The sequence below is a fragment of the Lissotriton vulgaris genome, chromosome 2_1 (assembly GCF_964263255.1).
Source record: "Lissotriton vulgaris chromosome 2_1, aLisVul1.2, whole genome shotgun sequence".
Lineage (NCBI taxonomy): Eukaryota > Metazoa > Chordata > Amphibia > Caudata > Salamandridae > Lissotriton > Lissotriton vulgaris.
In genome coordinates, this window is record NC_141687.1 from 1381278714 (window position 1) to 1381350802 (window position 72089).

Genomic DNA, 72089 nt, shown 5'->3' on the forward strand with positions numbered 1-72089 from the left:
TTGGTTCTTCTCCTTGGCAAAGGTTTGTCTTGTTGTTCCAGAAGTGAACTAATGTCTTGGGGTCTGGGTTCCCATATTTATACTGTACAATATTTTTTCTTTTGAAGGCAGAGGAGACTGTACCTAGTCCAAACCAGTTCTGGTCAGTACTGGAGCACTTTGTTGACACAACTCCTTCTTTCCTTTCACAGTGTAGGCCAGGGACATCAGACACACCACAGGAGGTGGAGCCAGCATTGTGGAGGGAAGGCACAGCCCTAGTCAGGTCCCAGGTGCAACTCCTCCCACCCATCTACATGCAGATCTCTCTATTCAGCCCTGTGCTCGCTCCCTCTGTTTCCTGGAATCCCCTAGCCCCTGTCACTCAAACTCCAGACAAGGAATACACAACCTAGCAGAGGCTGGCTTGGATAGTTAGGCAAGAAAATGCCTACTTTCTAAAAGTGGTATTTTCAAACACAGAATGTTAAAAACAAATTACTAAAAGATATATTTTATCATTCTGAGTTCAAACATGCTAAATTCGAATTTCTTACATGTTCCTTAAGTCAGTTAGGATCATAAGATGTTATAATCAAACTGCCCATTCTGGCCTATGGGGAACAGGTAGCCTTGCAATAGTGAAAAACGAAAATGGCTGTAATTCACTATTAGGACATGCCACACACACCAGTGCATGTCCTACCTTATGTTTACAATGTACCATGCCCTTGGGCCTACCTTAGGGGTGTCTGATATGAAGAAAAGGGAAGGTTTAGAGCCTGGCAAGTGGGTGCGCTTACCAAGTCGACATGGCAGTACTAGACTGCACACAGGCTCTGCAATGGCAGGCCTGAGACACACTTTACAAGCTGCTTCTGTGGGTGGCACAACCAGTGCTGCAAGTCCACCAGCAGCATTTGATTTACATGCCCTGGGAACACATGGTGCACTGTACGAGGGTCTCACAAGTAAATCAAATAACCCAATCATGGAGTCACTAATCAATACATCAATTTAACTTATGGGAGCACTTGCACTGTGGCACTGAATAGCAGTGGCACAGTGCCCAAAGCGTCTAACCAGCAAAACAGATCAAAAACAGATGAGGCAATGAAAAGGAGACTCACACCAATGATACCAGGTCTAACAGATAGAACATGCATATATAGTACTTATCAGCGGGGATGAGTCTCCTATTAGTGCAGAGCCAAGAACTATTCAAATTAGTGGATCTCATTTAATAGTAATGTGCCAGGCAGCTTAGCGAGAGTCCCATTATATATTCAAAACTCATCAAAGTAAGTGCCAGATGGCTCGGAGCATGTAGTCACAGAGGCGTCTATCCGTCCATTATGTGGGGACCAAGCGGTAACCCGGCAAAGTCATCAATGGAATGCATTACTATCTATCCACACAATGCCCTGCAATCAGCAAAAGATCAGGCGCCTAACCCACACCATGTAGAACTGCTGGGCACCTGCTACAGCTAAGTTGCAGCACTGTCTGACTACAAAGAATAAGGTGACATGGATGTGGCCATTTCACACTATTACTAACAACGATAGGGGTTAAGCCCAAAGGACCGGTGCCAGGTAGGGCTATTTAAAATTCAAAATACAACCCGAACACCTGGCTCTGTACTAGCCTACACTTCCACTATTTATGGAGTAACGGGCAGACTATTCTTTTATCTGTCCAAATAGAATTTTTATTAATTAGCCTTGAAACTGATAAAAAAGATTTTTTTCAAAAGACTGAAAAAGAAACACATATTTCTCAAATTGACACAGAAACCAGCACATATAAATAACAACAAACACAAAATCACTAAATCAATACAAATATGAAACAAATATAGAAAACATTAAAAGCTTACATCATCTGTGAAATACACAAAATTATTTGTGAAAAGTGTCCAATTTATTGGACTAAACTTGTTATTTCACCAAGAATATCACAAACGCGTCAGAAATAATGAATTAATCTTTAATACATCCAACACTAAAAACAATTAGATTTAACTAAATGCCTCTCAAAATGCCTCTCAAAATGCAACACTTTCACATCTATCCACTGCCAGATGAGGCCGATGAAAGCTGCACATGATTTTTATTTCTTTATTTGTCACTTGGAGCCAGAACTTCTCTATACCTGTTTGAAGTTCATCTAGTTTCCCACAAGAATAAAACATGTGACTACTGTCTGCTGGTTTGTTTTGGCACCTTGGGCATTCATCTGTTTGGCTCATACCCCAGCCGAACAGCTTCGCTGGCGTATAATAAAGATCATACAAAGTTTTATATTGTTGCGCTTTTAAATTTGATGACAGCAAAACCCTGTTCCCTATCTCTAATAGCCACATGTCCACATTTTCCGTACCTAACAGTACATCTTGTGGCCATCCTTTACATGACATGACTGTTGTGGATCACTCTGAAGGGGCCTGTAGGGTGTCGGTATCTCACAGACAACAGTTTGATGAGGTCTGATGTATACTGAGTGATATGGGGGACTGTACACATATATCACATTACCCTGACAGGATACTTACAGGATACGTACACAACTTATGGTGTAGGGACAATACGTTTCTTAGCCCATCTGCCATGAACTGAATAGCAAATTCATCATTGGCAACATGAAATGTATACATGCTTAGATATGCACATTCAACCGGCGTAGGATAAAGAACTCATTACACATCACTATGGTGATGTGAAGTCCACAAAGTACTGTGCCCCATGACATGATTGTTCTATGTAGAGGCCACACTATCTAACATACATACCTCTGATGTCAGTCTAGGACTCAAAAGCACATTGTGGCCTATGGAATTGGATAGGATAATTGTTGTAGAATACAGCCTCATAACTGAAGGACTGGGTTATTTAAGACCCAGCGGTGCCAGGGCACAACACCTGAAACCTTTGTGGGTTACCTGTTCCGGCGTACAAATGACAGAGACACGGGACACTTCCTTCGGCGTCAAAGATTCGAAGTTTATTTACTGCAGGGAACACAGAAGTCACGTGAAGTACACAGTTGGTATGTTCGCGGGATCTGATTCAATTTGCTACTGTGGATCGCTCCTTTTATACACATTTCTCTCATAGGTTAACATGGTACACAAAGGTTTACAACTTGGTTCCCATAATTATCCCCGAGAGGGGTCGCTTTGATGTATTCAAGGTCCGGAACATAAGTACAGAAGCATTTGGTGATTCCCAACTGTAAAAACCCATCTTCCCACCATTAGTACATTCCAATCGGCAGCAAACAGATCGAATAGGGAACAGAGACAGGTGCAGAGGAAGGCAGAAACAGTGGGGAAATCGGAAAGGGTGTAAATGGGGTGGCATCGGGAAACACGAGCTACAGGCATCAAAGGGACGTGCCTAATGAGATGCACGGCTGAAACAATAGTTCGGCACGGCAAGATGAGCCTCGAGCGGGGCCATCTGCCTTACAGTATCATCCCCCTCATCATAAAGACACTTTCAAAGGAAACGTGTCTTCCGCAAGAGTCTTGGGAATCCCAGGGTCGCGAAGCGGACAGCGTCCGTTCGCTGGCTACTTGAGGGCAAGAGACAAAATGGATGCCGTATCTAAGATGGAACCTGTGGGTACAGATAGAAACCCACGAAACAAACGAACGGTTCAGGTTAGCACAGCAAAACTGCGCACACCCACTAAACTCGTCATTTGCGGTTCATAGATACCAGACTCGACCATATTCGTGTGAGTCGAAAACACCACTTACGATCGTCACGGAACCTCATAGCTGCCAATTTTTCAGACTGCATATGTGGGACATTTCTATGTTTTCTTTGTATGTATGAGTGACATCTACTTCCAAATGACTGACACTTTTGTGACACTTTCTCATGAGTAAATCAAATCAAACATCAGTTGGGTGCTCCTCTATTTTCTAATATTGTATTCAGACAAATACTACAAAAATCAATATACTTGTAAAGCAAGCCAGGCCTATGGTTTGTTAGCATTATCAGGTGAATGACTCATATGAGTATATGATTTTGGTGTGAATTGTTAGATTTTTAAATATTTCACTTTTGAAAATGTAAGACTAATTTTAACATTACTAAGGTCTGTGGAAGATCACTCAATCAATCAGGGTTTTGTAGAGTGCACTACTCACCTGTGAGGGTCTCAAAGCACAGGGATGGTTGTGAGAAGCTCCATTTGGGGTAATTCGAAGAACCAGGTCTTGAGGTCCTTCCTGAATTGGTACAGTGTCGGGCTCCGTCGGAGGGGAAGGGGGAATTCGTTCCAGGTCTTGGCTGTGAGGTAGGAGAAGGATCTTCCACCTGCTCTGATCCTGTAGGAGCGTGGGATGGTGGCTAGGGAAAGGTCAGGTGAGCGGAGGTTTGGCTTGGGAGCATGAAAGGAGATTCGGTCATTGAGACATTGGGTCTGGTGTTGTGGAGGGCCTTGTGGGTGTGTGTGAGCAGCCAGTTATTCTTCTTTCGACAGGGAGCCCGTGGAGGTGTTGGGTGATGTGTTTGTGGGATATCGAGGATCAGTCTGGCTGCGGAGTTCTGGATGGTCTGGAGTTTGCAGAAAATTGTTTTTGTTGATTCTGGCATAGAGGGAATTGCCCTAGTCCAGTCTGCTGGTGTTGAGTGTGTGAGAGACAGTTTTTCTGGAGCCGGGGGGATCCACTTGAATGCCCTGCATTTTATGTGGAGGGTGTTGAAGCATGCGGTGGAGACGGCATTGGTCTGGCGGTTCATGGTGTGTGATGAGTCCAGAATTATGTTGAGGTTGCATGCATGGTCCGTGGGGGTGGGTGGGTTTCCGAGGGAGGGGGCTACCAGGTGTTGTCCACTGCAGAAGGGGTAGAGCGGAGGATGAGGACTTCTGTTTTCTTGGAGTTAAGTTTGAGGCAGCTGTTCCTCATCCAGGTGGAGACGCCTTTCATCCCTTCTTGGAAATTGTGCCTGGTGATATTGGGTTCCTTGGTGAGGGAGAGGATGAGCTGGGTCTCATCAGCGAAGGAGACAATGTTAATCCCATGGTTTCTGACGATGGCTGTGAGAGGGACCATGTAGATGTTGATGAGTGTGGGGCTGAGGTAGGATCCTTGAGGTACTCCGCATTTGATCTGTTGGTTCTGAGAGAAAGGGCAAGAATCTTATTCTCTGTGTCCTTCTTGAGAGGAAGGATCTCACCCTGTCTAAGGCATTTCCTTGTATGCCAACTTAGTGGAGCCCGGTGACTAGTGTGTGGTGGAGACGCTGTTGATAGCTGCTGATAGGTCCAGGAGGATAGTGGTCATGTGCTTCCTTATGTGCCCCTCCACTAATCTCCCACACATTCACCAGTTCTGTATACATTTTTCACATAACATGATAATTGAAATTAGGACTTCTTTGATGGTCATTTTGTGCCATTTTCAGAGAGACCACGGATTGGATGAGCAAGTGGACTGAGCAGCATTTAGAAAAGAAAATATTTTTAATCAATCCGAAAGCTTTAGAGATACAGCTATCTGAAAATAATTTTTGGGTACTGCTAAGGTTTTAACTAAGGGTGGGCGGACAGCTCCGCTCTGACAGCGGAGTGTGTGGAGTTTTGTCTACTCTGCACTCCGTGAAATAGGCAAAACTCCACACACTCTGCTGCAGAGCGGAGTTGACCAGCCCCCGCCTCCCACCTGCCCTATTAACAATTGTTCTACAAGCTTAAAAAAACAATATCAAGTAAATAAAAATGCATTACCTGAGCTGTGGCGTCCCCGGGCTTCCCTCTTCCTTCATCGCGACTTCTTGATGACAACTACACATTCGCGGGTTCCCGCACATACACATTTCTCACAACAAATGCACATGCGCGAGCACCAACACATGTGCAGTTGTCATTAAGAAGTCTCGATGGAGGAAGAGGGCAGCCAGGCGACGCCACAGTTCAGGTAAGGCGTTTTATTAGTTTATATTTTTTTTTAAGCTTGTATAACAATTGTTAATAGGGTGGGTGGGAGGGGGTTGGTGTGTAGCAGAGCCACGCAGAGTGTGTGGAGTTTGTTTTAAACTCTGTGGCGCTCTGTGTAGCACCACTATGTCCACTACACCCAGGGCTAGTTTTAACCATTGTTTGATACAGTCTCAGAGGGAAATATGATGCTTGACTGAAAGAAATTGTCATCTTGTTTTCATTCATCCATGTGGCCCTCACAATGTGAATCATCTGCCTTCTGGTACCCAGTCTCATCACCCTCCCATTAAAAAACTTAGAGAAACTAAATTACTAACTAGTGTGAAATCCACTCAATTGTCGGTCTATCAATCAATCAATCAATCACGGGGATTATAAGCTCACTATCCATCTGTGAGGACCTCAAGGTGCTGGGGGTAGCAGCTCTGTTCAGTCAAAGAGCCAGGTCTTGAGCGACTTCTTGAAGATGATCAGGGAGGGGGCGCATTTGATGTAAATCTGGAGCATGTTCCAGGTTTTGGCAGTGATGTAGGAGAAGACTCTTCCTCCTGTTCTGGCTCTGCAGAAGGGAGGACTTTTGGCAAGGGCTAGGTCGGCGGATTGGAGGCTTCTTTTGGGTTGGTGGAATGAGATTCTTTCATTGAGGTATTGGGGTCCGGTGTTGTGGACACATTTGTAGGCATGAATGAGTATTTTGAAGGTAACTCTCTTCTTGTTGGTGAGCCAGTTGAGGTTTCACAGATGTTGGGTGATGTGTTTGTGTCTAGGGATACCGAGTACAAGTCTGGCTGCCGTGTTCTGTATGGTCTGGAGTTTGCGAAGTAGAGATTTGTTGATCCCGGTGTAGAGGGCGTTGCTATAGTCAAGTCTGCTGGTTATGAGTGTGTGGGTGACGGTCTTTCTTGAATCTGGGGGGGATTCATTTGAAGGTCTTTCATAGGATGCATAGGGTGTTGAAGCAGCTGGAGGTGACAGTGTTGACCTGATGGGTCATGGACAGGGAGCAGTTGAGAATGTTGCCTAGGTTCCGGGCATGGTCGGTGGGGATGGGAGGACTGCTGAGGGCAGTGGGCCACCAGGTAGTATCCCATGCAGAGGGGGAGTGTCTGAGAATGAGGATCTCTGTCTTTTCCAAGTTTCGCTTCAGGCAGCTGCTGCTCGTACTGGATGCTACGTCCTTCATTCCTTTCTGGAAGTTGAGTCTGGCGGTGGTGGGGTCCTTGGTGAGGGAGAGGATGAGATGGGTTTGGTCTGCCTAGGATACTATGCTGAGACTGTGCTGATTGACGATGGCGTCAATGGGGGCCATGTAGATATTGATGAGCGTGGGGCTGAGTGATGATCCTTGGGGTATTCCTCAGTTGATTTCCTTGAGTTCAGAGAAGAAGGGAGGTAGTCTGATTCTTTGGCTTCTTCCGTTGAGGAATGGGTGGATCCAGTCAATCGCTGATCCTTGTATGCCGGCATCGTGAGTGTGCGGTGGGAGACGGTGTTTAATGCTGCCAAGAGGTCGAGCAGGATCAGGGCTGCATCTGTGGCAGCGAGTAGGGTGGTCTTGGAGCTGCGGTTGCTGCAGAATCTGGATTGGAAGGGGTCAAAGAGGATGTGTTCTTTGGTGAATTTGGTTATTTGTGCATTGGTGGTCTTCTCTGTGACTTTAGCCGCGAATGGGAAGAGGGAGATGGGCCGGTAGTTCTTGAGGTCTGTGGGGTCAGCTGAGGGCTTTTTCAGCCAGGGTCTGACTTCTGCTCATTTCCAGTCATCGGGAAAGGTGCCGGTCCTAAAGGTGGCGTTGATGGTGCATCGTATTTCTGAAGCAATGGCGGTGGCGGCTCTGTGGAAGATGTGTGGTGGGCAGGGGTTCATGGCAGCACCTGAGTGGATGCCTTTCATGGTCGAGATGATGTCTGTGCTGGTGACTGGGGTCCAGAAGGTGATGGTGAGCTGGCTGGCGTTGCTGGAAGGGTAGTGGTTTCGGAGTAGAGTATCTGATCGTTGAAGTCATTGTATAGGCTCTTGCTTTTCAGATTAGCATAGTTTGTTGCAGAGGTCCTGGAAGGGGGTGATCTCCTTGGTTTCCCTGGGGGGCTTGATGAATTCCTGGATGATGCTGAAGAGTTCCTTGGAGTTGCTGGAGTTGGTGCGGATCTTGTTTTGCATGAAGGTCCTTTTGGTAGATCTGATGCGTTGATGGTATTTCGTCATGGCGATCTTGTAGGTGGTGCAGACTTCCAGGGTTTTGCTGTTTCTCCAGTTCTTCTCGAGGCGTCTGCAGGAGCGTCTGGACTCTTGAAGGTCGGTGGTGAACTAGGTGGCTTTCATGAGGTGTTTTTTGTCAGGGCTGCGTAGCGATGCAAACTTGTCTGCGCGGTTGGAGATCCATCTGTGGAGTTCCTTGGCTGAAAGGTTGGCATCAGTTGAGGTGGTGGGGGCGTCGTTGTTGAGGGTGGAGAGGAGCTGCTCTTCAGTGACTTTGCTCCAGTTTCTTCATAGAGGGTATGGGCAGCGTGGGGTTGTTGACGTGGAAGTGTACGCAGTAGTGATCCGTCCACGGGGGTTGCGTGGTGTGAGTGAAGTGGATGTTGTTGCCTCCCGCGAAGATTGGGTCGAGGGTATGTCCTGCTTTGTGGGTGGGTGTGCTGATGAGCTGTTGCAGTCCGATGTTCGTGTGGTTGTCCAGGAGGGTGGTGGAGGTAGGGTCGTTTGTGTTGTCAAGGTAGAAGGTCCCAATGAGTATGTAGGCAATGGCGGCAATGGGTGGGATGAGGTCGGAGATGGTGAAAGGAGCGCAGGGTCCAGGGGGCCTGTAGACGACTGTGCAATGAAGGGTGGTTTTGGGGGTGGTCAGGACCTGGAAGTGGAGGTGTTCAGTGGTGGGGGAGAATTTGCTTGTGTTAGAGGTGGAGCGTCAGAGGAAGCTCTTGTGTGTGATGGTGAGTCCTCCTCCTGGGTCATTGGGGCGGTCCATCCTCTGGATCTTGTATCCGTCATGGATAGGGTGGCGATGTCGGGGGCGAAAGAGGCATTTATCCAGCTGCCAATAAATAGGGGAGGGGGGAGAGACATGGAGCTGGGAGATGGGAACCGGCAGGGAGGAAAGCAGGCAGGAGCAAAAACAGACTAAACATGGCACAGACTAAAAAACAGACTAAACAGGGCACAATAACACTGGCACAATCACAGCAAAAGCAGAGCATAACAGAGAAGCAGAGAGGTCTATATAATACCGGGTGATATTGGCCATTCTGCCTCTCACACATTTTCCTAGTAGACTGCAGGCAAGGGGGCATGGCTTCAGCAATGAGTGGACAGTTGTGATCCAAACAAAAAAAACATTGCCCCATTGCAGTCATGGTCTGCTGCAGTGTTGCGCTCCCCTGAATTCTTTTGCCAGGCAGGGATGCAGTCTGTCTTGGAGCTACTCACCTGCTCCTCTGGTGAGCCATAGATTTGGTAATACAGGGTAAGAACCTTTTTAGCCAGGGTCTTCGGCCCCTCTGGAGTGAAGGCAGGAGGCCCTGCTCCCTGTTCAGCTTGCCACGATTGCTTTTAGAGGTGGTAAACAGCATCTAACTTTGAGTAGGTGGAGTATGCAGCAGTGTATGAACACAAGTGAGTTGATTTACTAACCGTAACATACACATGTGCCACATAGGCAGTCTTCTATGTAGATGGACAAGGCCAATGGACAGCAACTGTCACAATATCCAACATTAGCCTATGGCTGTGACTGCTGTGAATGAAACTGCCTAGCGTGGTTGAATTCTGCCAGTGGTGGGTGATTATGCATGTCTCATTAGGGAGGCATAGCCCCATAGTCCACTCCCATAGCTCACAATAGCAACACTTTTCGCCTGGCATAAATTCAACATTGGGGGCAAAGTTGAAGATTGCTGTGTTGGCCCATGTAACCTCCCCCTTAGTCCTCTGAATGAGAAGCCCCCTAGAAACACGGAGATAATCGGCATATCTGATGTTGCGCTTGGTATCCCTATGCAGCTCCTCGAGAAATCCAACCAGATTATCCTCCTCCCCAATGGCCTTCATGGATTGCCACAATTTTCCCGATTGACACAGTCAAAAGTGGAGGATAAGTCCATGAAGGCCAGGGAGAGCGTGCCCTGATGGGCAATTGTATATTTCCCCTGGGTCAGATATACATTATGGCATTGGGATAAGGTGGATACCCAGAGCGGTACCCATACTGAATGTCTGTAATTATCCCATTCTCCTCCACCCAGGAGGCTAATCTTCTCAAGATTACCCCACCAATGACCTTAACCACAGAATCAAGGAGGGAGATTGGTCTATAGCACTAAGTGCTATTTCGGTCTCCTTTCTTGAAAACCGGTACAATTGTAGACGTACCCCAGGACTCCGGACACCCAACCCTAGCCGCTGCGTTAATCACGACCACCAGGACTGGAGCCCAAAACTGAGGATTAGATTTAAAGAGGTCCGGAGGGCTACCATCCGGTCCTGGGGCTTTATTACCAGATAACCCTAAGATGCCCAATTCCACCTCCTTCTGCTCAAATATTATCGGAACATACATGTTACCCCTATCTTGGGGTTTTTCAGATTCCGTCACACCCTTAAAAATAGATGTAAAATGTGCCACACATTAATTCTCAGATATATTGGTGCCCATTTCTCCATCCATTGACTTCTCAAATAGGGGGCAGTTAATGATGCTCCAAAATCTAGAGCTACTTGCTAAGGTACTAGGCTCCAGGATTTCACGGCAAGTTTCCTCCTTCAATTTTCTATTCCTAGAATCCAATGCCTGCTTATATGAACGACGTTGGGCACTAATCAGAGATTGATCTCTCAGTGTGATTTTTATGGCTTCCTTTAGAAGTCTTGCAGCCTTAGAGCAGAAAGCATCGAACCATCTAGGTTCAGAGGGCAAAGATCTATGGTAAGGGGCACTTAGCAAATTCCCTACCTTGGAGATGATGCCATCAAAGGCACTAAGAACTCCCCCAGGACGGGTATCAGGAGACACACAAGATGTAATCTCAGCTGCGAATTTAACTTTCACCTCACTATGGAATGAATCTGGAGCTATCTGTGACCACTTTATTCTGCGCCTTCCGTTTGTAAGTTTCATCCTGCCCGCCACTGAAATCCTGTCTTGACTCAACAACAGCCCTCCCCCCAGAAGTGCATAGACGGGATTATGGTCACTAAATGCACTTTCAATGATTGCAAACCTTTGTAAATAGCTCTGTAAACCAGCAGAGATCAAAGTATGATCAATGAAAGAGTCCTTATACCGGCCTTTAAACGAGGGTACAAGCTGTTTACTAAGCGGGTGCGAAAATGTCATTATTGGGAGCAGGTTAAAAAGGTTGAGCATGCTACTAAGGGCATCCCCCTGTGCTGAGTGCTCAAAATGAAAGCCCTGCATCCTTGCACACCCCAGTTCCCCCATACAGACAGTTGCCGGGTCACCACAAGGGTGGATTTAAAATCCCCCATTATCATAAGGCTATTTGTAACAGAGCCACACATCTTCCTTAAAAGGGTGAATAACTGAGCAATTTTGCACTCCCCCTGTAAAGCCATAGTATTATAGAAATCAATAATTCCCAGACTATTCTTTCCTCTTTTCAGAATAATTGCTTGAGTGTCTTTATTAAAAAAAGGGAATTGCTGGACCTTACAAGTCACTGCCAATGCTATAAATATGGCCTAACCACCACTAGCTCTGCCATGTACTGACAGTATTGCAGGGACAAAAAAGCTTTATAACCCTCCAACGATAGGTTGCAGTCAACCTGCCAGGTCTTCTCCAGACAAATCACAGAGAACTGCCTGATAAACTGCAGCCATATCGGGTCCTGGATTTTGCCAGGTAAACCTGCAATATTCCATGACAGAACATTATATGTTTCCAGGTTATGCTGCTTTACCTGGGTTCCCACTAATACGGATGCCTTCATCCAGTGGCTAAACCTCCCTGACGCCACCATACAACCAGGCACAATGTCTTGTGTAGTTGTGCAAGGTTCCTCCTGCCTTTGGGTTGATACTCCTGCTGACTCAGGCCTCGGATGTAGTCAATCACACTTTTCCAGCCTAGAAAGGGCTGAAAACCTATTTGAGAGCTCCAGCCGGGGAACCAACTGTTGCCCATCTTGGCGCCCTACGCCTCCAGATTGAAATGAAGAGCCCATCCCCAACACTGCAGGAGATCTTTGAGCCCGACCATTAATACGTTGATTTGAATTCAACCGACTTCTAGGGTCAACCTTATTGAAGAAACCAAATGGGAGGGCCTTTATGCCAAAATCTCTGTGGGGAGAATCAAGGTAAACCTCCCGAAGGATTCTATCCACAAGGTAGCTGCTATTAAAATTCACAATATTAAAATCGCCCCCTTCATGTTTCCACGAGCTCTCTATCCACCCCACTCGGAGCACCATGATGATATTACGCTCCACCATTGGTCACAGTGAGGTATTACTAGATAACCTATAAGTTACCTTATTTCTAAGTTGAATGAAATTTTCCTGAGATCTAAGGAGGAGTGGCGGAACATTTGCCAAAATCACTACCAGGTGCTGGATTGTGGTGGAAGATCAACAACTGCTAAATTCTAATTGGCGGAAATGGGGGCAGAAATGGAGGGTCCCTGGTGATCGGCTAAGCCTCTTCCTGTACTCTGCAGAGCCTGTCCCTGCCCAGTAGTAGGTCGACCCCTGATGGTATCTCTTCCGAGACTTACACCATCAACCACCGTACCTAAATCTTTTGCAGCCACATTTACGCTATTGTTTTGAGTACTAATGGAGGGTGGCAGACTGCTACTTCTACAGGTGGAGGGACAGGGCGTGGCATCATAGAGACTACATTCGAATTAGGCGGCACAGAATTAGAAATATGTGTGGACTGTAAAAGCTTGTTGTGTTCTACCAGAATATTCTCCATATGATTACATTTTTTTACAATGGGGCTCAGCCTATCATCCAACATGCAGCTCATGGTAGATTTAAATGCCTCCAATATGTCATGATTAACTATGTTATCCATTAAATGAGCACCTGCCTTGTTTTTAAGGACCGAATTAGAGGGTACGTCTAATTTTTTTTTTGCCTGCCTGACTATTGGCTTAGAATTCCTTTTGGCACTCCCACTTGACCTGATAGCCTCCTTAATATTTCCTAAAGGGCCCACATTACAGGGTGCTTCCCGAGGCACATGGTTCAGAATGCCATCAAACCCCTCCGACCCCAACAGGGGTTCTGGTGCCCGCTCTCCTTATTTGCAAAAATTACAGTTGGAGAGAGTACTCTACGGGGTGCCAGATGGGGAGAACCCTGCTTGAGTGATGTAGCTTCAGTTAACTGGGAGTTGTCACTCAGCCCAGGAGATGATAAGGAACTCAGGGAGTCAGTACCAGTTTCCCTTGTTACAATATTCCCCCCACCCTGTCTGCAGAGGTGCACCTCTTGAGGGTGATCCGGACAAACGCCTATTAACTAATTCAATTTCCCTATCAATAACTGAAGCAGCTCTTATCAAGAAGCCGTCCATAGTTGTGACATTGGACCTAGTGGCAACCCGCGTCTCCTCTTGACATACTTGAGGCTTCCTTCTCCCCATAATAAACACTCTGAGTTTTCCTCCCTGTACCTGCTAAAGATGAAAACCCAAACACTAGTGTAGTACCAAGCTCTCTGAGATAAAACAATAACTCCACTGAATAGCCTGCAATACACCTCTGCAAGCAACCCACTCAATAAGTTAGCCAATCAACAGTCCAGACCAGAAAATGTCTCACCGCAGGTTGTTGCAAATGGGAACCAAGAGAAAGGGCCCAGATTTATCCAGCCTTTGATGGGCATGGATGGGCCTCCCCTTGGCCCGTGGATCCTTTTCAGCACCCCCTGACGCTTAAAAGCAGCGTCGGCGGTGTGCGCGCTGCGAGTGGTGCCGGGATTTAAAGTCCCAGGGGCCGCGATATCGTGCTGGTGGTGTCGGTCCCCCACAAAGCAGGGCAGAGGCACAACAAAGCACAGATCAGTGCCGACTTAATAGCAAATGCCACCGCTTCCAACAACAAGCTCTTGAGTTCTTTATTCAACTTCTTGCTTTTTTTTGCTGTTTCTTTCCTAAGCCTTTCAGACTGCACTGTGGCTGGTCCCCCCTTTCTTTGGCTTTTTGACTTCCTTAAGAGAATCTTGCTTTTATTCTTATTTATTGCAGGTTTTAGCTGCGGTGGGCGGCAGTCGGACTCCGCTCTGTTTCAATGGGCGAACATGGGGAGTCGAGAGCGGAGGGAGCAGGAGAACGAGAGGAGCTGCCACCGCCGCACTAACTAACTAACTAACTTGCGCTCCTTGACCTAACTCAACCCCTCTGTTCTTCCAACACTGACCCCAATTGCCGGTTCTGGTCCGTCTCTGCCAGGTAACTAACTGCTGACTGCTGACCGTGCTGGTCTCCTCCTCCTTCACAGGTGGGCCCTACTGATTCAGAGTCACTCTGTCTCTTCAGCCAGGCTCAAGTTGCCTCTGCTAACTATCGTTGGTCGTTGGTAATAATGCAGTGGTGCTGTGAATGCTATTTAAGGGAACTAAAGCTGCTCCACCCATCCTGCCTGCGCGTCCTGATGGTAAATGCAGAGGGTCATGTTTGGGGAGATGGCAGGGGGAAGCGGGGTGAAGAAGCAGAAGCGGGAGTAGGGGGAGCTGGGGAGTATGGGAATTTAGCCTCCGCTCGACCCTACTCAACCCGGCTCTATCTCCCGCTCGTACACTTGCGCTTGCGCAGGTACCTGCTCACAACAGCGGTGCAGTGCGGTGCTGTAGTTGACACTGAGTTGCCCGCCTCTCGCTTTCCGTTGCAGCCCCCTTGCTGCAACTGTGATATGACTGCGGTGATAGCTTTGGCAGCTGGCGGGCTCACTCTCGGCTACTCGTAGGTCTTCCCCTGCGTTCCACGACCTGCCTCGCCTCGACCCAGTGTTCACGGCCACTCTGCTACACAGGGCTACTCGAAGGTTACACCGCGGCTCTCAGCGGTTCTCAGTGGCTCTCGGCGCTCAGCACTTGGTGCTCTCGGCACCCAGCCTCGGCCGAAATCAAATCAGCAAATTCATCAAAAAAATAAATAATAAAGGACACATGATACATATTCATAGATATGATAAATTACAGTTTAAAAAAACCAACAAATAATATGAAGTGGCTATGATCTGAATGTTTGAGGAGGAATGTCTTGACACATGCACATCTTGCTGATGTTGCTTTATGTAGGTGAAAAGTTCACATGTACTGCGTACTCCAGAAGTTGACTGAGATTGGTGCATATGTATGACTTCCTAGCTAATATATTGTATTGGTATGTTTTAGTTATCTTCACCATGTCCTCTTCATTTGGACATTTCAGAGTTGTGAGATCAGCAGGTATATGATGCTGTTTCAAAGTACGAAGTGGACATGGTTTGTTCCTGGTAATATCCGGAACATTCTTTGAGTGTACAACTCTAGTGCCAAGCGAGCTTGAACAGTGATAGGGAGTAAGTTGCTATGAACCTCTTGGACTAGTTCCCTGTTGTGTGGTGTTCCTATTGCAATATAAATGCCATCATGTGCTCCAACACAATGTTGTTGTTGGGCCAAATCATTCTAGTATCCCTTCAAATTGTCTGAGTCCTCAATGTGTATTAACTGGATGAAGTTGTTGATGTGTCTCATCATTGCATGCCGCAGTGCTTGTGGTGCACAACTGACATTTGCTTGTGATATTTTGTAAAGGGAGCCCAGAAAATCCCTGTGGAGGTTCGAGCAGGGAGGAAGCTTTGAATGGGCTACGTACAGGATTGGTGAACGGAGGGCGAGTAACGAAGAAAGGAACAAAAAGATGGCACCAGCCAAAGCAAGAGCCCGTAGGACACCAAAAAATGGGGAAAAGAATTAAATGAACGTTCAAGCAGTAGGTGAAATGAGCAGTGTCTGTAAGCCAAAGGGGGCGACAAGCAAGCCAACCGGAAGGAAGAAACTAGTATCAAGAAATACCCAATACTTGACTTTAACACCGCAGTCAGCAAAATCAGCAAAATCGAAAATAACAAATGGTGGCTCGTTAGTGTCCAACTCAATTAAAGATTTCTTGGGAAGACATTTTAGGGGGAAGGATATGACAGAAAAGGAGACAAGTGCTGTGTTACATCCAATTTCGGAGTCCATAGGCACGGTGGAGCTAGCCTCTTCAATTCAGACCAGCTTTAATATCTCTGGAGTTTCCTTGAACCCCCGGCTGTCCACCTCACGAAGACTGTTTCAGCAGTCGTTTGAGTACGGAACTGAGAGCGAGGGCAAAGATGGAACCCTAAGTGGCAAGGATCAGAGTATTAAAGGCAACGATGGGACAATCGCCCAAACTAAGGCGAATGCTGGCGCCGAGTGCTCTTTTGGCATAGGGAGTGAACTATTACATTCTCCACTGCATGGGCTGAAGGTCACAGGAGCCTCGAGCACTTCCATGCTTGAGGTTATGTGGATCCTCCAAAAAACCCTGCAAGGCTTATTGGAGGTATCAGTAGTAAATAACGAAACCTTAAAAACACAAGGGGAGCAGTTTAAAGCTATGTTGGGTGAGTTGACACAAAATTAAAGGATTAATGCCAGCATTAGTTAGACCGGTAGGTGAAGAACAGGACGAAGTAGGTTGCATAGAGAAAGAGGAAGTTGTGCTCAGGGCTCAGGACCCACAGAAAGAGGAACCGAGTGTTTATATATCTCGACAGCCTATGATTGTGAGAAAATGGGGCAAAAGAAGATATAATATGAGGGGTCTCCTGAGGTCTAGGGGGGAGGTGGTCGCCCCTAGAAATAGACAGCATTTAAAACAACTAGAAAGGAAGGAGAGAAGAGAGAAAGAAAGTAGAAAGCATTAGAAAAGAAGTATAAGAGAGACAGGTGACGCAAAGAGCAAAGGAGAATAAGGCAAAGCCCCAAGTTGAACAAAAAGAATACTGGAATCCGCTAGAAAGAAAAAAGATTAGTAAAAGTAACTTGGTATCAACATTGAAAATAAAGGAGGGGACAGACATAGAAAAGAGGATAACCGCCCAGTTGGGAGCTAGAAGCCCTAGGTGTAATAAGGCCCTTATGGAAATATATAAAGGAGACAGCCTTTCAAGGAAAAGAGAAGCTGGCTTATGGGGGGCATCAATGGGGAAAGGCAAGAATGTAACCCCGACCTATGGATTTTCCTGGAACCTGCCGAACAGGGGAAAGGCGGGAAAAAAACTAGGAAATTAAACTCATTAAATCGTTCACAGCTCCTTTACTCCTTGTCAAAATGTGGAAGCCTCTGCAGCATTGGCACTGCGGACCTGAGAGAAGTAGGCTTTGTTAAGAGTAGTAAAGGGATTGAAGTAACTCAGGTTCTATTGTATTCAGCCTTGGTAAAAGCCGCAGTGGAAAAAGCAAAAAATTAGCTGCAAAAGGAGGGGTTTAGACTGGTAAGAAGGGAGGAAATCCGGGGGCAGCATTTCCCTACGAACCATGCAGGTTTAGGTATATGGCAGGTGAGGTTAACTAATTCAAGTTGGAATAAGAAAGATGGTATTGAAATAACTATAACCGATATGGAAATTGCAAGACATGAAAGAGATGTACTTGCTGGAAACCGGTATAATGTTGTAGCAAACACAGAATTAAGGGAGTATGATGAGGAGGGGCTCCTGAGTGAAGAAGACTAGGAGCATGGGTCGTCACACAGCCTATCAATCCTGTCGTGGAACATAAACGGATATAAGAAAATATCGACTCAAAGTAATGTTCATAAATTCATTAAAAGAAACAATATTGTGTGCTTACAGGAGACTTGGCTGTGTGACGATACCCTAGCAAACCTAGTTATAGCAGGATTCATTCAAAATGCTAAAGCAGCAAGGAAAAACCCCTTGGGGAGGCCATCGGGAGGCAATTAATGCTGATCTCTACACAGATAGCAAGGAAGGTTGAAAATGTGAAGTTACACTGTGCTAGGGCTCTAGGCTGAAGGGTTCTGATGCAGAAGTGGGATCCCTGTTATGAAGGGATATGCATTATAAATGTATATATACAGAAGGGAAAGGACCATGAATATGAGGAGAACCTGGCAAAAGTTGAAAGATGATATTGCGTCCGTAAGCGAAAATTATCAGAAGGATATATTATTGGTGTTAGGAGATTTTCATCATAGATTAGATCCCCGAAGGGTAGATAGTTGGCATAAGGAATTATTAACATATTATAATATTGAAGTGGCCAACTTCCCTAGAGGAGAGTCCTCACCACAAGATAAGAAATTTACTCAGATGATGGGTTCATTAGGCATGGTATGCCTAAACGGGAGAATGCAGGGGAATTGGCCAGCAAGTCGCACTTTTATGAAGGGCCAGCAACTCTGCCCAATAGATTATGTCTTTACCCTCGCTTGGCATTTTGGGTTAATCAAACATTTTGAGTTGGTGAAAATAGAAGGTAGCGATCATTACCCCTTGAGAACTGGATTATGTTTACCAAACAGTAAAAAGAGATAAAGGGCGCTACAGGTTCATGTGGATTACCCTAAACGGTTGACAACCAGGATAACAGAGGAACACATTGAGAAATTAAAACTAACTCAGCTGGCAATCCCAGTAGAAGAAATCCACTCTAGGAATGGAAGTAAGCATGGGCGAATTTTGCGAATCTCACGTTCGCGAATTTTGCGGATTTGCGAACTCGCAATCCGCAAAAAAATCCGCGAATTCTCGCGAATTTTTTTTTTTTTGTGTTTGCGCGGGTTTCTGCCAGTTCGCGAGGGTTTTGTACAATTTCGCAAATTGCGAACTTACCTGTCGGGTCGCAAGTTTTGCGAACTTGTTGTTTCTACGTGTCCAGCCTGTTTGGGACACTCTTCTTCATCACTGCCACTCTCTGTCACCACTGCCACTCTCTGACTACTCATGCCACCCTCTGGCCCACCCATGTAGGCATGGGCGGAAAATCCGTTCCGCTCGCGGATTTTGCGGATTTTCGGGAAATCCGCAATCCGCGAGATTCGCGAATCTCCCGCAAAATCCGCAAATCCGCGAGCAGCGGATTTTGCTCGCACTGCTCGCACTGTTCGCGTGAGTTCGCGTGAGTTCGCGCCCCGCGAATAAGTGCAAAATTGCAGAAATACGATCTTAGCAAAACTGAAAGTAACTACTTACCAGGTTCAAAAGTTCAGGCTCATCATTAGTAGCCATTTCCTGTAGTGCTTCCTGAGGGGCCCCTCCAGAGTTCAGTTGCCAGTTGAAACTATTATGTGACCCTGCTCTGAACCTCAGAATAGTTACACATATGCCACAAAGGTCCTGAATTACAGCTAAGGGAGACAAGCAGGAGCCAGGCTGGAAGTTAAAATCCATTAATCAGCCCCAAATTCATTATTGTCAGTTGGGGCAGGGCAGGTGTTGTAACTAATTTTGCAACAATGAAAGCACTTAGCAAGTGCAAAAGATCACTAATCAGGGCGCACTAAGGAAGCAGGTGCCAGCTAAAAAAATATTCTGTGACACATTAATCAGCCCCAAATTAATTCAGGTCACTTGAGGCAGGGAAGGTGTGCTTTGCTTTGCCGAAAATAATGTACACTGGACAACCAGAGGGTGTGGTGATGAAACAGAGGGTGGCATGGGTGGGCCAGAGGGTGGCATGAGTAGTCAGAGAGTGGCAGTGGTGACAGAGAGTGGCAGTGATGAAGAAGAGTGTCCCAAACAGGCTGGACACGTAGAAACAACAAGTTCGCAAAACTTGCGACCCGACAGGTAAGTTCGCAAATTGCGAAATTGTGAAAAACCCTCGCGAACTGGCAGAAACACGGGCGAACACACAAAAAAAAAAAATCCGCAAATTCGCGGGAATTCGCGGATTTTGCGGATTGCGAATCCGCAAATCCACAAAATTCGCGAACGCGAGATCCGCAAAATTCGCTCATGCTTACACCCATGCCACCCTCTGTTTCATCACAGCACCCTCTGGTTGTCCAGTCAGTGTACATTATTGTGGCAACGCAAGCACACCTTCCCTGCCTCAAGTGACCTGAATTAATTTGGGGCTGATTAATGTGTCATAGAATATTTTTTTAGCTGGCACCTGCTTCCTTAGTGCTTCCTGATTAGTGATCTTTTGCACTTGCTAAGTGCTTTCATTGTTGCAAAATTAGTTACAACACCTGCCCTACCTCAACTGACAATAATGAATTAGGGGCTGATTAATGGATTTGAACTTCCAGCCTGGCTCGTGCTTGTCTCCCTTAGCTGTAATTCAGGACCTTTGTGGCATATGTGTAACTATTCTGAGGTTCAGAGCAGGGTCACATAATAGTTGCAACTGGCAACTGAACTCTGGAGGGGCCCCTCAGGAAGCACTACAGGAAATGGCTACTAATGATGAGCCTGAACTTTTGAACCTGGTAAGTAGTTTCAGTTTTGCTAAGATCGTATTTCTGCAATTTTGCACTTATTCGCGGGGCGCGAAGTTGTACTGGGAAGCCGCGAACTCACGCGAACAGTGCGAGCAAAATCCGCTGCTCGCGGATTTGCGGATTTTGCGGGAGATTCGCGAATCTCGCGGATTGCGAATTTACCGAAAATCCGCAAAATCCGCGAGCGAAACGGATTTTCCGCCCATGCTTAATTGGAAGTATCTGGTTCGAAACCACCATAAGTAAGCTAGTGGACACCCTAAGGATAACATTTAAATCAATCAAATCAGAGCCTGGAAGCCAGAGAGTTAATAAAAATATGCATGCCTGGTTTGACGATGAATGCCGGGTAGCAAAGGCTCAGATCAGGCAAAAGGAAAGAAGGTTAAGGGCTAGGTTCGAAGTGGAACTGTCTGAGTCCCTTCAATCACTTAGGGTAAAATTTAAAACATTAATCAGGAATAAAAAAAGAACTTATAAAGATAAGTGCTGGGCAAATATGTTGGAGGTAATTGAAACCAGAGATTTAAAAGGTTTTTGGAGATTGGTCCAAGAAAGCACAGATAGGAAAGTAGGATCCCTAGATTGTATGGTCCCTGAGGATTATTGGGTGGGTTACCTGGAAGAGATATATGGGAACTGGCCAGTACAAGAAAAGGCTGGGGGGACAGGGTGGTCGCTGGTGAGGGACGACCTAAAAGAAAGTTTTGCCCCCAGTTATATAAAGAAAATTATAGTAAATTTGAATCTCACTCGCGCCGCTGGCCCAGACAATCTTCCAGCAGTAATAATATAGACTAGACCAGAATTGTGGGCAGAGTTTTTTGCAAAGGTGTACCAAGTGATTTTGATGACTGGAATTATACCAGAAAGTTGGAGGGGTGCAATTATAAGACCAATTCAGATGGAATGAAGGGTGATCGAAATCTACCGAAGTACAATAGGTTAATAAATCTCCTAGATATAGGGGAGAGAGTCTTTGCAAAAGTCATTTTTGGACTACTTACAGAGTGGGTGGAAGAAAATCAGATTATACTCCCAGAACAGGGGGGATTTAAAGCAGGCCATTCCACATTGACCATTGTTTTGCTCTCTGGGCCATAGTGCGGAAATCGATCAAACAGCGGGGGAATTTATTTTGTTGGTTTGTAGACTTCCGCACAGCTTTCGATCTGGTGGACCGGGAGCTATTGTGGGAGGCTCTAATCAGTTATGGTATCCCAAAAGATTTGTTAAGTCTGATCCAAATGCTCCACATAAAGATTTGGGCTCAGATCATTTTAGGTGTAGATGGAAGTTTAACCAGGAAGATTGAGTTTGGAAATGGGTTGCGGCAGGGATGTGTATTGGCTCCCCTGCTGTTCTCCTTGTTCTTGGGAGGTTATGATGGGTTGTGGTGCCCACCTAATCGCGCACTGTTCACTTGGTGCTCCGCACCTTATAAGTTTAGATTTTATACGTACTGTGAATCAACTCTTTTTCATGTGTCAACAATTTAACATTTAATCATATTTTTCATTGTCAACATTTCATATTGTTATTCAACATAATCATAACATCATATATTCAAACTCAATCTTTGAATCATAAACATTTAAATTCCACTTGGTTTCAACATAGTTCAAAATAACATTTCAGCAATTTTCACGATGAAGCCCAATGCATTTCGGCACCATAGTGGCGCCTTCATCAGGGGCAGTTCTGAAAAAGTAAAAAATACATGGTGTAAGTGTCTGGTCTTAAAATTTGAATGGGGGTTCTCTGTTGAATCTGGTGTATAAGTTCACATACCTGAGTGTTTCTGTTATGTGACGTATGTGTTCGAGGAATCACCTCTATCGACCTAAGTCTGGCAAAATGAAACATAAATGCTGCTTTAGCCGGTAATACCTTAATGGTTACAGTCTAATCGGTCTCTCATGGGTTAGCTACATACCTCGTGATCTTTGCCGTTGCACTCTGTAACAACAAATGTAAACAACCTTAAATCCTGCTATGCTCTCCAAAAGTCTCTGAATGACTGAACCCAAAAAGCAATCAAAAAAATCACCACTTCATACCTTATCTTCTCTTTAACTGGCGTCTAAAGAACCAGAAAAAATAATGATAAGTTACCGTCGACTAGTTTAGTTATTTACGCTACGGCTCTTCTGGATATCATTGTTGTTCCTACCTTTGAGTTCTACTTTATCTCCTTGAACAATCACCGTCCCGCTAATACTTTCATGTCTCTTCCGCTACCGGTTCACTAGTTATATGAACTCCGCGAACTCCGTGAGAGTTGCGTAGTTGAAAAGTAAAACTAAAAAACGGACTTCCTTAATCTTCACGATCTAGAGTTATTCAAAGACTGACGCCATCTTATAATGGTGAAAATATCCTTCACAAAAGCAAACTTAACGGTGTCTAAACGATTTACCGAGAACCGTCGAGTAATACGATGTTCTTATAATCACTGTTTTTGTGTTGTTGTTGCTACTACCTGTGTAGTTATGCCTGCATGTTCTGCTTTGACTACAGGTAATGTTTGTCAAATGTGTGTTGCAAGGTTGGGTTGTTTCCGTGGCACAATAATTACAAGATTACTTTCCACATTGCAGATATCTCGGTAAAAATACAATAAGACCTTGTTGAACGCATTTACACTATGAATCATATGCATTGTTATTTAGCTGTGTTTTATGAAGGTATTTATACATTTGTGTTAATGTTGTGCATGAATCAGATCTCCGCATATTAATTAGAAATCTGAGTTGTGAGATGCTATGTTTCTCTAAACTCCAGTGTTGCACTAATGGTGAGGTTAAGTTTACATTGCGAATTCGGCTTTTATGTTCTGTGATCCGAACATAAGCCGATGTTTGTACTCATCCAACTTCAGGCAAACAAATACAGCTAAAACACACCAGTGATTGCAACACGCAGAATGTTGTGTACGGTATCAAATGCCCGTGTGGCAAGATGTATATCGGTAAAATGGAGAGAAAAATAAAGGTTCGGATCACAGAACATAAAAGCCGAATTCGCAATGTAAACTTAACCTCACCGTTAGTGCAACACTGGAGTTTAGAGAAACATAGCATCTCGCAACTCAGATTTCTGATCCTAGAGCAAGTGCTTATAAAGCCAGGGATCAACAACCATTAGAAATTATTACAACAAGAGTTGTTTTGGATTAAATACCTTAATACCATGGTTCCTACAGGCCTCAATGACAAATACGATTTAGCGTGTTACCTCTAGCTAATTGATCTACTTAATATGCGGAGATCTGATTCATGCACAACATTAACACAAATGTATAAATACCTTCATAAAACACAGCTAAATAACAATGCATATGATTCATAGTGTAAAGGCGTTCAACAAGGTCTTATTGTACTTTTACCGAGATATCTGCAATGTGGAAAGTAATCTTGTAATTATTGTGCCACGGAAACAACCCAACCTTGCAACACACATGTGATAAACATTACCCGTAGTCAAAGCAGAACATGCAGGCATAACTACACAGGTAGTAGCAACAACAACACAAAAACAGTGATCATAAGAACATCGTATTACTCAACGGTTCTCGGTAAATCATTTAGACACCGTTAAGTTTGCTTTTGTGAAGGATATTTTCACCATTATAAGATGGCATCAGTCTTTGAATAACTCTAGATCGTGAAGATTAAGGAAGTCCGTTTTTTAGTTTTACTTTTCAACTACGCAACTCTCACGGAGTTCGCGGAGTTCATATAACTAGTGAACCCGTAGCGGAAGAGACATGAAAGTATTAGCGGGACGGTGATTGTTCAAGGAGATAAAGTAGAACTCATAGGTAGGAACAACAATGATATCCAGAAGAGCCGTAGCGTAAATAACTAAACTAGTCGATGGTAACTTATCATTATTTTTTCTGGTTCTTTAGACGCCAGTTAAAGAGAAGATAAGGTATGAAGTGGTGATTTTTTTGATTGCTTTTTGGGTTCAGTCATTCAGAGACTTTTGGAGAGCATAGCAGGATTTAAGGTTGTTTACATTTGTTGTTACAGAGTGCAACGGCAAAGATCACGAGGTATGTAGCTAACCCATGAGAGACCGGTTAGACTGTAACCATTAAGGTATTACCGGCTAAAGCAGCATTTATGTTTCATTTTGCCAGACTTAGGTCGATAGAGGTGATTCCTCGAACACATACGTCACATAACAGAAACACTCAGGTATGTGAACTTATACACCAGATTCAACAGAGAACCCCCATTCAAATTTTAAGACCAGACACTTACACCATGTATTTTTTACTTTTTCAGAACTGCCCCTGATGAAGGCGCCACTATGGTGCCGAAATGCATTGGGCTTCATCGTGAAAATTGCTGAAATGTTATTTTGAACTATGTTGAAACCAAGTGGAATTTAAATGTTTATGATTCAAAGATTGAGTTTGAATATATGATGTTATGATTATGTTGAATAACAATATGAAATGTTGACAATGAAAAATATGATTAAATGTTAAATTGTTGACACATGAAAAAGAGTTGATTCACAGTACGTATAAAATCTAAACTTATAAGGTGCGGAGCACCAAGTGAACAGTGCGCGATTAGGTGGGCACCACAACCCATCATAACCTCACATTTACCCCAAGGAGTGACTATCCTTACTAATCGCGGCACCATTTGATTACAATCTAAATAAGGTTTAAAACGGAGTGCTCCTCACTAACCCAATTTACAGTTCTCCTTGTTCTTGGCAGACTTGCCATTGACCTTAGAGAACCCCAATGGGACAAGCCCAAAACAAGATGGTAAGCATATTGCATGCTTGCTCTATGCGGACGACCTGGTGATCATGGATCAGACCGATATCGGCCTACAAAGGAAACTAAATATATTTCATGATTATTGCGCCAAAGAAAAACTGGTGGTCAATATGGATAAGACTAAAGCCCTGAGCTTTGGTCAGAGGAAACTTAGGTTTGCATGGTATTTGGGGTCTGAGAAAGTAGAAACGTCACAGAATACAGCTATTTAGGAATGCGACATCACTGCGCCCGGAGGCGCTACAAGTGCAAGGGTCGCCAAGTGAGTTGGTGGGACGCTGAGCTGTGGACACGCGCCGTGAGGGGAACAGCTTTCTTCTATTTGTCCCACCTGTGTAAGGGCAAACAACACCTCCTCTCCCGTTTCTGCACCGTGAGGGCAACGGCTGCTGGCTCCTTCTTGCCGGACCGTTTGCAGCGGGAACTACATCCCCCAGCTACCCCGGCCTGCGGCGCTGCACTTGTGACACCATCACTGCACCCGGAGGTGCTATAAGTGCAAGGGGTGCCTCCCGCCACGCGGGACGCGCGTGGACGCGTCGGGCTGAGCCCGGGCAGAGGGCGGGCCATCTGTGGCCATCAGAGGCCAGAGGAGGCCGAGCCGGGCCACCCCCTGACAACCCATTCCCGAATCATGTGTAAGCGAAAATTATATACTTCCCAAGAGCAAGGGGGAGGAGAGGCAAAAATACCTAGAAAATCGGCATCCATCATTTCCTACTTGACATCGGCAGTAGGAGCCTTATCCTCGGAAATGGAGTCTGCTGAGAAAGAACTGGGTCTGACACAAAATACTGAGGGTGGCCCTACTCAGGATCCAGTTGTTCAGAAACCCCACATTCCCTTGGAGCCTGAGATAATTATCAACCGCCCCAAAGTGACACAGCCTGAAAGTTGCACCAGACAAGAGGTGAACGCTCCCCAAACCACAAGTCAACCTACAAGATAGCCCCCGAAATTTAAAGGGGCTTCTAATAAACCATTTAATAAACCTAGCCCAGCTCTAAAGAAATTGTCCAAGGAAAATCAGAAGCATGCTAAGGACAATAAGAAAACTGTATCTAATGTCGAGTTAATGTTAACTAACTTAACAGAGCAGAATATCCGGGACTTGATAGAAGAACTATTTTCTAACAGACTAGAGAAAGCGCTAACTAATATCGCTAAGGATATCATTGACTCTATGAACTTGTGCGTTCCTGATCTGTTGGGGAAGTGTGACCGTATTAACATGTTTTTAACCCAACACGAGTGTATTGATAAACAAGTAGGATTGCCTACTCAATTAGCCAAAACTCCAATGGTATGCACAAGAGGAAATGATGTATTAGACCATAGGCCACTGATAGAAGCCCCGCTGTTGGTTAAACCCTCACTTCTTCATATTGATAAACTCAGGGACCAGCGAAATACCAATGAGGGCAGGGAACTATATTCTAGTTCATCAAGTTATCCTGAGCCCCAAAATATCCCGGCCCCTAATAGCCAAAGGGGGTTAGAAAGTAGAGATCGCCCTGGAGGTAAAACACTAGTTCAACCAAATATTAATCTCCCTCCTGAGGCCGCTCCGCTGGTGACTGTACTAGTTGGGGCGCCAACCCTAAAGTTGGGAGAGAAGGAAACACCAGAGGCTCTTATAACTACTACAAAGAAATGGTGTGATTCCAATTGTTCTGGATGTAGTAATATCTCACAGAATATTATTATGGTAAGGAGTGAGGGGTGGCTCGGGAGAACAACAAAAAGTATTGAAGGGGATTGTGTTATTGTTAATTTTGACAACCCCCTTACTGCCCCCCGGATGCTATGGGATGGCTCGGAAAGGATAAATGAGGATGGTAACATCAGGGCAGTCCCCCTGGGATTTTTCTATCCGTTCCCAGGACTTCAAAAAAAAATCTCTTACCTCCCCCTCAGTACCCTAAAGCAGGATATGGATGGCAGTCTTGTGGTGGCCTCAAAATAGCCCCTCCAATAACAAGAAACATGCCCGTAGCCACCGGTTTAAACAGCCCTCATAATGTCTGGGATACAAGGAGTAAGGGTAGTCTTATTCTAACAAACAGGTTCTCTCCATTATCACACCTAAATGATATTGATTGACTAGGGTCATCTATCATACGCATATCACAACACTCTCATGAATCTGACCCTATCACAATGGCTGACTCCAATTTTAGGATACTTAGCTGAAATATCGCTGGGTTAAGGTCAAAATGGGAGGATCTATCCTGGCTGAGTTTTATTAAAGCCAATGATGTGATAGCTTTCCAAGAGACATGGGAGTTGCAGAATAATTTTTAGGTAGATGGCTTTACATCCTTTTTCCAACCAGCACGTCCATCTGTTTCAGGGAGAGCCAGGGGAGGACTATTGTTACTGCTCTCAGTTAAACTAAAAGGAGTAGTTAAGACTATAGACTCTGTTTCACCCAATTGTCTGATCATTGAGATCTCCTCTGAGATTGACAGGAAAACCCTGTTAATACATTTTTGTAACTCAGGGGAAACTGATTATCGTGATGAACACTTGTGTTTTTTAGAACAGTTTATTGTAAACTATAAAGCTCAACAAACCACTGTAGTCGATATTATCCTTTTGGGAGATTTTAATATTCACCATTGTAATTTTAACTGTCAACTTAACGAAGGGTATAGCCCTTCATTTGCGCCACCCCCACATTTTGTACTGAGAGGAAGTGGTCCCAGCGTGAGTGTAATACAATATGAACAATTCAAAAAATTATTTACACAAACAATAAATGCATCCACATTGTTTTGTCAGACAATAACCTGTTTCATCGTCAACTTCACGCCACTATCTTTATATTAATTGTATTATGTGAAGTATGATATCTTTTGATTTAAGCTTCGAACCAATGGTCCTTTGTTTTGTATATAACTCGCCAATACAGTTTTGTTAACTGGTTGATTTTACTGTCACTAATTCCCCTCCATCACAATATCCTCACCCGATCACCTCCCCCTCCCTCCCTGGGGCACTGTACAACCGTTTGAAATTATTAATTAGTTGTCTGTATATTCAGTATACTTAGTCCCATTGTGAATAAAACAATGTGGATGCATTTATTGTTTGTGTAAATAATTTTTTGAATTGTTCATATTGTATTACACTCACGCTGGGACCCCTTCCTCTCAGTACTTATAGAACCCAGGTCCCAGTGACTATGTTTAGGTAAACCCCCCTATTTATACACCCCCACATTTTGAACACTCTCAGAGGGGAATGGCTCTTGAAGATCTTTCATCGAGTGTCGATCTTTGCGAGCCATCATTCTTTGATAGTCGCGAGAGGGTAGTAACCTTTAAATCTAGGGAAAGTGAGTCCATCATTGATTATATATTTTTAACTCCTGCCCTGATGGGTGACGTAATTTTCTACAACGCAGTCAGTACTCCCTTTAGCGGCCATAACCCGGTCAAACTGGTGCTGAACGCAGGTTTTTCCCACTCTGTTAACGCTAACAGTGCCAGATCCCAAGTAAGTGTGAACAGTAGCGATCAAGGGAGAAGGATGAAATGGGCAAAAATAGTACCGGGCCACTTCTTAGACACCCTCCGCGAAAAGATGAGCGTTGAGTTTGGTAAATAAGCAGATGGTGCCACCCCGGCCGGGGAGAGCATTGTAGCTTTTGAAACAATTTTTAAGCAAATTGCTACGGATCTAACTGCTCCTGCTAGACCAATAAGAAAAAAGCGAAAAGATGGTTTGACACTAAATGCTCTAGGGCCCATCTCATTTTAATGGAATCATTGAAGGTTTTACCTAGAGATAAAATTTGGATAGCTAACTGCAGAAAGGAATACAAATTATGTACCCAAACACGCAAAAACGAAATTAAGTCAGAGGCATGGGAGAGCCTTATGTCTGAATCAGTCCTAAAGGATAGCTCCAAGTTTTGGGCTATTGTTAACAGTCCGTTGTTACAAGGAGAGGAAAATGAAAAGCTTGAAACAAACATCTCGGAGGGAAATTGGGTGTCACATTTTGAATTAATTTACGCCAGCAATGAAGTATTTGATATCTTTACCCCACCCGCTGGTATCTCACCCATATCTAACCTATTGTTTATAGAGTGGGACTTGGAAAAGGCAATAATTAATACTGCTGCAAATAAGGCCCAGACGGTGTCCCTGCAGATATATACAAGGGAAATGTTAAATTTTGCCTGCAATTTTAACAAAAGTTTTTAATTCTACTGTTACTCATGGCTTCCCTGCATCATGGGCCCTTTCCACCATTATTCCTATTTTTAAAAAAGGACAGAGAGGGGACCCGAGATGTTACAGGCCCATTTCCCTTATAGACTCCTCTGTCAAAATTTTAGGTAAAGTTATTTTGTCTAAAGTGTCTGAATAGGTTACACATAAAAATATCCTTATAAAATCCCAATATTGATTTAGGCCGGGCAGAAGCACTGTGGATCAATGTCTTAACCTGTATCTATTAATTAACGAATACACAGTGGCCAGTAGGAGGTCTGTCTACTTGGGTATTATGGACTAGTCCACAGCCTTCGACCTAGTCAATAGGTCAAAGCTGTGGACAATTTTACTGGACATTGGGATTAATCCCAGTTTGTTTGTTTTATGGCAGATCTTCACCGGGATTTATATACTACTGTCAGGATGACTCAAGATGGTATCTGCACTAGGCACTTTAAATCAGGGAGAGGGGTTAGGCAAGGGTGCATCCTGGCCCCTCTCCATTTTACACTATATAGTAATGCCCTAGAGAAAAGCCTAGAAACCGCTACCCTGGATGTCCCGTGTATAGGAGGCAGTACCATCCCAGTCCTCCTATACACGGATGATGCTGTACTACTAGCACGCACCCCGATAGGACTACAGAGGCTGCTGAACTCCTTCGGGGAATTCATGGCCTCGCTGGATTTGGTGGTTAATTCCGCCGAGTCCCATGTCTTGGCCATGGGCCCCCGAAGGAGTAAACCAAAAACATTTTATTGCACAGGGGTAGAGGTCCAAGGAATAAGAGTTTTCACATATCTGGGGGTACTGTTTGACAACAGCTGTAGCTGGATCCCTCAGAGGTTAGCAAAAAAGAATGCTCTGGCACGAGCAGGATCAGCCTTGTTAAATTTGACACACCGCCTCGGGGGGAGACCATTTGATGCACTGTTGACAATTTATAAAGCCAACTGTCTTGCACTGACACTTTATGGTGCAGCGATAAGGGGTTACATCCCGATGGATGATGTGCAAAGGGCAGAAAACAAACTGTTTCGGTGTCTCTTATCTATCCCTCAGTCTACGCCAACATTTGCTGTCCACCAGGAGCTGGGGATGGGGTTTGTTGGTGATCTGATTGGTTTGGCCCATCTTATTTGCTGGATCAAAACTTGGCTTAACCCAGAGCTAACATTAAACCACCGTATTTTAAAAGATTGTATCAGTTTAGATCGAAGAGACCAAATAAAGTGGCTCTCATATGTCAAAAGAATGTTTGTGAAACTAGGGCGGCCTGAAATCTATGACAACCCTGAAAACATTGTTAAAGGTGACATAGTGTGGGTTAAAAAACATTTTTTGTCCTTAATGCTCCAGGAGCGGGAGTCGGAGAAACTACAAAAGCCCACGGTGAGATCCCACTTCCTATTAGTCACCACCCTTCTATTGAACCGTATTTGAAAGTGGTAACAAAGCCTTACTATCGCTGGTTGCTAACTAAACTTTGGTTCAATCAGATACATCTTTTACTGGGTTCATATCAGGGATGGTCAGTACCTGAAAAGGCAGCATTTTGTGACTGTGATAATTATTCACGCCAAGATTCTATGCACTTTATGTTCTTTTGCAAACATTATTCATCGATTAGGAAAAGGTTTATTATCCCACTTTTTAGAGGTTTGGGTTTGCAACAGTTTAAACCGGCCTTAATGTATTTGCAATTGCTAAATAACACATGGAACATTTTTAATATTGCTAGTTATCTTTTTGCAGCCATAAGATCTAAGAAACTAAGAGACCGGAGTATAACTGAACTATGAATTTTATTGTAGCCCTTTTTATCTGTACATATATGAAACAAGTTATTCACTATCATATGGATTTTCTTACCATCTGATTGTTTTATATTGTATATATGAATGTAATTTATCTGTGTACTTGTATGATTTTAATTAATCGAATAAAGTGATTTGATGATGATGATGACTGTGGCATGGAAAAATGAGCAATGCTTTCCCTATGTTGACAGATTACCCAATTGTTGGTTGAGAAGAGAAGTTCTAAGGACAAGAATTAGGGTAAACCCGTGTTATGTAAATAATGTGGTAAAAAGCTTAATGATTGATAAAATGGGAAGATGTATTTGCACGTTGGGCTCTTCATGTGATTTGATACATATTTTAATAGATTGCCAGAAGTTCCGTGATATTCAAATCATGTTTTTAAGACCGATTTTTGTAAATATGAGATTAAGTCTAGGGCCCAGGCTGTAAGTTTGGTGACGGAAATGAGCCACTTAGATATTGCTGTAGCTATTGGGAAGTTCATGCAAAGAGTGAAGGCACTTTTTCTCAACAGTTTTAAATGAGTTTTAACCCACCCAGATTTAATTAATAAATGGAGGGTGTATTAATTGTATCGTATTGTAAGATGTGTTTAGTGTATTTAAGATGATGTCATTTTAGATGTGTTTTATTATATGTAATGTTTGATGAACTTCTTTGTGATATTTCACCAGATGCAGCAACACTGGATTGGAATGAACTTGTGCCCAGAAATTGTTGCCAAGTTTTTGTTTTTTGTTTTCAATGATGTGGGATTCCTTTTGTGTGGTAGACGATATGGCTCCAGCTGATGACAAGAACCAATTGTTATTTCCCTAATCTATTTCGCATTGTCACAGGTATTCCCCCCGACCATGTTGTTGAGGTCTGCACATGACATTTGTGGACACTGACACAGATCATTTCAGTGATATATTATTTAGCTTTTTTTTTCATTATGTCCGCCTAAGGTTGGAACTATGTAACAAAGATGTCAGGAGACTATATACTTGTATATTTGGGTTAGGGTGACATGGTTGTGATACTCATTTGCACATTGTTGTCATTCCACATGTCCCTGCTTACACAAATAGCTTCTACTTCCATTTGGTAAATCACATGGGGATAACTTCAAAACCTATAAGATATGAATGATACTACTGGAGCTAATGATTTTGTTACAAGTGAATTTATTGCAGTGCTCAAAGTGAAAAAAAGAACAATATGCAGACAAATAGTGACAGCACATGAGTGTAGCAGTCAGTGTTGGTGAAAGAAATCATTTTTTAGAAGCCACATTGTCTGAAGACCAAAGTCCGACATACTCCAGCCATGAGAAATGGAAAAGTGTAAAGGAATAGAGAAAAAATTGAATGTGTTGCACACAAAAGAGATCAGATGCAACATTTCTTCCTGTCAGTTGTAGGTGCATTGCCAACCGAACACCCTAGATGTTTTCTTAGATGTCCTGGCCTATGATTGGGGGGTGGATCTGCTGCTGCATAGTTTCGGCCCTCCCCTACTGTGGCTGCTGCAAATGTAGAAGGACCAGATGTAGTTGGACCACAGGAAGGAGTGTGTGGCGGTGGAAAATACCTGCAGAGCCTGGCGTTAATGTCCCTCCACACTCAAATGAGCTGGCCCATGTTATCATTGTGGGTGTCCAGTCTCTGGTCTATGGGCCTCTACAGATGTTTGATCTCCTGGAGTTCCTCGAATGCCTGGCTCATCAATCCTTGGGAGCTCTCTTAGGCTCCCAAGACTCGATCGAGGGTGGCCTTGGCATCAGTGGCACTTGTAGCCTCACTCTGCAGGCCCCCACAAGCCTGCACCCTTCGGCCAGTCTGCCCTCTCCCACTGGCTCCTCCATTAAAAGTGAGAGTGTTGCCAATACTTACCTCCGGAAGTAGAACTGGGGGACAGGGGATGTTGCTACCCATGCTAGGTCCACCAGTTGTTGGGGCAGAGGTCAACAGAGATGTTGCAGCTGGGTTGGAAGGTGTTGAGTGAGACTCACTTTTGCTGTCTGCCCAGGCTGACCAGATGTGCCAGTTAGGTCCTCCACGTCCATGTGTCCATTATATTCTGCATCACTGGAGACTTCATTAAGGGGTGCAGTTGGAGTCTGGATGGTGTCCTGACTCTGGCCAGATGTTGTACCTGATGGACCTGTTCAGACATAGAGTAGAGTGTTAGTCTTGTAAGTGTGGTATTTACATCCACTTCAATTGGGACTCAGTGATTTCAGGCCTGGGAGGGACAAAACGGGTGCAGGTTAACATTGTGATCTGTACCAGTTGTGCTTTCAAGACATTTGGAGACATCCATTACATGAAGTGGTATTGGCTTGATTATTTGCAGTGCTGATATGGTTCATTTTGAAATGATGGATGGGCCATCTCCCAATAACTTGAACCCAACTAAGTGTAGAAGTAACATGTACATTTGTACATCTTAAGTCCTAGTTGTGTACAAAACAAACATACACACAATTTGGTAGTTGATTTAGCATTGGCAATTCTATGTGCTGTGCATTGTCAAAGGGTCACCAGCCAATTCAAATCAGCTGGGATCCCTTCCTGCATTACTGATATTTCATCTACACACTTGATTTTGTGTGACTCATGTCCTCATTCTTTATAGTTATGGAGAACAGGGTATATTCAGGCTAAGTAGAAGACAGATGTCTGAGAAGAACATTGTGTGTAGAGTGCTCAGTTTATTTTACCTGGGGATCAGTTGTGACATTGTTGACATTTGAGTATGTTGAAACAACATTGGTGCCTCTTGCTCAGAGTTAGAGGTACAGGGCCTCATGGTAGATGCAGTCATTTCAATCTCTCCTAACCCACACTTGACCAATGGCTAAATGCATATGAGGCAAACCTCTGTAGTCACATGGCTGACAAGTGAATATGGGCTCACACCACTGGTGCCTCTTGTTCAGAGTTAGAGGAATGGGGTTCATGGTAGATGTAGTCATTATAATCTCTCCTACCCAACGCCTGACCAATGGCTAACTGCATGTGAGGTAAAGCGCAGTAGTCAAAAGGCTGACAAGTGAGTATGGGCAAATGGAACTAGTACATCTTGAGAAGTGTTCAAGTAACAGGGCCTCATGGTAGATGTAATCATTTCAATCTCTCCTTCCCGGCACTTGACAAATGGCTAACTGCATGTGAGGTGGACATCAGTAGTGGCATGGCTGACAAGTAAATATGGGCAAACTAAAGTAGTACATCTTGTTAGGTGTTTAAGGAAAAGAGTCTCATGGTAGTTGTAGTTGTTTCAATTTAGACTTGCCAACACTAGCAAAACTAGTTTATGTTCAATATCTGTTTGAGAAATGCAGTTGTGCCAGGCCATACTATTAGACATTTGTAGATATTATGGGTTCTGAGATGATGATTTGATGGTAATGCACTCACAGACAACATTATCACATGTAGAATGTAATGAAGGTTGATGTATGTGATCTTATGTGCAATTTCTACTGATTGTAACTGACAATCACACATCTCTGATAATTTGGCTCCTGCATATAGGAAACATAGATGGGTAACACCATAGCAAGAGCTGAGATGTGTGTAAATGGAACGTTGATATGCTCTGACCACTGGTGAGGTGTTACTTACCAGTCTCCATTCCCCCAGGTATACCTGTTAAGCCCTCAGAATGCAGGATGGTGTGAACCTTCTCCTTCCAGGGTGTAAGATATAATGGTGGGCCAGGAGAACAACCGCCATTCCTCTGGGCCACCAGGTGGTGCCTGGAGGCCAGAGTCTTCACCCTCACCCTCATGTCATGCCACTTCTTCCTGATGTCCTCCTTTGTTTGCAGGGTGGTACCTACAGAATTCACTTTCTAAACAATCCTGTCCCATATTTCGTTCTTCCTAGTGACAGAAATGTGTTGTATGTGGGCTCCAAACAGTTGTGGCTCTACTCTAATGATTTAATCCACCATCACTGACAACTCGGTGTCAGAGAACAGTGGAATTTTGGCGGGTGAAATGTCTATTAAATACAGTGAGTGACAGTGTGGAAAACGGAAAATGGATTTACACCAAGGAATGATGATGAAAATAGTGCAAAAAAGGAATGTGGAATGTGTGTGATGAGATTGTGGGAAAAGGGCTGCCTTTTCTCACCAACAATGTCGTCTATCTTGCTGTGCTGCAGTGTAGTGGCACAGATTCATGGTCTGGGATGGGGTGTGTTTTATAGCATGATTTCTAGGGCAATTGCCATCAGCTATGTAGTTTTTCTGCATCCAATTGGCACTGTTGTGGTGCTTTGTGGTAGTCATAGGGCAGCAGTCCAGGACTGTTGTGAAACAGCTGACAAGGACCTACCAGTACAATGGTTTACTCGTAATCTGCTTGGCGGGGGGTACCACAGCCCTGACACCCATGGAGTTTCTATCAGCAACCTTTCCAACCACTGCAGCACTTACGTAAACTACTCCATCTCAGGCGGCCCATGAGGAGAACAATCCAACTGCAGCTGTCGGATGATCAGCCTGCATGCATTGTAATACGACGAGGGGAACCTTTGTGGCCTCAGCAGTCAGGATTGGACCACTGCCACTGCGGTCAGATTGTTCATCCAACTGGCACCGTAATGAGTTCCTAAGTGAGGTTTCTCCGTCAGGTTTGTATTGGCAGACTTCGGCGACAGTCTTCTCCTGTGCTCACCCGCTTTCCCTCTTCTGAGAAAGCAAAATCATGCAGCTCTTAACAAGGCCTCTATGGGAAGTCCAGTCTCAAATGAGGCATATTTTATTTGTTCTGTGGAGACCGGGGCAGCGCTTCGCAGGCACTGAATGCTTCCCAAACTGAATTACTGATCGGTGGTGATTAGAAAACCTATGACCCTGCATCTCTCCTAGCAGATGAACTGCGACTTCCATCAAACTCAGCAGCAAGGCTAATTCTTAATATAAATATAAAAAGCCACATTTCTCTGTTCCTGAAGTCTCCACACTGACTCTCAATAGCAGGAGGTCCTACTTGAAACTACTGTGCATCACTAACTGAGTTTTTAATGGCAAATGACCAATATTTATTGCAGCTAAAATAACTAAATATTCATAAAGAGGACTAATGTTCCAGACTGGTACCATGCTTAATAATTTCTGCTTATAGGAAGAAAAACATTGGTGACACTACTTTTGTGGAAGCAGCAAAAACTTTGGAATTGCCCACTTGCAAAGATCAGATCCACTGAGATTCTGTTAGTACTTGGAAGAATTGTTAAGAGCTGTTTTTTTCCCAATGTGATTCAACAAAGAATTCACACATTCTCATTTAATGCCTACAAACAGATATCCTCTATATGACCTTCTAAGATCAAGGACGTACTAAAGCAGCAGAAACCATTAACAAACAATACATAATACCAGGGAGGATCACATCACCTTTGAAACAAAAATCAATGTATTTTTCTCAAACAAATCCAAAATGATGTTAGCAATGCAAATCCGCTTGATTTTTCACATCTCAACAGACATACATAACAAACTGTTGTCCATACATAAAACATACTCAGTACCCCATATTAAAAAACAACATTCAGGAGCCGATTCTGATCTTGTTGGGAGTAGGCTCCATATGACTCGGATCCAGAGGACTTTCCGACCGACTCATGCTCCGGTGTTCCGAGGGCCCGAGTATGATGAAAACAAGCGCTGAAGGACACGGGTCGCTCGGAGCCCAATTGAAGTCAATGGGAGCCTGTTGTACGACACATACATAGGCTCCCATTGACGAAAAAATTATGTTCTGCACAAGGGCGCCCTGTAGTGGGGATGCGTCTGTGCCACCCACACCATACATGCATGTGTAGGGGGACTCTCGTGCATCGTATTGGCTCAGTCAGAAATCGCCTCCATTGCACAGCACGGTTTGCTTACAGACGAGACGTACGGAGCGGTTCGGACCTGGAACCTATTCGGTTGGCGACTTCGCGTTTCTCGCATAGTAATTTTTCGCTCGTACAGCTGTACGAGTCGGTGGGAAAACACGCGTACGGCTGGTACTTTTTCAGGACTGATCGTGTTCGGAGCCCTTCCGAGCAAGATTGGGAATCGGCACCTCTGTGTCATACAATTTCCTTATAGTTCAAAACCTATGCATAAGGAACAGATAGTATAGTCAAGAAGAACAACCTAAGGCAAAACAACTTGTATAATTTGTCCACAGATAATCAGCATTTTGCCTTTCTTTCTATGTTTGATACATCCTCAGATTTCATCCTACCTCAGCATTCCAAAACACACAGCATGAAAATAATCTCATTTATACCTTAGGCTTATTCTCTCTCCTGGCTTCCTATTTGAATGATACTCACCTAATGTTCCCGCCCGCTGCACGAATAAGTGGTTCTGACTTATTCTCTACTATACTTTAGAAAACTAACCTATCTGCTCATACCACTCTCATACACTCTCTCATTCTGTTTTACCTCTCCTTCCTGACTCACAATATCTAAACTCCCCCACCCTATTTTCTCACCTCTCTTTTTCCACTTATATTAACTCACTCTAATAATTACATCAATTCCTATCAACCTACTATATCACCACTTGTAAATGGTGGACAATCTTCAGCGTCCTTAAAGCACAAGACTGACCAAATTACCAACACATCTAAAACTATAATTATGACCCATTTTATCCGCCACTAACTTTTGGCTACGGAATAGCGCAATACCTGCCATCTGGCATAGTACGCACTATATACATGCAATTACAATACTGTAAAAATGCACTGAGAGTCTGGACTGTCAGACACTGCTGAATATAGCGATACCAACAGGAGAGATAATGGTGAAGAGGAATGAAGGCAAGTAGACAGTGGCACAGATGCAGGTGACTGGAGGAAGCGAGAATTGGTGCAGCCAGAGTAGACAGAACTAACATGTAGTTGCATACAGGTGCAGTGAAGTCAAGGAGGAAGGTTTGAGCTTAATTTGGAAACTTACAGGCCTTATACAGGACAAGGTAACCCCAATATTGTCACCCAGACTCATTTCTACCCCTGCTGAATTACCTAAATTGCAAACTCCTTACCACTAGATCCCCAGAGAAGATAGGTTCATGTAGAATAGTCCACTAACCACTACAACACGGTAAGCAGGGCCTGCAACATTGACTAAGGATTCAAATTCAAATTCAAAAAGCTTTTCGGTACATTTCTCATGACCATAAAAGCATGCTAAAAACATAAAATTGCAAATATATAAATTACATATTATCTATTAATTTACAAACTACAGTCCATATTTCGATAAGGCTCGATAAGGCTCCTAGTAACTGTTCAGTACAAATTCATAAAACCTCCTTATACAAGTTGTTTTGCCTTAGGTTGTTCTTCTTGACTATACTATCTGTTCCTTATGCATAGGTTGTGAACTATAAGGAAATTGTATGACACAGAGGCTCCTTTCTTTTCATAATTTTCAATTGAGTGAAATTACAAGCAGCATTCATAATTTTTCATACCACTATACCAAAGAGGATGATGGACGGAGCGTTTGAGCAAAACTGGTCCCAGGATGCTTGTTTCCGGTCCAGGGAAGACATGGCTTGGCAGTTCGGACTGGACTGTTCCCATGAGGCACAGGGTCAGATTGATTTGCATATGGTCATGTCTGAACTGTGGTGGTGGAGTGAGCTAAAGAATTGTGTTGTATTAAACCCAGATCAGATGACTGAAGTGAGTGTTTGATTTGCTCAAACGCTCCATCCATCATCCCCTTTGGAATCGCTTTGTTCGCCCTTAGTTGGCAGGGTATGCCCAGACGTGGGTCCCTTGCTCACCCTGCCACTGAATTCAAGATAGCCTGGCTTATGAGGGTTATGAACCCGAAACCGGTCCCAGGATGCTTGTTTCCGGTCCAGGGAAGACATTACTTGGCATTTCGGGCTGGACTGTTCCCATGAGGCATCAGACTGATTTGCATATGGCCATGTCTGAACTGGGGTGGTGGAGTGAGCTAAAGAATGGTGATGGATTAAACCCAGATCAGTTGACTGGGGGTGAGTTTTTGATTTGCTTAAATGCTCTGTCCATCATCCCCTTTGGTATGGCTAGGAGTTCTATTACACCATCTCTATATTCAGCTAATTCTGGTATTATCCACAAGCGTGTTCAATAAAGCAGCGGTCACAGTTTTGCAATCTGCCCTATGTGCTTTATGTTTAGATCATGTAACATTGGGTTGAGTGGTGTTGCTGTACTTTGGACTTCTGGTGTGTTGCCAATTTTCACCACGAGAGAGCAGCAGAGAACTATGGTAGCAGAGAGCAGAGAGTAACAGTGTGGCGAGGCGAGGGTCGGGAGCTGCAGTGCAGTGCTGTGTTTACGGATCCGAAAACGCCGAAAAAATCGCTGAAAATCGCTGTAAAAATCGCTGTAAAAATCGCTGTAAAGAGACGCTGACTACTGGGGGTGTAGCGCTGGGAGTGTAGCGCTGCCCGGGGGCCGGGTGACCGACAGCTACAGTGTGGTAGACTCCTGAGTTGCTCAACTGGATTTCAGTCTGTGTTTTGCAGCTAGCAGACAGCAGCTGTTGCCAGTGCCCAGTGGTCAGTTGAGTTGTGCTCTGCTCTGCGAGCGAGCGGGGGGGGGCAGATGTAAAAATTGTCTCTGCTGCTACCAGCCAACCGCCCCTCCAGACCCGGTCCCAGACGGGGGTCGGTGTGCAGTTACTGATTGAGCTGCTATTGAATCGCCCAGGTGCCGGGCGTGGCGAGGTGGAGCGTGCATTAAGGATTTTTGGCTGACCTCGAGGACGCCTGAGTGGAGGAGGAGGTGGAGTGACACGGAGACAAGGTTAGTTGGGGCTTTAACCTGGTCTCTCGACTACCACAGGGAACAGTGCAAGCTGAAGAAGCTTTGATTGGCTGCTCTCATTAACTCTTGATTGGCCTGTGTTTTGATCAAGCAACACCAAGTCCTCAGTTTATTTCGAGGTGGATTGCAGATACAGGGGCGAGTAGGGGTTGAGGTTCTTAATCAATAATTCTGCCCCCCCAGTCTCTTCTAGCGGGTTCTGTATTTGGCTGATCCATCTCAAACTTACCCTTAATAGATAGGAGTGTGTAACCACTTGAAGGGGACTCTTATCTGCACCTCGTTAACAAACCCTAAATAAACAAAGCAATATAACTGTGGCTAGACAATGCCCTCTGGCAAGGAAAGATCATTGGGCTCCCCTAAGAAACGAGCATGAACCCGAAAAAACCAAGCATCCAACCAACAAAAAAAGGCCTGTGTAAAAGCGCAAATGAAGGTTTCTACTCAGCCATTAATTTCTCCTATTGCTAGGATGTTCGAAAAATCGACTAAAATCCCTCTGAAATTTGAATTTATGAAAGATCCAACAACTGCACTTATGACTATGCCAATGCCTATGCAACAGGAGCAAGACCTCAAAACCTTACAGTCACCACTTATTCCTATAAATGGAACAAAAGCATGGAATGTGATCCGGGACTCAACTGTTCAAGTTGGAAATAATTCTCCCGCTAAGCTGCAAGTTAATTCAAAGGGAATAGACCCTCACATAGGCCTAGGAAATGGCCACCCAGTATGTAATCTATTTGCGCAAGAACCAAAAAACTGCTTAGGGGAAACAGTGGAACCAGTAGAGCCTCTCAATCAATTCAATGTTATACAGGGAGCTGATCAGGACTTGGCTCCGACATCTCCACAAGCTAATACGATCGTAAATCACAATAAACTTCTTACCCCCTTTGACTTAACTCTGCCACCTAAACCAATTATTAAGAATGCTTTAACAGGAGCAAAGTTTTCTCATACATCTGAAAACCACTTTGCAGAAGTAAACGACGGGGTGCTAGTGCAAAAATGTTATCCACAGGAATCGTTAAAGCACTCAATGAATGGTTACTTACAGACCCCGGAATAGTCTATCAACGAAATTGGAAGTCTGCAACAACAATCATCTGCAACTGATATGGGATTAGCATTAGCAAACAGATCCGCAAACAAAAATCACTCAAATTTACTAGACAGATCATTACTTACAAAAGAAAATTCTCCTTGCCAACAAAGTGGAGTATCTCCAAAGAATACATCACCAATCAAATATAAAGGCTCTACTGATACTGTAACGAAGAAGCTTGCTAACAACAATTCCCTAAATAATAAAGAACTACATTTTGAATCAAATCCAAAGCAATTGGGAAAAATGGATGCTGGATCAATTTGGGACATTCACTATCAAACCTCTGTACTAACTCTGGAAGCTTTAGCCGCTCAGTCACAAAAAATGGACATTCAAATTGATATCCTGGGCCTTATGGCAAACACAGTTGCAGGAATTGAGAACAAAATAACCGACCTTAACAACTTAATAATAAAAGTCCAAGGTAAAAAAGCTCCAACCTGCATTGAATGCACCTGTGCTCCAATAATAACCAAATTAGAATCAATTCCAGATGTAGTTAGCATAATACTGGAGGATGTCAAACATGTTATTCACAAACAGATTGTAGAAGATAGGAAGGGGTTGGGAAGCCAACCTAGGAAAAATTCAATATTGACAAATACACAGGATCAACCGACCAATCTGTTCATTAAAAATAATGATAAATCTAATTCGAATAACCAAGCAAAGCCAATGGATGATTCATTACATACTAAGGAAAACAACAGCCCCAGAGTTTTGTCAAGTGTCCAAAATACCGGAGAAGAGGCGATAGGGGCTTTTGAACCAACTAAAAGACAAAAGAAGAAATCAAGGAAAGCAAGAAATAGGGTAAACAAGGAGAATAGGCTATCTATTGAAATAGAATTAGCCAAAACCCACAAAGGACGAACTGGAACGCCTGATCCCTCAATTAGCAGACCTTCTACGAATCCAAACAAAAAAACGAACAGAAAGTATCAGCAAATGAAGGAGAGTTTAGGACGCAAGAAACTAAAGAAACAACTATTAACGTAGAAGAGAACATAATGACAATTAACCGCAAAAATTTCGATCAAATAACTTTACATAGAGGGGATACTAGGTCGACACATGCTAACAGCTCAAAGAACACAGTCAAAGCGACCGCATATTATGACATTTTCGCAAAACCATTTGTTCCTATGTTAAAACAAAGAGTGCATGAAGATAAAACAACTACTGATCTACTCTCTAGAGTATATGAGGGTAAACCTAAGCCACTAAAGGAGGACCAAACAACACTAAATAAAATTAATTCAAATGGATGCATAATAAATGATTGTACCCTTTTCGGAATTGATAATGATCAAACCCAGAGTATGAGAAAAGATAACAGAGTCAATCCCACAAGAGTCTTAGGAACCATAGTGCCGAACGAGAATGACATGCATAGCCACTCGTGTCAACTTGTCCAAATTCAAATTGAATGCAAAGAAAACAACCCATCCAATCTAATAAGAACCTGTCTAAAACATGATGTTTTGCCAGTAGATAAGGAAATGGGAAATAAAGGTGTAAGGATAAACCGCACCAAACAAGACGAAACGCTTAAAGATCTGAATTATATTAAAGTACAAGAAAACTTAGTTATTGTAAAAAGAGGTAAGAATCGACAGATCACCTGCATGGAAAACAGCAGAACGAGGAAAAATACTGAGGTAACAATTTCAACTAACAAAAGGACCACGCAAATAGCCCTCAAACCAGTATATGAATCTAGAGGTCCCCATGATATTCTAAATCGAGGAAATATCCTCCGGCTTATGAAAAACGTACCAAGTCTAAATAATATATCAACAGAAGATATCGAAACAGTAGGCTTTCAATCAAATTCTGAAGGCCCTTTGCCAATAACTCTGATAACAGTACCCATAGGCCCAATTGCAGACTCCATAATGAAGGAGCATGGTTGTTTCCGTGATTGGGGTATAATAATAAGTCAAGTCGTTCCAAAGGTTTATCCAACACCTCTCCTACATACTGAAAGTAATTCAAAAAAATCCCTGTCCGATGAACCTAAAGCAGTGTTTTCTGTATTAAAAAATCCCCAGGGGTCAGTAAACCGTGAAGTTGAATCTTCTTCAGTAATAACGAAGAAAGCAGACAGAAATGAAGTAAATGACTCCTGGATTAAGGTATCCCTACATGGCTCCAAGGACCACTGACAAAATTTACCCCAAATCCAATCACAAGAATACTACAGGGTAGTGTCTAACTTGAAGTTATGCTCATGGAATATTAATGGTATTTCCGGTCAATGGAAGGAAGCTAAAATTCAAAGTATCCCAACGGAAACCCACATAATACTATTGCAGGAAACATGGGCAATAGACCCCTTTATGTTAAAACATCATACGGGTTACTTTGAACCTGCTGTAAAACATCAGAAATTTGTCCGGCCCTGTGGAGGATTAGCAATTTTCGTTTCAAATGACCTTAATGCGAAACATGAGTTAATTTTCACGAACAATCCTAACCTTCTGGCATTAAAAATCCATTATAATCCTGGTATAAATATTCCGTATAAAGTTTTGACACTAGTAAATGTATATTCACCTCCAAACAGATCTTTAAAGAATATGCTGATCAGTGCCTTAAATAAACTATTACTAGAGTAAATATTGGATGAGCCTCTAGCCGACTATATTGTTACAGGGGATTTTAATGCCAATTTGCTAACACCCCTAGCATGGAGCGAATTTGTGCAATCTCAAAATCAACAATGGGCAATCCCTGACCCAATAATGGACCAAAGTCGCATTAGTCGATCTAATAAAACCAGGATAAAGTTGGTGAGGGATATGGAAGCGTTAGGTCTAAGAATATTGAACAGCAGATTTCCTACTGATTCTCCACCGGCCTGCTCATTTCATTCACAAAATTGCTCTTCCCGAATTGATTACACCCTGACGTCTTTATCTATATTTCATAAGGTGATATCCTATTCCTTAATCAAGGTGATGGAAAGTGACCACAGCAAGCAAATTATCAACATCAACATAGTATGTCCAAAATCTAAATCTTTCCTGACAATACCTGGAGAAATCTGTTCTGTTGATTATATGAAACTAACATGGAAACCTATAGACACGGACAAGATCACTGCAAGGGCAAAAAAGCTGGTGATGGAATGCATGGTCGGAAAAAGTTTAAATCCCATTGAAAAATGGGAAAACTTTACACACAAAGTAGTCACTAATAACATACCATCTGTTATCACCCAAGAAAGGAAAAGTTCTTATTGTAAAAAAGGGGAAGATGCAGTAAATATTATCTTTTTACCTTATGCTATAAGGAAACTTAGAAGTCAATGAAACAGACTGAGAAGACACCTAAAGTGGACTCCGTCTAACAAAGATTTACGAGCTTCATTGGCGAATATCAATTGTAAACTAAGGAAACTGATATGGAATGAAAAGAACAAAGCAAGACAGGACCTATGGACAAAGATATTTCATGCAAGCTCAATGGCAAATTCAAGGGAGTTCTGGAGACTTATTAATGGCTTATCTAGACCAAAGAATCTGGGAATTGGATCAAGTTTATCCAAAGAAAAATGGGTAACTTTTCTACAAATTCATCTCAATCCAAACCAACGGTCTTTGATACAACCTAAAGTCGAAAGTTCTCTAACAAAGAATTGCAAAGAAGGAGTGAAAGACGTGACTATGACACCCAGCTAAGTGGCAAGATTGATAAAAAGATGGCGCCCCTGGGCCGAATGGCATTCCCTTTGCATTATTTAAAGAATCGCCCGACTTCTGATCTGATCATCTTACAGCTGTTTTTAATGATGTGGTACAGAGAGGGGAAATACCAACCTCGTGGAAGGGTTTGCTTATAATTCCGATATTTAAAAAAGGCAAGTGGCAACAGCCAGAAAATTACTGTCTAATTACCTTACAGGATTCAGATGCAAAGTTGTTTGACAATATCCTTTTAATGAACTCAACGGAGTGGGCAAAAGAAGTGCAGGTAATACCCCCAAACCAAACAGGATTTGTCAAAGGCCTTGGTACAACAACAAATCGTTTAATCTTAGCAATATTAATTGAAAAGGCAATTATTGCAAATCTACCTTTATATTTGTGTTTTGTAGATTTTAAATCTGCCTTCGACTGTGTTGATCACGAGCTTCTTTGGACCAAGCTTGCAAAACAAGGAATTCCAGTCAAGCTTTTAAAAATGATTAAACATTTGCATTCTGATACCTGGGTTAGAGTGAGGATGGGTAATGGCTCAATGGTAACTAAAAATATTCCAACATCGAATGGGCTTAAACAAGGCTGTGTGTTAGCTCCCCTACTTTTTAACTTATTTTTATCCGATCTCACCTCTGACCTTAATGATATCAACGCCCACCCACCAAGGCAGGCTCAAACTCCGATATCAAACCTGCTATACGCGGATGATGTTGTTCTAATGAGTTATACAAAGGTGGGGATGCAACGACTGATCGACGGCATATCTAAATACTCCAAGGAAAACGGTATGCACATTAATGACGCAAAGACTAAAATGATGGTAATCACCAAAAATGTTCGATTAACCTCTTCAATGCTAATGACAAGGGTAACTCGTCATGATGCACTGGTTGAGCTGTGCTGATGACAAGGATAACTCGTCATGATTAGTAGGAATTCTCAAAGTTCAGCACAGGACGGGAAAACCCCTTAGCAGCCAAGGTGTTAAAGCATGCGCATACCTGGTTTTTGGAAGGTAAAAAACTGGAACAAGTAAATGATTACAAATACTTGGGAGTAACTTTCTGTGATAATGGAAAATATGTTCATCAGAAAAGTGAAATTACAAGGAAAGCGAACTCCATTACCGCCGCATTTAGATCTATCCATCGGAGATTTGTCTTATCGCCCCCTATTAAAATCAATATCAGCTAAACTATTGCCTTCCCTAACATATGGGAGTGAGGTGCTCAATGGAAGCGATGCAGAGATTATAAATACTTCGGTAGCAAAAACCTATCGTCATTTATTTTCACTCCCTAAGAATGCCTCACAATCACAAGTAAGGTTGGAATTTGGTCTGAACGACCAATCTTGTGCAAGAAAAGGAAACATAATGAAGGTGTGGAACAGAATAAAAAATGGTTATGACAACAAAATGTCCCGCCTTCTTTGGCAAGAAGTAAGAACCAACTATTCCCTAACTATTTTCGCCTATTTAAAATCTGCAATCAAGGACTATGGTTTAGCTTCTATTTGGAACAACACGGTCAAACAGGAGAGCTTCAAAAAGACAGTAAACAAAATCACGGACTATCTTTCTTTGATAAAGGACAAAGATATTTTCACTAAAAGACACCATGCGTGGCTAATAGTAAATGGTTTTAAGAAAAAGAAGATCCAAACCTATTTGGAAAAGATCATGGACCAAAAAAAATAAACAAATCTTTATGAATGCTAGGTTTGGTATCTTTCCAGGCTCCTGTCATTTGGCACCATGGAAAAGACCTGAAGAATTCGGGGCGTGTACGCTTTGTAAATCCGGTCAAGAAAACATCATACACCTAATGTGCCTTTGCCCGAACTTGGAAGTCGAAAGAAAAGCTGTACTTAGGAAACTATTTAATGAACGTGGTATAAGGACCTGTAGACAGGCTCTTATGGCAAGCTTAGATCCCGAAGACCTAGCAATTAATTCAGCATTTGTGAAATTTCTTATATTGGCCAAAAAAAAGTTGGACAATTGTGTTTGAATTTTGTGTAACTACTCTCAAGATGATTAATGGAATAGTTTTAATGGGTCAGAGTACTTTTTATTGTTTTATGAGAGGTATTTGAATATAAGCGATGCATCAATATTTAAGTACTGTATAAAAACATTTTATATCCATTTTGTAAGATTTTAATTAATCAAACAAATAAATAAACATGAAACATGAGTGGTGTTGCTGATGGTAGCCCCATTATTCACCTCACAAACTTGTTTTCCCAGTCTGTTAGTTGTTTAGTGTCACCAATACCCCAGAGTCTGATAAGTGCAATAGCTGCCTGCGCCTTGCATTTATACAACTCTAAGGCTGGTGTCAAGGGTTTGCTTGAGGATAAACAGTACTTTTTGAGGACAGCCACTGCCCCCTGGGCAAGCCGTAATGCTGAGTGTTTTACCTGCTGTTTCCATGATAGCTTAGACCTGAGTAATATACTCAAGTAAGTAAAACTTGGGGCGTGTTCTAATTTTTGGTTGTTTATGTTAAAATTATTTCTAAAACCCTTATGGGGATTTATGGCCATATACTTAATTTTACCAGTATTTATTTCTAGGCCTCTTGCATTGCAGTATCTATTAAAGTCGTCCATTACTTTTTGTAATCCCTTGGGTGTTTTGCGCGTTCAGGGTGGTATCATCTGTAAATAGTAATGCGGGTACCAAATTCCAATTCATCTTCAGGGGGCTAAGTTAATTTTCAGTTTTTTGTAAGTGATCAACCACATCATTAATGTAGAGCTGGAACAGGGTGCGGGCAAGTATGCATCCCTGTCTCACTCCTCAATCTATTGGGATCGGTTCCGTGAGCTCCCCATGCATGCCTCAGCGAACTATAGTATAGTTATCGCAGTGTAGCCTTTTTATCTGAGGTTACAGGCTTGCTGGAACTTACTGTTTTTTTAGTGAGTCCCACGATAAACATCTGGGTATGAGATCGAAGGCTGCCCTCAGGTCTACAAATGCTACGTTGATGTGGCCCCCCTTTACCTTGACAAATTTCCAAATGATGCATAAAAGTCTGAAGACTTGATCCACGGTACTTGTGCAAAGTCTAAATCCTACCTGGTACAGGGACATTTTGTTGTTAGTCTCTATCCATTCGCTAAGCCTATTCAATAGTTGTTAGGCGTACATTTTTTGTAGAACATCTATCAGGCTAATTGGCCTAAAGTTCTCAGGTTTCTCTTTGCTGCCTTTTTTGTGGATAGCGACACTTTCAGCCCCTTTCCACGTTGCTGGTGCAGGTGCACCTGCTGCTGTCGTGTTGCTAATTAAGTTGACATACGGACTCAAAACTTTTTGTCATGCTTGAAGAGATCTCCGGAAGTCTATCTAGTCCCGGGGCTTTTCCCTGATTGATGGTGTCTATTGCATGTTCAATTTCTTTTACCGTGAAAATGATTACTTCTCGGTCTCCCTCGTTTCCAGCAGGCTCACAGTATTCAATAGGAATGGGCCTGAAGCTCGAGTATAAATTAGTGAAGTGCTCAGTCCAACCTACTGAATCCAGGTGATGCTCTGTTCTCTCTACTTGGTCCTTGCCCTCCCCATGCAATATTTTCCAGAACGCTGCCATATTATAGGTTTTTACTACATGGAGGAAGTTCAACCAACTGTTCTCCTCCCAATTCTTTCTTGCAATAGCCAATGTTTTCCTGTGGATATCCCTAGCCCTCCTTATTGAGTCTGCACTTACCTGCTGTAGATTCTCTAGTAAGCATTTCTTGGCTTTCCTGCAGCCCGATGTGTACCAGGGGGTTGTTTTTGTGCCCATCTTACAGTTGGGCTTCAGTTTCTTCATAGTATCTCTGGTGAGAAGGGGCTCTAGCTTTGCGAATAAGAAATTATTCATTGTTATTACGGACGATCCACTTGTCTCTACATAGGCACCCACTACCTCAACAAATGTGTTATGAATACTTGTCATTAGCTCTAGGTTTCCTGTGATCCAAAGCCATTTAATAGCTCCACGGTTATTCAATATAAGAGGCTGAATATTTTGCGGGCAAGTGCCGGGTGGGTCGTCCCTTGCTATGTAACCTGTTACTTCTAAAACGAAGTGGCCGATGGTCACTATCCTCTCTCACAATCCTGCTCCCACTGTGCATACTGTGCATCATTTAATCTATTCTTGATTGTGAGCTACCATGTTTAAATGTGTTTAGGGGGATTTGTCATTCCCTTTATTGGTCACCATTCCATTACATGCCCTTAGGTGGTGTTCGCTGGTAAGCTGCATTATCTATATTACGGTATTAGTTCATGGTTTTGGCAGTCCAAGCCAAGCTAGGACAGCCCCTGGCTATATCTTCTTCCTCTGTTAGACTTTCTAGGCCATTTAGTGGTTTGTAGGCACAGTTAAAGTCCCCACATACAATCACAGTATCACTGGTGTCGACATGGTACAGGTACCTGCCTAGTAAATTAATAATCCCAGAGTTGAGATTTTGCCTGGTTGGTCTGCTGTAGACATTAAAAAGGTAACATTTTTCATTGTTATAAGTGTTCGTGTGTAAGTATACTGCCAATAGATCTGGTGAATCTATAGTATAGGCATCGATTTGCATTTCCAGGGTTATTTTGATCCATATTACAAGCCCTACAGAGGATCTTCCTCTTTGCGATTGGGTAGAAATTCTTGTAGTATCAATCAATCAATCAAAAACATTTATAGAGCGCACTACCTACCCGTAGGGTCTCAAGGCGCTTGGGGGGGGGGGGGGGGGTGCCGCTACTGCTCGAACAGCCAGGTCTTGAGCTTCTTCCTGAAGGAGAGGTGGTCTTGGGTCAGGCGCAGGTCGGCCGGGAGGGAGTTCCAGGTCTTGGCGGCCAGGTAGGAGTCTAGTATGTTTTATATCCCAACTTAAATGCGGGTTCAGTAGCTATGTCCCTTTAAAGAAGCAGAGATCAAAGTTATCTATGCAGCTGTGCCAATCCTGATCCTCACGTTTTCGTCTTAGGCCTGCAACATTGCAAGAGACTATAGCTATGGGTGTTGGTCCTTTTGCCAGTAATCAGTGTATTTGGATATTATAATCGGTGCCGCAGAGCACACCCTCCGAACCGCTAGGGTTATTAGAGGTGCTACTTGCACCTGCATCTAGTAGGGGACCATCCTCATTTGAGTGAGACACCTTCTGTGGGGCCTTGTCACTAGGGCAGGTATCTTCATGGAAAAAAGGAGTGGAGCGTAGTCTACAGGGCCAGTGACCTTCTATCAGGAGTCAGTCATTAAGTTCTAAACTGGAACCACTGAGTCTTCTATCCGAAGGTGGAGAAGGAGTTGGCATGAGGGGTATAGAACACTTGAACTGGATAGTAGAAGAGTCAAGGGAACAGGCTCGGTATTCTAGGGCGAGGAGATTTTGGGCCAAATCTGGCCCTTTTACTGTCAGCTTGATGCAGTCGATTGGTTGGCCTAGTAATGTGGATCTGTGTGCCCTAATGATGTCATCATGAATCACTGAACGACAGCCCCTATCGTTGCGGATCCAGTGGATCGATTTGTTGATCAAGGAATCTTCCCTCTCATACCACTGCACACGGCCAAGTTTAGAGACATTAACCATAAATATTTTGTGGACAGGTGGCAAACGAGGAGGGGCTGATTGTAATGAGAGGTTCCTGCCATGCTGAGACAATAGTTGCCCGAGACAGGTTGGTGTTACTAATCCCCGGGTGATTATAGGAAAAATGCACAACCGTTGGATTGAAAGGGTACTTGGCTCGATTGACAGTGAGGTTAGAAAATATTTTGGATACAGGAGCCAACAGCAAGGTGTAACTGGGGGGGCCCATGGGTAGTGGTATGCCTTTGGCGTACGTTTTGCTGATGGGACGGAGGATGACTGCGTTTGGGTTGTGTGTCGTATCCAAACTTAAGTTTGGCCAGTGATGCGGATGGTGAGCCATTCTGTAGTAATGAATTCACTAGTGTGGTAAGGCTGTCGATCATTGTTCTGAAGATCCCTACTTCGGCAACCAGGTCGACGATTAGCTGGTGCATGATTGAGTCCAGGTGCTCTGGGGTTGTAGCAGCTATGAGCGTAAAAGAGCAACATCTAAATTTATAGAAACAATCAAAATAAAGCATGGGTACATGTGAGAACCTCTTGCCCCCAAGTCTCCTTCAGTCATTGTCACTGCCAAACATGTCCAAACATATCCAAGACTGCACTCAGCACTGACAAAGAAGAGGGCTGAATGGGGATAAAGATATTAAAGGATACATTTAAGAGACATTGTTGGTCACCCAGCTTGTCTCTTCTGAACATAATCTTACTGCTACTCTTTGTTCTCACATCAAATTAGAACACATGAAAGTTCTTCACTAACATGGCTTTTGAATAAATGAGACATACACAACTGTACTATAGTAACTGATGCACTGTTGTGAACATTAAATATATCAATTTCTCAGTAGCTTCATCTTGGTTGCGCAAAAAAAATCTTCATGAAACCGGTCTAGTTTAATGTCAAATAGCAGTTGTTAATGCTCTACAATTTGAGAAACCAATCTGAAACAAAGGTTTTCACAGGATCTGCATATAATACTGTGAAGGCCCAAAAAACTGATGTTATAGCATAAATTTGAGGGTATGACAGAATTCCAGTACATAGGTTCAGGGGAAAGTACAAGGGCCCAACAAGAGTGCCACAATAAAAAAAATCATATCTAAATCTACCTAGGTATTGCTAAATTGATGCCTTGCAAGACAGTGCTGGGAGAGGTTGAATAATTTGGAGGATGAAAGAGATGTTTTAATGGTAATGCCGCGGAAGGAATTTCAAGAAGCTCCACAAACAAGCTTGAAGATAATCACAAGAACACAGGTGGATCAGTAAGAGGAAAGCTGAGCATCAGGCCACACATTGGGCATGGCTTTTATGGAATGTAGGCGCCTTTAGTACAACAGTAGATCCTAAGATCCTCAAATCCTGCAGCAGATTTTTGAATACCACTATATTTTGCTACTTGATGGGGCATACAGTCACTGATTATGGGGTGCCACCATAAGAACAAGATTGATTGGGCTGGTAATAGGGCATAACACCTGAGCAGCACACATGTCACATGTCACAGTCCTAGGCGGCATGAAGCCTTTCACACAACAAGGTTGAAATGCCTAGTGGCAATGCCCTAAAAGAGTGGAAAGGGTGGGCAATAGTGCCCATGACCAGAGGTGGATGGTAGCGGGGACATGCACTTGTGACATGCCACAACATGGTCCAATAAAAGTGGTCACAATATGTTCAATGACACTTGAATTGCTTTGCAAGTTGTAAAATCAAAGTTAATGTAAATGTACTTGGTGTCCATTAGTTATCAGTATGAAACAACAAAGTGATTGAAGGAGTTTTTAAATCAATCTCAGCAAGAGGTGAATGCACAGGCCACATTCCATCCAATAATGTTTACATACTCTGTCATTGTTGACATAAAGGCTGCCACAGGCAAATAAGTCTTGGTCTGTACCAATAGGAACAGGCCAGTTCAAACTGAGAGGCCAGCTCAAATTGTGAGGCAAGTCTCCTAAAGATAAGAACAAAAGCAACCGATGATCGGTTCTGGTCTTCTTATGCCTCGTCAGTGAGAGCTGAGTCCTGTTGCATAGTGAGCACAGGATCCACGGGGTCCTATGTATAGCCAGTATGCCAGGCATTATTATTATTATTTAGCAGCTTGTAAAGCGCAATGTTTACTCCATTCCAGAATGTCCCTGCGCTGTATTCCAGTCCCAGTAAAACAGATACTAATCTGTAGGAGGAACATGGGGAGCTAAGGAAGAAGATTTTTACTAAACAGCAAAGTTTTGAGCTGTTTCCTGAAAATGGATTCTGACCACTCCAATCTTAGGTACAGAGGTAAGGAATGTCATTGCTTGGCTGCCAGATATCTAAAGGAGATACCCCCAAAGCGTTTCCTGTTCAATTTTGGGATGCAAACCAATCCAGTTCCGGTCGATCTCAGACATCATGTAGGTTGGTAGGATTGTACCATTGGTCGCATATATTTGGGGCCCTTGCCCAGCAATATTTAGTGGACATAACACAAGACATTGAAGGAAATCCTTTCCTTGATGGGCAGGCAGTGGAGAGTCTCCAAGGCATTAACAGTTGAAAAAAACCTGGGGATATTTAACAGCATCCGAGTTGCTGCTTTTTGCACCCGTTGAAGCATATATTTGCTCTTCTTCGGAGCCACCATATATAGAACCTTACAATAGTCGAGTCAGGAGGTCACCAAAGCCTGAACCACTGTCTTTTTTGCAGCAACTGGGATCAGCTCGAGAATTGTTTTCATTATTTTTTATATCCCATAGCGAGTATCTGAGAGGGTGGAAACCTGGTCTGAGAAACAGAGTGTGGAATCAACCCAGACTTCCTGATTTTTCACTTTGTGGCTCATAAGGGATGGAGACCCTAACATGCTGGGCCACCACCTTGATGACCAGATGGAAGGTTGTTTCCCTACCACTAGGATATATGTTTTATTGGCATTAAGCCTAAGGCAACTGTGTTTCATCCAGTTTGCTATGTCCTCCAGGCAAAGCGTAAAGTCGTCTTCCGCTTGAGGGTGAGGATCAGCTATGTATCATCTGCATATGATACCGTCTGCATCCCATGTTTCTCCAGCAAGTCTGCCAGTGGTCGCATATACAAATTGAAAAGTGTTATGCTCAATGCTCAGCCCTGTGGAAATCCCTGTTTCTAGTGTTGGATGGATGAGGCATTAGGTTGAAGGAAAGTTTGAAAGTTACTATCCTCCAAAAAGCTTGCCAGACAGCTAAGTACCATATCTCCTATCCCTGCCTGATGCAGTCTGTCCAGTAGCAAACCAAGAGAGACCATTTCAAAAGTGGCGTTCAAGTCAAGCATGACTAGATCCGCCGTATGATATTCATCAGCAATTTTACGTAGTGAGTCTAATGCATAGAGTAGCGCAGTTTCAGTGCTAAAGAGAGGTCTGAATACGGATTGTGTCTCGTAGAGGAGATCATATTCCTCTACAAATTGTATTAATTGCTGATAAACAAACTTCTCTGCTACTTTCGCAAAATAGGGTAACAACGAGATAGGCCTTAGGTTTCCAGGTAAAAGAGGGCCAAGATTAGATTTTTGAGCAGGGGGATGATCATTGCGTGTTTCCATTCTTTCGGGACTACTTCTAACCGAAACAATAGATTCAGAAGCTCTGTTAACACAGGTGCATTATTAACCATGCCTTGTTCCAAACTTGCCCGAGATGCTGGATCTAATGGAGAGCTCAATTTAACTTTGAGCATCAAGCTGGCTGTGACTGTCTCAACCCTAGGTTTCAGATTAAAGAGGTTACCCAGAACGTCTGGAAAAATCTACAGGGCACAAACCATTTTAAATGTGTGCACACACTCAGGGGAAGAAATATAAATATTGCTCACTTTCTCCAAAATGATAAGGCAATTTGGTCACGATGGTCAATAGATGGGGGAATTTTCACAGTTGTTCGCTCTATTGATGTTAAGGACTTAACTACTTGGAAAAGTTCCCTAGCTGAGATTTTAGAGTTTTCAACTTGTAGGGCATAGTGGTTTGCATGGACCCGTCTGAGATCTTTGTGATACATTTTTAGAGCAGTAGGATAAATATGTTTATGATGTGCACTGTTCTCTTTACGCCGTTCTCTTTACGCCACTCACGTTCTAGCTTTTTGCACATTCTCTTAGTCTCTTGGAGGCACTCTGAGAACCAAGGTGCACAGGGTTTGGACCCCTGCTAGCGACAGGTTTAAGTGGTGCTAAAGTATCTAATGCATGGTGAATCCACTCCTTAATCTGTGTATTAGCTAATAGAGGACAGACTTCAAGAATTGGTCAATTGACATTTAAGACCCATGTAAAAGAAGTGGGGGTGTTGTAAGCCCATTTAAGTGAGCTGTGTTTTTGGGACCTTGCCATTGGCTGCCAGGGCTCTAGAAACCTAATCGGGATCAGTTTGTGATCTGACCATGCCAGCGGGATGGGTTTGGCCACGATTAAGGATGGTGAGTTTGTAAGAATGGGTTCCAAATTTTGGCCAAGACATGTGTAGGAGCATTCACCAGTTGAGAAAGCTGGAAAATACTCAGATCTTCCATTAGCTCTTTTGAGGTTGGGCAGTCCTTATAAGGTCTCCCAATACAGTGAAATTAGCATATCTCACTGCATAACTCGAGATAGCGTCAACTAAGCTTTTAACAAATGTTGCTGCTGGTCCTGGAGGGCGATAGATTAGGAGCCCAGTCAGTGTGATCTGGCTATTCAAGATGAAGCTGAAAAAAACGGACTCAGAGCTGGCAGTATTACCCGGATTCATCTGCCATCCCAAATTGCTTTAAAAATTATCCCCAGTCCACCTTCCCTGTGCGTGGGGTGGTTCAAACGAAGTAATGCATAGCCATTAGGCAATGCATCTAAAATCTTAGGGGCCGAAGCTGCAGTCAGCCATGTTTTAGTGGAAAAAAGAAAGTCTGGCCTAAATTCTGATATAAGATCTGCAATCTCCATTTTGTGTTTCGGTAAGGAGCAACAGTTTAATAATATTGCCTATTCCCAATATTGGTCCGCTGCATCCTGCAGAGATGGTTTACTGATTGACATTTCCCCGAACTAAAATCCCAAGGGCTGCAGTCCATTGGGCTTTGGGTTAGGTTTAAACTATGCAAGCATGCATCTCCTACCAGGTGGATACGTTTTAGTAAATCATCTCTAGAGTAATGACTGTGCGCACCTACCTTTAATCTACTGGCAGGAGGCTGGATGGAATTTGAGAGAGGGGTCCTGGTCCCTGGCACCGGCCAAGGACAGACGGGTGCAGAGGGCCTTGCCTTTGGCCCACCATTGGCATCACCAGGCAGCTACCATGAATTTGTAGCCCACCTCTAGGGGCGTGGCTATGGTTAGACTCCGACTCCAGAGATCGGAACAGCTGGCTTAACACAGCATGCAGGCAGGAAGAGAAAACAGACCTGCACTACCCAATCTGCGACCAGAAAGAAGACTCACAAGGTGAGTTAACATTAAAAACCATGCGTCTGTGCAAAGTGCAGGGAAGCCAGGCACCTCACAGTGCCTAGAGCGCTTACAAGGAAATGAAAGCCAAGATAATAAAAATAAGGCAATAAACATCAGTGAAAATAAAACTAGGGGTCCTAGGTATAGCTAGTATGCCAGGCTTGGGCCACTTGCGGCCAGTGCCACAGGAATTAACCATACAAGTTCAAATAGACAGAAACTAGTTTGGGATTGCCTCTGATCCAGTTCAGAGAGAAATACACAGGACAGATTTGGATGGACTGTTCCTGTTGGCAATAGCATCCTTGTACAAAAGAAAATCATAAACCACATGATGATCTACCACCAGAAAAGCTAGGAAGAGCACCCAAAGAAAACAGGGAAAAGACACAACACCTAATATAACATCTCTTTCTTCAGGTGGTAGCTCTCTCATGTGTCTGCTTTCCCATAGGAGCTCTGGTGAAAGATAAAACTCTCATAACATTTTGGGAGTAATTATCCTCTTGGAAAGGGCTATGTTATAAAGGGTCAGCATTCCCCCACACACCACTTTTAAAAACAATGCCAGTCAGTGGGCTCCACAGGGAATCTGCAGCTGTGGCCAGTGCATCCAACCTTGGACTACTTGAATCAAGTTTAGAACTCCTGCTGCTGACTGTGCACCGTCTGTGTAGCACATTGAAAGCTAAACTGCACCATGGTTGAAGTACATCAATGTTCTACTGACAGAAAATCCACAGCAACCCTAGAGATACCATGTGGTCAGAATAGGCTTGGTAAGGCACACCACTATTTGCGTGCTCATATTTCTAAAGTTGCCTTCTCTTTTACACATACTGACATTTGAAATACCTTTACATGTGTGACAGGGCAGAATAACATTCTCTAAATCAGAATTGCTTACATTTCTAATTCATGGGCACACTTCATGGCACCATGAACATTCAGTACAAGAGATAAAGTTCACTGCACAAATGTCATTATTGTTATTGTCTGGTAGGAGACAAAGCTATCAAATTAGATGTCATAGGCCATTCACCTGAAATCCAAGTGACTCCAATGGATTGATGACTGGACCCAACCCCCTTCTGAGAACTAACGCTGGTAGCAATGGCACTGAAAACACGCTGATCCAAAACAGAGCTCAATGGGAGGGCGGGAATGGGATGCGAAAGAAAGAAAAACTCTGTAAAGTTAAACCCTATCTTTGTCTTATAGGAAATGGGACCATAAGGTGTGGGGGAGGGAAACACCTCAATTTACCACTGTTGTTCTTTTGTTCCTTCAGGAGCCAGGAATGATCTAAAGAAGGATTGCCAAGGAGATGTCCTGGAGAAGTGTGTCCACGAAAAGATGCACTTCTGAAGGCACGACAAGAGCCTGCAAATGAATAAAAGGCTGGAGATACAGTTGAGCAGCTGAACAACGGGGCCAAGCATTGCATGTTGAGACCCGCCAAATAAATAGCCATGCCTCAATAATGTGCATTTGAAGACGTTTCTGCTTACTTATGTACTGTATGTGCTAGCGTTCTATTGCACGTGGGATACTGAAAAGGTAAAAAAAACACGTCTCTCACGTGGCAAGTGGCAACGTTTTTTCCCCGCAGTAACTGAACTGTTACAAAACACATGGCTCATGTGGCTAATTGGCAAACAGTAACATTTTACATAAACAATGCTAATCAAGTGAGTTCCTACAGTTGTTATTTGCTGGCAGTGCTCACAGTACTGGCAATAATAAGGAACACAGTAGTGTTGTGCACAACAATGCTCACATCAGATGAAATAAATGTGATATCACAGTAACAATGTAACCAGCATGCATATAATACCACACGCAGGACCTTTACCAATGTGAACTTAAGCATGCAGTAGGGTCTGCAGACAGAGCCATAACACTAGATTAAACAATTGTGGCTTGACAGGGGTTGCCACATAGCCATATGGGTGCTGTTTATTATATATACAGAACCACTTTCTTGTTTAAGGGAGAGGAGTGCTTAGCTGACTTTGGGTGTTACATGCATGCTGGAAATCCATCTCAACTAATTCCTGTTCACCAACATGAGGGATGTCCAGCTCTACACCAAGATGGACATCCTGATAACACTTACCCACGGAAAATGGGAAATTAGCCTACTGTTATGGCAGAGTTTTTGGCTCTATTTAGCAGTGATATAGACCTTAGTCTTGCTCACATCTAGTATAGGTATTCTTAGCCTGTGTTGGCCCTTTTAAGCCCTTTCTTCCAGACCTAGAAGAGGATAGCTACTTAATATGATGATAGATCCTTTATTCTTGACTTTAACCTGTCTATTGTCTATTGGCTTTGACATATTTGACACATTGGTATGGTTTATGTAGGTATTCTGGCAGAGCTAAGGGGCATTTCATCCCTTTCAGGCCTACAGGCCTAGAGCTAGAGGGACTCCATCTTGATGAAGCTGAGAGGCTTTTCAGGGTAAAGGCAAAGTTTATAGTTAAAGCTGTTTTTCACTTGGTGAGAACAGGTCTGGGCCAGCCCTTATCGGTAGGCTGTATTATTCTCTGTGTCGAAGACACCACAAAAGGCTGGCCAGCTGGGTGTGTGTCCTTGATGCGAAGTGGTGCAGAGATCTGGTGGGCAGCAGGCTGATGACTGGAACTTTCCATGAGGAAACAGCATTCTATATCAGTGAAGTGCAGAGGCGGAGTCAGTCAGTCGAGTCGTGTGGAGGTGGCGGAACCAAGCAGTCGAGTGGAGTTGGCAGAGCAGAGAGGGTTCAAGCTAGAGAGAGAGCTGACTTGAATTGAAGGAGCAGAGAGTGTTGGTAGAGTTGGAGGAGTGGAATTGCAAGAGGAGAAGAGACAGGACATGCTTGGAACAGAGAGAAGACAAACAGACAGTCAGTGAGCTGGAACTGAAGGAAGCAGTCAGAAGCAGTTACTTATCAGGAGGAGGTGTGAATAGCTGGAGTCTGAAGTAATGCCTTTTAGAAGAGACGGAGGAGAGATCGTGGACTAACCTGTGGGAGCAGAGGGAGTTAATTGGACATTGGCGCAGAGACAGAGTGAACAAGCTAGTGGAATGAAAAGCATTAGAGCGGCAGGAACCATTAGAGTGAATCTGGAAGGTGGAGACAGTTCGTGGGGAAGAGGAGTCCAGTGCAAAGTGATCAGCGCAGAGGTGTATCCAAGAGTGCAGGAGAGAGAGAGAGTCTGAGATGAGCCAAGGCACAGACGAGAGAGGAACCCAGATGACAGCTAGAACAAGACTTCACACTAATCAGGTGAACTCGACCCTTAATCTTGTTCTTATTCCCTAAGCTATTGTATTGCTAACCTTTTCTCTTTCAGCGGTGTGTTCTATCTATAGTCTTTGTCAGTTACAGATCTGTGTACTTTAATATTGTTCTAATAAAACCCCCAGTTTGTAGCAGACTGGCATGTGTCTTATATTCTTGTTCAATCCAGGTAAATGTATCTCCTAGGTGGTTACTATTTTTTATGAATGGATGAGTAACCCCAATCAGGTAAGTGGTGATCACATAAATAGGGAGCGAGTGGACCTATGATGCCAAGAATAAGAGGTACATTATATTAATTGGCTAACTCCTAATATTGTAGTAGCAAGCCCTTAGTGAATAGGGAGAGAGACTTCCCAACATATAACTGAAGGTGTTCATAGGAATGTGGTCGTCGTTGATATGCGGCGTTAGTGAGAACGCTGGGTTGGATCACCAGCGTGTATACCCACAGGATTGTGGCTTGCGTAAGTGAGAGCGTCAGGTGGGAGACTGGCGTGTAGGTTTGCCGGATTGCGAACCGTTTGGAAAAGAGAGCATTGGGTTCTGCAGGCCCATGTGTAGACGCACCGGATTGTGTGTCATATCTGCCCTAGGGTAGACCGGACTGGGTCGGGGTGGCCGCGAGACCAACTGATGTGAATATAAGTGTGGTGTAGGGTATGGATATCCCTAGTAATCAGTGAGTATTCTTAGTATCCCTATAGATTTAGTGGTGTTTTTAATAATATGAGCTTGTATATTGCGAGTTCCCCATCCTCAGGTAGGTACCCAGGTGCCTGGATAGATGGTCCTGAGGAGGGATATGATTACGTTCTGGCTGGGTTGGAGGGGCCCCTAGGGGCTGATCCCATCTAATCAGAAAATCCAGCCATGACACCTACCCAGCAGGGATTTGGTACATCATATTCTCTAGCCGAGGCTATGTTAGGGGTGTGCAAGGTACACTATCCACATTACTTATATGCCTACATATGTTCACTGTTATAGCACAATGGTGGAGTTGTTCATCCTTTTCACTGTTCTCATAACACTAATTATGCCAGCGCACGTACTTTATATAAGAATCACAGTGCTTCAATAAATATTGTTGTTGTATTAGGTTTATTTCGACAACTAATGTCATAACGTCTATAAAAGACATTTTAGAAATGAAATACAGGTTGGACATGTGATACAGCAACATGATAAAAAGTGATACACCCATGCAGTCCATAAAAATACACTCTTTCACCCCCTATGCGAGGTGCAGTTGCCGAAATCTACTAGTTAAATTTAATATACAATTCATCAATAAAAACATAAGCAATAACACAGTAAAAGAAATGAGAAGAAAGCAGCATGGCAATCCATCATAATTGAAGCCTTGTTATGGGCTCAGTTAACAACCCCCAACAGACCTAATAATAAAGGTTTACACCCTCCTTGGGATGACTATGGGGAGAGTCGAGATATAAAGTGCACATGCATAAAATATAGTTTTGAAGCATAACTGATCAACCTTAAAACCCTGCAGCAATTTTATCTCAGCTTCCCTCAGTAGGGTGCTGAGCCACTCCTGACAAGGCTCTTCTTCTAATTAGCCATGCTAAGAAACGTAGCCACGCAGCACATGAAAAGAGGTCTAGAATCAGACCTAAGAACGCGCAGGGCAGCTCGATGGTCCCATGTGCCCAGTTGTTGGCAGATTTGTTTTAGCCACTTGGACCTCGGTATGCTATTTGCCGCGCAAGCAAACATAACATGTGCAACACTTTCCATTGGGGCCCTGTAACATGGACAATCAGTTGGTGTCTGTTTGGGTGCCATTTTGCAGTTATCTCAAACACCAAACCTGAAGTGAATGTACAGCATTCTGTCCCCCGGGACCTGAATTATATCTAAAAAGGGCTCTAGGCATCTTGTCTACTTATGTAGATAAAACTCTGCAGTTAGTCTGCCCACATTGGGTTTGCAGGTTTCCTAGTGATCCATCAATTCTCAGTCCAAGCGTTTGAGCTCATCTTTGCTCGGTGGTTCCTGGCTAGCCCAGTGTGCTTGGAGCCCCAGGGCTGACATCATTTTCCTGATTTTTGAAATCCATCCGATTTTGGGGCCAGTGTCTATCCGTGTGAATTCGGTGAGGGCTTCAGCGTAATTACAAAGCTCGGGTTGCGCCTGATGCGGGCCCAAAAGAGCAGTGGGCACAGTCTAACTGCATCGCCGATTGACCGCCTACCCATGTCGAACATTAGAGAGGTGAGGTGTACAATTTGGGGCAACATCACCAGGCCCCTGATGAACTTGTGCTCGGATCTGCAGAGATCATCCACCTTGTCGAATCCCCATAGCTCAGCTCCATAAAGAGCTGAGCTGACTACTTTGGCATCGTAAACCAAGAGAGCTGGTTCAACCGGCCTGTTATGTGAAGAGCGGTGTTCTTTCCCGAGTGCACCAGCCCCTCAATAAATAAATATTGAAACACCTTGCTTAGTATTTCTTGTGTACAGATTGAAATCCATGTGTCAGTAGCTTATGGTATAGGTTAGGGACTGCATTATAATTCTTGTATGTTGTTGTAGGCAATGAATTGCTTGACAACAACTGCTGAGAGGTAAGATAGCAATCAAAGCTGTGTAGAACCAGGGTCTCATATTTACAGCTGTGGCAACGCTATGCATTTTTTTATTTACATACCGCTTCTCCTCAGCCCATGGGAAAAGTGCCTATTTCTACTTCAAGAGGCTGATATAAGGGCTCAAAGTTTGAGCGAGCAATCATCAGTTATCTATTTCACACCTCATATGGGGTAAAGTACTTTGTCAGTGAGGATCAAGGGGGGCCTATGTAGAGATTGAAGGTGATAGACACAAGGTGTATGCCTGTGGTAATCTGTTTTTTGGAAATCTTGGAGTTCTCATCTCTATGAGGTGCGGGCTGTAGTTGAGGTAGCTTATGAACCATACTGGGTTTGAGAATAGCATGGTGTGGATCACTACATGGTTGTCAATTATTATGCAGTCTTCATAGAAGCCAAACAAGATTGGGAGGCAAGGTGCATTATGTGACTGAAGACAAGGGAGTCATGGGCTGCATTAAAGGTAGCAGTTTCTATGATGCATCCAGTTCTGAAGCCTGATGACTTGTCCTGTCTATCTGTAGGAAGGGGAGGCTCTAGTTGGCGCAGTGTAGCACTAGCGACAAGCAGGGACTCTCTCTTCCTCCTCAGGGCTGAGGGTTACCTTCCAGACAACCTCTGCTTACCCTCTAGGTAGTGTGGCTTAAGCAGTCTTAGGCTAATCTTTGGGGCACATAGGGTTAAACATTTGCAATATCACACCGTCACAACCAACCCACCACACAATGACACCAAACTGTATTCGTAAAAATATATATATCTTTATATAAATTTCAAGCAGGCTTGTAAATACAGTTGTCAAACTTTCAATAGCGGTTCCAGGTTACTTAAGTTCAGGTTGCCACAGTTCTCGTTTAGCAATAAGCAATCTTTCGGGCCTTCTGCCCAGGTTCGACAAGGTTCAGTGTCTCGTAGCGCCTCAATGCGCTCTCTGCGTGGGCCCCGAGGGCCAGGAGCTGTGCGAGCCTCGGTTTCAGAGGCGGCTCGCGTTGAGAGCAGATAGCGCGGTGCGAGCTCGAGTTACAGGTTGCTCGCACCGTGAGGATACAACACAGTACCTTTCAAATTCTTGTGGAGCGGGCGGTTTCCAGGGGAGCTGTCCCACGTCGCGTTGCTTTTCCGGGGTCGCTGTTCGCTGCGGCTCTCAGCCGGGCAGGTCACGGGTCATCCGGGGCGGCCGTGCTCTGTGGCGGCAGGGTCCTTTCCTCGTCGTTCGCTCCGACCCTGGAGGTGGCGGATGTGTAGTGGCGGCAAGTGGCAGTACGGTCCCCAAGTGCAGGACGTACCCAGCCAAAGTACCGGTTGCAGCTGTGCGCTCACAGCTGAGCTGTCGGGCAGGATACCGACCAGAGGGGGGTTATCACAGGGCGGCTGTCCGTCTTCGCAGGTGGATTGACGGCTCGAAGCGCAGTCAATTCGGGAGCTTGGACCGGACGGGTCCTCCTTCACTTTGCTCTCGGGCTCCCGGTGCAGTTGCGGTCACGGTGCTCGGGCCAGCGGCGGCTGGACCTCACGTTGCTCTCGCTGTTGCTTTGGGCCCCGGTCACGGTGCTCAGGGGGGTGTCGATGCCTTGGTTACGGGGAGCGTGGCAGGCTTGCCCGGCGCTCCCAGACCCCTCTGTCAGTACTGCAGCGATAAGCAGCACACACAGTCGCTTTCTTCAGGATGTAGCGCCCACTGGTCCTGGGGCGCTGGTCAGGGGGCAAGTTCAACAGCAAGCCCTTGGAGATCTCTCAGCAGAGTTTGGCACAAAGTTTCACAAAGCAAAAGTCTTCTTGTAGTCTTTCCTTTTCCTCTCCTTCTGCAGCAAGGCACCAGACACAGGCAAGAGACAGCCCTCTTCCTTGTCCTTCCCGGTCCTTCTCGTCGGGTAGAGTTCCTTCTGTAGCCCAAACAGGATCTAATTTACAAGGAGCAAGGCTCCTTCTTTTATACTGCATTTCTTTTGTTCTCGCAGGCCAGGGGGGCCTTTGCATAGCCACTTTCAGTCCTTGAGTACTCTGGAGGGTGTACTCCGGCTTCTGCTTTCAGTGTGAGGGGCAGGCGCATCAGACGCCCCACAGGAGGTGGAGCCAGCATTGTGCGGACAGGGGCAGCCAGAGTACCTTGTTGATGGGGCTTCGCCTCTCCTGGGCCGGGTGTCGGCTGAGTCATCAGTCGCTCCCCAGGAGGGTGGAGCCAGCATTGTGGTGGCAGAGCACAGCAAGATCCAGAGTCAAGAGCCACTCCTACCTCCCACTAAGGTGTAATCTGCGCATTCACCACCTGTCATCCCCCAACCCTGTCACTCACACGTCCCAGACAGTCAGATACACATACCAGCAGAGGCGGGCTGAAATGGTTAGGCGAGCAAATGCTAAGTTTCTAAAAGTAGCATTTGCAAACACAGGATGTTAAAATAAACTTTACTAAAAGAAATATTTCATCATCCTGAGTTCAGGCATACTAAACACGACTCTCTACCATGCTCCCTGAGCCTGCTGGGATTATAGGGTGTAATAATTCCAGCAGCTCAGTCTGGCCTAACGGGAGCAGGTAGCCTTCAACAGTGAAGTACGAATTTTAGTTGTAAGTCACTACTAGGACATGCCACACACATCAGGGCTTGTCCTACCTTACACCTACAATGCACCCTGCCCGCAGGCCTACCATAGGGGTGACTAATATGCAGTCAAGGGAAGGTTCAGGGGCTGGAAAGTGGTTGCACTTGCCCAGCCGGCATGACAGTACGAGACTGCACGCGGGTTCTGCGGTGGCAGTTCCCAGACACATCTTACGGCTGCTTCTGTGGGTGGCGCAACCAGCGCTGCAGGCCCACTAGCAGTATTGGCATCTACAAGCCCTGGCACTCCTAGTGCACTTTACTAGGGACTAACAGTAAATCCAATGAACCAATCATGGATACCAATCACATGTACAATTTACAGTAGGGAGAGCATATGCACTTTAGCACTGGTCAGCAGTGGTAAAGTGCCCAGAGTCATTAAACCAAACAAAATAGGTCAGAGAGAGAGAATTGGAGGAAGGCAAAAAGTTTAGGGATGACCCTGCCAAGAGGCCCAGGTCCAACACAACCCCCTTCCAGCCAAAACGCAGGGTAGACCAATCACCACTGTGATGGGCTTCCCTGCTTGGGGCGATAGAACATGGACCTGGCCCGCAACAGCAGGGGCACATTCCAGTTCTACGCCAATCAGAACCTATTTTAAATCCTCTGTACATACTCTCAGGGTCCACCCAGCTACTCCATGGGGCACCCTTCTCTTCCTCTGTGGACACCACATGTGCAGCCTCTAACCTTAACTTGCTCACAGGTGTGTCCCAACAGACAGTCATCAAATCACAGTGGCCACTGACAGTAGTCAGGGCTGAGACCCAGGCCTCATGCCTCTCAGGGCTCCCAAACATCTGTGGCCTCAGAGAGCGGGGGGCAGTAGCCCCAGGTGCTTGGCACCCTTTGTCCACTCTCCCTCCTGTCAGGTCAGGTATGTCATCCTGGCACTGACCCACCAGCTCCAGGCCTGTACCTGGCAGCTGAACCAAAAACTGGGGTGGGCTCTCCCACACCCGGTCCTCCTCCTTGGGGCTCTGTACCCTCCCACCTGGAGTGGTACCCCCTTTCAGAATCGTCAGGGCACCTGTGGCAGGTGACCTGCACAATCCGCCCACCAGTTCAGGGGTGCTATCCTGCAACAGGGGCACCAGGTCAGGGGGGACACCCTGCACCTGGCCCTTAAACCTAGGGTCTAGACCCTCTAGTTGAACCGAGGTCAGAGGCGAGGACTTCCTCCCTCTGCACCCCCTTCCAGAGTACTGCCCACTCCCAATTGGAGTGGTACCCCTAGAAGCGACATGGGCCAGGACACTGATTACAGTGGTCCTGCCCTCCAGATCAGACAACACCTGAACCTGGCTCTCCAACTCAGGGACCCAACCCTGCAGTTGAACACATGCCTGGCGCACCAGGACTTCCCGGGGAGCACGCATGCCCCCCTGAGGGTGGCACATAGCTCATGTGCCGTGCGACAGTCTGCCTGGCGCAGATCTCCCAACCCCTGTCCATCTGACAGTGCGGGAAGATCCCCCAGGACAGAAGTGGTGTCCCCATGGTCATTCACTGGGGACGCAGCCCTGCTGGCTGGCCCCTGACCCACTGGTTCTTCCACTGGGGACTCCTTCCCCCTCTCGCCCCTCCTTCTGGACTTCTGCACTCTCCCAACTGGAGTGGTACTGCCAGACACCAGAACTACTGGAGCTCTGTTTACAGAGCCTCCACGTTCTCTAGACACTGGGGGCTCCCCCTCAGCGGGTGACTCATCCGGACAGCCTAGGCTCCCCACCTGGTGTTCCCTTAAAGAACCACCCAGGCTCTGAGACTGAGGTTCGGCACTACCGGGACAAAACCCATTCTCACTCCTTCCTCTCAAGGACAGGACGTGAGGCCCTACACCCCTCTCACTACTACAGGGCCTAGCTGGGCTACTCTGCGCCACTTCCACCACTCTGGGCTGGAAGATACCTGAGCCACTCCCCACAGGATCACACCCCAATGCCTCTCCAGACCCACTGGAATCCACCACAAGGTCTGCCTCCAATGTGAGCTCCCTGGGGTCAGAGAACTCACTCTCAAACAGGTGTTGGCATAGCTCTGGAAAACTGGGACTTAAAGTATGCTCTCCCACAATTGGTTTACACAGCCCCCTAGCAGGGTTAACCAAACTATCCTTCACCTCACCATCCAGCGCCTCACACACATACTGCACACCCTCCTTCTGAGACTGGCCAGACAGTAGCGGACTGTCTCTGTCACACAACCCACACTCTTCTGGGCGGTCCTTACACTCACCCACCAGGACCTCAACCATGGGGGAATCCCTCCCACCACTAGGACCATGAACTCCTACGCCAGTCACCCTATTCTCTTCAGGGTCGCTGCGCACTACTGGAGCTACCTCATGCCCTTGAACCTCCTGGTGTAAGTTAACCCCCTCCAAGTCAGGTGCCATATCTCTAGGTGCGCGCACTATGCTGTCAGCACTAGATACCTGAATGTTGCTGCCACCATCTGAGCTGGACTCCACCTCCAACTCAGCAAAGCTCAATCTCTGAGCTACACATATTTCTTGTTGCTGGGCTGAAGCCCTCCTGGCCTCAAGCCCCTCGAGCTCCATGTCAAGTTTCCTCATTCTTAAGTCATGCGCACGCTCCATTTTTTATTTTTTCCAGGGCTAACTTCCTAGATTCTAGCTCCAGTTGGCAATTCAGCTCCGCCAACTTCATTTCATGATCTCGGGTTGCCTGTCTGTCCGCCAGCTCCTCTGGCGACAGACCTCGGCTAGAAACACTGCTACTCAATGGGGAGGTTGCACCCCTCCACTCTGGAGTCAGGGGTCCCTCCAGCTGCTGTTCTGCATCCTCAAATCCAATATCTTTTCCAGGGGCATTCCTTGCCTTGAACCAGGCCCTCAGCGCCTTTTGGAACTGCTCCCTTCTGGAGAGTCCGGTCATGGAAATGTTCAAATTTTTGCAGAAGCTCTTGAGCTGTTTCCCGGTAAAGTTTTCTAGTTTCTTCCAATCACAGTCAATAGAAGAAATGGATGGTGCCTTTTCCATTTTCACTGACACAGGCATGACTTCAAAAAACACATGGAGATCTCTTCTCGCAAATCATAAATCAAAAAAAAAAAGTCTGTGGCTAAGTAACTGGACTGAAATCACTGTGCAATGGTCAGAAGTTAAGGTATAAACACTGCAAATGTAAATTCGAAAATCCTCACCGCTGCGTCCAATGTAGGAAGGGGGAGGCTCTAGTTGGCGCAGTGTAGCACTAGCGACAAGCAGGGACTCTATCTTCCTCGTCAGGGCTGAGGGTTACCTTCCAGACAACCTCTGCTTACCCTCTAGGTAGTGTGGCTTAAGCAGTCTTAGGCTAATCTTTGGGGCACATAGGGTTAAACATTTGCAATATCACACCGTCACAACCACCCCACCACACAATGACACCAAACTGTATTCGTAAAAATATATATATCTTTATATAAATTTCAAGCAGGCTTGTAAATACAGTTGTCAAACTTTCAATAGTGGTTCCAGGTTACTTAAATTCAGGTTGCCACAGTTCTCGTTTAGCAATAAGCAATCTTTCGGGCCTTCTGCCCAGGTTCGACAAGGTTCAGTGTCTCGTAGCGCCTCAATGCGCTCTCTGCGTGGGCCCCGAGGGCCAGGAGCTGTGCGAGCCTCGGTTTCAGAGGCGGCTCGCGTTGAGAGCAGATAGCGCGGTGCGAGCTCGAGTTGCAGGTCGCTCGCACCGTGAGGATACAACACAGTACCTTTCAAATTCTTGTGGAGCGGGCGGTTTCCAGGGGAGCTGTCCCACGTCGCGTTGCTTTTCCGGGGTCGCTGTTCGCTGCGGCTCTCAGCCGGGCAGGTCCTGGGTCATCCGGGGCGGCCGTGCTCTGTGGCGGCAGGGTCCTTTCCTCATCGTTCGCTCCGACCCTGGAGGTGGCGGCTGTGTAGTGGCGGCAAGTAGCAGTACGGTCCCCAAGTGCAGGACGTACCCAGCCAAAGTACCGGTTGCAGCTGTGCGCTCACAGCTGAGCTGTCGGGCAGGATACCGACCAGAGGGGGGTTATCACAGGGCGGCTGTCCGTCTTCGCAGGTGGATTGACGGCTCGAAGCGCAGTCAATTCGGGAGCTTGGACCGGACGGGTCCTCCTTCACTTTGCTCTCGGGCTCCCGGTGCAGTTGCGGTCACGGTGCTCGGGCCAGCGGCGGCTGGACCTCACGTTGCTCTCGCTGTTGCTTTGGGCCCCGGTCACGGTGCTCAGGGGGGTGTCGATGCCTTGGTTACGGGGAGCGTGGCAGGCTTGCCCGGCGCTCCCAGACCCCTCTGTCAGTACTGCAGCGATAAGCAGCACACACAGTCGCTTTCTTCAGGATGTAGCGCCCACTGGTCCTGGGGCGCTGGTCAGGGGGCAAGTTCAACAGCAAGCCCTTGGAGATCTCTCAGCAGAGTTTGGCACAAAGTTTCACAAAGCAAAAGTCTTCTTGTAGTCTTTCCTTTTCCTCTCCTTCTGCAGCAAGGCACTAGACACAGGCAAGAGACAGCCCTCTTCCTTGTCCTTCCCGGTCCTTCTCGTCGGGTAGAGTTCCTTCTGTAGCCCAAACAGGATCTAATTTACAAGGAGCAAGGCTCCTTCTTTTATACTGCATTTCTTTTGTTCTCGCAGGCCAGGGGGGCCTTTGCATAGCCACTTTCAGTCCTTGAGTACTCTGGAGGGTGTACTCCGGCTTCTGCTTTCAGTGTGAGGGGCAGGCGCATCAGACGCCCCACAGGAGGTGGAGCCAGCATTGTGCGGACAGGGGCAGCCAGAGTACCTTGTTGATGGGGCTTCGCCTCTCCTGGGCCGGGTGTCGGCTGAGTCATCAGTCGCTCCCCAGGAGGGTGGAGCCAGCATTGTGGTGGCAGAGCACAGCAAGATCCAGAGTCAAGAGCCACTCCTACCTCCCACTAAGGTGTAATCTGCGCATTCACCACCTGTCATCCCCCAACCCTGTCACTCACACGTCCCAGACAGTCAGATACACATACCAGCAGAGGCGGGCTGAAATGGTTAGGCGAGCAAATGCTAAGTTTCTAAAAGTAGCATTTGCAAACACAGGATGTTAAAATAAACTTTACTAAAAGAAATATTTCATCATCCTGAGTTCAGGCATACTAAACACGACTCTCTACCATGCTCCCTGAGCCTGCTGGGATTATAGGGTGTAATAATTCCAGCAGCTCAGTCTGGCCTAACGGGAGCAGGTAGCCTTCAACAGTGAAGTACGAATTTTAGTTGTAAGTCACTACTAGGACATGCCACACACATCAGGGCTTGTCCTACCTTACACCTACAATGCACCCTGCCCGCAGGCCTACCATAGGGGTGACTAATATGCAGTCAAGGGAAGGTTCAGGGGCTGGCAAGTGGTTGCACTTGCCCAGCCGGCATGACAGTACGAGACTGCACGCGGGTTCTGCGGTGGCAGTTCCCCTACACATCTTACGGCTGCTTCTGTGGGTGGCGCAACCAGCGCTGCAGGCCCACTAGCAGTATTGGCATCTACAAGCCCTGGCACTCCTAGTGCACTTTACTAGGGACTAACAGTAAATCCTATGAACCAATCATGGATACCAATCACATGTACAATTTACAGTAGGGAGAGCATATGCACTTTAGCACTGGCCAGCAGTGGTAAAGTGCCCAGAGTCATTAAACCAAACAAAATAGGTCAGAGAGAGTATTGGAGGAAGGCAAAAAGTTTAGGGATGACCTTGCCAAGAGGCCCAGGTCCAACACTATCATTGTTGATTTGATCCTGAAATTGACTGGTCACTGTATGCTCAATAAAGGGTTCCCAGTAAAAGTTGGGTGATCGTGATTAGGAGGGTGGATCATCTGGTTTTGGGTCTGAAGGAGAGATGGTTAACAGTGACGGTTTACACCATTTTGATGGCATCTAGGAGGATTCTCTGTTTGAGGGTGACGTTTTTAATGCTAAGGAGGGGTGAAAGGGTACTTTAACCCCTTCAATGCTGATGACAGAGCGGTTCCGTCATCAGCATCGGTTGCGCTGTGCTGATGACGGAACAGCTCGGTCATCAGCACAGCCCCTGGGGGAGCGCTGGTGCTCCCCCCCTGGGGAAGTGATTTTGCTCACACAAACAGGGATGGCAGCATAAGAGTTTCCGCTGCCACCCCGAGCCCCCCCACGCTTCCCCATGACGTCAGCACGCACAGCGCTTGCTGACATCATCAGGAAGCACTGGACGTGCTGGAAACCATTTGTTTACAGCGCGTCTAGGAGCAGGAGGTGAGTTTGGGCCTCCAGTGGGGTGGTGGGGCATTTCTTTGTGCCTTGAGGCCAATGCAGAACAACAATTGATGGACAGAATGCAGAACAATGTCATACATTCACCCCAGTACAGAGATCTGGGCCTAAATCCATCGTTTTTTTGTACTCCACACCACCCCAGTTCAGACATGGCCATATTCAAATCAACTTTGACCCTGTGCCTCATGGGAACAGTCCAGCCCGAACTGCCAAGCCATGTCTTTCCTGGACCGAATCAAGCATCCTAGGACCGGTTTCTGGCTATCAGCCGTCTTCAGCCCGGATAGCTTGACTCCAGTGGTGTGGAGAGCATGAGACTCACGTCTGAGCATACCCATCCCACTCGGGGTGACAAATGCAAAAACAACATCTGATGGACAGAATGCAGAACAATGTCATACATTCACCCCAGTACAGAGATTGGGGCCAAAATCCATCATTTTTTTGCACTCCACACCACCCCAGTTCAGACATGGCCATATGCATATCAGCCTTGACCCTTTGCCTCATGGGAACAGTCCAGCCCGAACTGCCAAGCCATGTCTTTCCTGGTCCGGATTCAAGCATTCACTTTGTTCGCCATAAGTTGGCAGGGTATGCTCAGACGTGAGTCCCTTGCTCACTATGCCACTGGATTCAAGCAAGCCTGGCTGAAGACGGCTGTAATGCCAGAAACCGGTCCTAGAAAGATTGCCAGAAACCGGTCCTAGAAAGCTTGGTTCCGGTCCAGGGAAGGCATGGCTTGGCAGTTCGGGCTGGACTGTTCCCATGAGGAACAGGGTCAAACTGATTTGCATATGGCCATGTCTGAACTGGGGTGGCAGAGTGGCTAAAGAACGGTGATGGATTAAACTCAGATCTGTTGACTTGGTGTGAGCGTTTGATTGGCCCAGATGCTCCTTCCATCACCACCCCCTTTTGTACCGCTTTGTTCGCCATAAGTTGGCAGGGTATGCTCAGACGTGAGTCCCTTGCTCACTTTGCCACTGGATTCAAGCAAGCTTAGCTGAAGACAGCTGTAATGCAAGAAACCAGTCCTTGGAAGCTTGTTTCCGGTCCAGGGAGGGCATGGCTTGGTAGTTCGGGCTGGACTGTTCCCATGAGGCAGAGGGTCAGACTGATTTGCATATGGCCATGTCTGAACTGGGGTGGCAGAGTGGGCTAAAGAACGGTGATGGATTAAACCCAGATCTGTTGCCTGGGTGAGAGTGTTTGATTCGTTCAGATGCTCCGTCCATCACCACATCCTTTTGTACCGCTTTGAGGCCAATGCAGGGCATTCATGGTGCACAATCGTGCACTGCGTCGCAATCCTGCACCAGGAATGCCCCCAC